This window comes from Arachis hypogaea, chromosome 2 (assembly GCF_003086295.3).
Source record: "Arachis hypogaea cultivar Tifrunner chromosome 2, arahy.Tifrunner.gnm2.J5K5, whole genome shotgun sequence".
In the NCBI taxonomy this organism is placed as follows: domain Eukaryota; kingdom Viridiplantae; phylum Streptophyta; class Magnoliopsida; order Fabales; family Fabaceae; genus Arachis; species Arachis hypogaea.
In genome coordinates, this window is record NC_092037.1 from 96,819,325 (window position 1) to 96,880,309 (window position 60,985).

At 32.2% G+C, this 60,985-nt stretch overlaps 1 protein-coding gene across 10 annotated transcripts; it reads left to right on the forward strand.

The window, feature by feature from the left end:
- Positions 1-24,333: 24,333 nt before the first annotated feature.
- Positions 24,334-58,693, forward strand: LOC112754378 (uncharacterized). Of its 10 annotated transcripts, none has more exons than XM_025802017.3 (15): positions 24,416-24,638; positions 35,311-35,350; positions 35,461-35,506; positions 35,607-35,708; positions 39,653-42,655; positions 42,751-42,999; positions 43,083-43,790; positions 48,253-49,065; positions 49,680-50,369; positions 50,900-51,652; positions 52,769-53,419; positions 53,824-54,669; positions 55,428-56,168; positions 56,278-57,147; positions 58,402-58,693. In XM_025802017.3, exons 5-15 carry the CDS (start codon positions 39,689-39,691, stop codon positions 58,408-58,410), a joined length of 9,297 nt encoding a protein of 3,098 aa, XP_025657802.1. In that variant the 5' UTR covers positions 24,416-24,638; positions 35,311-35,350; positions 35,461-35,506; positions 35,607-35,708; positions 39,653-39,688; the 3' UTR covers positions 58,411-58,693. The 10 variants fall into 10 exon arrangements, with proteins under 10 accessions (XP_072077657.1, XP_072077661.1, XP_072077631.1 ...); XM_072221562.1 differs by having other exon boundaries at positions 50,918-51,652; positions 58,402-58,682; XM_072221556.1 differs by having other exon boundaries at positions 24,334-24,638; positions 35,311-35,506; positions 35,612-35,708.
- The last annotated feature ends 2,292 nt before the right edge of the window (positions 58,694-60,985 follow it).

Consider the following 60,985-nt stretch of genomic DNA (forward strand, 5'->3'; position numbering starts at 1 on the left):
AATGATAAAGCTAAAGTGATAATTAAAACTTTAATATAATCAAATAATTATTTTAAATTGATTAATTAAACTCATTTTAAATTTTATACCAATATGAAACTAATTAAAAAAAAAGACAGGGAGTAACTTTCTTCAAAAGTTGTCACCAATGGCGGACAAAAGTCGGCAACCCGTAACCAATTAAATTTGCACCTTAATTAATTTTGGTGGAAATGATGGGTGGGGTGTGGGTGCCAGTGAAAAGATAAAAAGAGAAGCAACACATATATATATATATATATATATATATATATATATATATATATATATATGGGTGGGATGGGTACGAGTGAAAAATATACATATTTACATATGGGTGGGGTGGGTAGGAGCTTTTTTCGGTGAAGAAAGTATACTTTGGACTTTAAAATCAGACCATAAATAAAGATATTCAAAAATATAAGGGCCAGTTCGTAAATATTAAATTATAGTAACTAGGATAAATTATTAAATTTAAATATAAGTTGTTCTTGTATGGATACCTGGAGGGAGAGCTCGGTCTCTGGGAATCGATGCTGAGTTGTTATCTTCGGTGTCGACCTTTGAACTTTGTGGTAATCCGAGCTTTACTCTAAGAGGATGTCCAATCACGTAGAGTTTTGAGCAAGAAACAGGGAGGAGAGTACCTGCAAAGGCACTCCGAAACTTAAGTCAGTATTGAGAATTCAACGTGTCCTTTTAGGATGGAAGATCATACCTTTTATGGGTGGAAATGTGCAAGTCGGTTATGCTTCTACTTAAGTCAGGCACGCGTTCATAGGTTGAGAATGATGATGAGTGTCACGGATCATCACATTCTTCATGGTTAAGTGCGAGTGAATATCTTAGAACAGAAACAAGCGTGTTGAATAGAAAATAGAAGTAATTGCATTAATTCATCGAGACACAGCAGAGCTCCTCACCCCCAATCATGGAGTTTAGAGACTCATGCCGTAGAGATACAATATAAAACGTGAAAATGTCATGAGATGCAAAATAAATCTCTAAAAGTAGTTTTATACTAAGCTAATGACCCAGGTTTACAAAAAATGAGTAAACTAAGATAGATAGTGCAGAAATCCACTTCTGGGGCCCACTTGGTGTGTGTTTAGGCTGAGCATTGAAGCTTCCATGTGTAAAGACCTTTATTGGAGTTAAATGCCAAGTTGTAACCTGTTTCTGGCGTTTAACTCCAATTTTTATGCCAGTTCTGGCATTTAACGCCAGAATAGAATAAAGACTTGGTGTTAAACGCCAATTTGCGTCGTTAAAGCTTGGGCAAAGTATAAACTATTATATATTTCTGGAAAGCCCTGGATGTCTACTTTCCAACGCAATTAAGATCGCGCCAATTGGGCTTCTGTAGCTCCAGAAAATCCATTTTGAGTGCAGGGAGGTCAGAATCCAACAGCATCTGCAGTCCTTTTTCAGCCTCTGAATCAGATTTTTGCTCAGGTCCCTCAATTTCAGCCAGAAAATACCTGAAATCATAGAAAAACACACAAACTCATAGTAAAGTCCAGAAATGTGATTTTTGCATAAAAACTAATAAAAATATACTAAAAAGTAGCTAGGTCCTACTAAAAACTATATGAAAATACCCCCCCAAAAAGCGTATAAAATATCCGCTCATCAGGTTGGCCTTTCCAGTGTTCCCGCTTTGGAATCAAGGTCGGCCAGCATTTGTTGGTCGTTCATGTTGCCGATGTTGTGAACATGGTGTTTCGGTTAGGTCTTTTGAGACTATTGTTGTAGCACTCCCTGGCTTCTCGGGCATCACTGTGAATGGCTACAATTGTGTTATCCTGCAAAAGGAACTTAACACAAAGATGAATTGTAGATACTATAGCGACGAACTTATTTAAGAAAGGTTGGCCAAGTATTAAATTGTAAGGACTGAAGCAATCAACAACTAAGTATTGAATGTCTGAAGTTTTTGACGAGGGAAACTTACCGAGTGTGGTTTGTAACCACACAGAGCCCATAACCGGGACTCGCTCACCTAAGAAACCTACCAGGTCTCCAGTAGAAGGTTGGAGGATGTTGCTGCTCAATTTCATCTTTTGGAATGTGGAGTAAAATAGGATATCGGCACTGCTCCCAAGGTCCAGCAACACCTTTTTTACTAGGAGATCTCCGAGTTGCAGGGAGATTACGACCGGGTCATCCAGATTTGCTGTACTGTTGTTATGATCGGCTGTCTGAAATGTTATCTGCGGGGAGTGTGGTAGTGTCTGCTGTTGAATTTGATCGGCATTGATGGAAAGCATAGCTCAGTAAGATCTCTTTCTTGCCGAGCTTGTGGCTCCTCCACCTGCAAAACCTCCAAAAATACAATTAATTATACGTGTTGGTTGTTCGGGATGGTTGTTGTTCGGTCGGTCTTTATCTCGGCCATGTTGTGTGGCCAAGCTTTGGTCTCCATAGGGGGGTGCTCGCCGCTGTATGTGGCTGCCGATGTATTTGTCCAGGTGACCTTGCCGAGCTAGTCGCTCCAGTAGGTCTTTGGCGATAACACAGTCGTCGGTAGTGTGTCCATGCTTCTGGTGGAAAGAGCAGTATTTTGATCAGTCCGTGACTTTTGAATATGGGTAACTGCCGGATTTTCTTGGTGGCTTGATTAATTTTGAATTCAAGATTTCCTTGATGATATCGTCGCGCTTAGTGTTGAATTGAGTGTAGGACTCATATCGCGAAGTCGGTTTGAAGTTCTTCTTTTTGTCTCGAGTTCTGTCGTCGTCTCTGTAATGAGGCATTTCTGTTTTCCGAGCTTGCCGGAGTTCCTTGATGTCGCTATGACCTTTTGCCTTTTTGCGGAACTCGTCCATAGTCTTAGGTTTGGCTACAACAATAGTTTCCTGAAATTTTTCTGGTCGCAATCCGCTTTTTATGGCGTGTAGCTCCACCTCGGGGTGGAGGTCGGGTATACTTATGGCTATCTTTATGAAGCGCGTCATGTAGTCTTTGAGGCTTTCGTGCTGGCCTTGCTTGATTGTGTTCAGGTAATTGGAGTCATGTAGGTAGATGGCCGATCCAGCAAAGTGCTCCTCAAAGGGCTTTGATATGTCTCAAAATCGAGAAATAGAATCTGCAGGCAAAGAACAAAACTAATCAAGTGCAGGACTGTCTAAGTAAGATGGAAAGTAACGACATAAAACTTTATCAGATGCACCGTTTACTATCATTATGGAGGTGAACTTCTTGATGTATTTCTTCGGATCACCTAACCCATCATAGGGAGTTAGGTGGTCAGCAGAGTAAACCTCCGGGGTAGCACGAAGTTCATCAGCTCGGCCGTGAATGGTCCAAGGGAGCTTTCCTGATCGTCATTCTCGTTGTCTTGCCGAGCTTCCTCATTATGCTCGGGTTGCTCCTCTTCCTGCCGAGCAGTGTCTAAAATGTGTGTTGGCCCTGACTGCTGCTCGGCTTCTTCTGTTCGTTCTTGCTGATCATTGTTGTTTTTGATTCGGGTGTTATTCAAGTTGGCAATTTGCTGTGCCATTCTTTGGTTCTCCTCGGTCATGCGCTGGTTGACTTGCTGTAACTCTGTCACCATCTGAAGGAGTTCAGATGGTGTCGGTGGAAGTTGTTCAGCCATGACTCAGGCAAGAACCTCGAGGCCGATGATATATGGAAGGGATTATATTCTCGGCTCCACGGTGGGCGCCAATTGTTCTTGTATGGATACTTGGAGGGAGAGCTCGGTCTCTAGGAATCAACGCCGAGTTGTTATCTTCGGTGCCGACCTTTGAGATTTGTGGTAATCCGAGCTTTACTCCAAGAGGATGTCCAATCGTATAGAGCTTTGAGCAAGAAACAGGGGAGAGATTACCTGCAAAGGCACTCCGAAACTTAAGTCAGTATTGAGAATTCAATGTGTCATTTTAGGATGGAAGATCATATCTTTTATGGGTGGAAATGTGCAAGTCGGTTATGCTTCTACTTTATTGCCTGTATTAAAGAGCAATAATAAGGGTGAAATGTTAGGTTGGACATTTCACTTTTGGGAAGCAGTCTGTTAAGCTGAGTTGTAACGTAAATTGCCGATTAATGGCGTTTATTGCCGATTAATGACTATAATGCCGAACTATAACGCCAGCTTTCTGAATAATAACGTGAATAATGCCGAGTTATGAATGACAATGCCGATTTATGATGTTGGATTTGTAATGGCCGGATCATAAGTTAATCTTATAATTATGGCTAATATTATCTTTTTTGTAATAACCTTCGTTTTCATATTGGTCTTTTTTTATTATTATACTGTTTTTTCTTATTCTTATTATAATTATTATTTTACATATTATTGCTGTTATTATTTTTATTAGTGTCATTATTATCGTTACTTTTATTACTATAATATCTCTATTATCATTATTATTGTTATAATTAATTTTAGTATTAGTATTATTTTGATAATTAAATAATAATAATAATAATAATAATAATAATAATAATAATAATAGTAGTAGTAGTAGTAGGTTGTAGGCCTAACAAGAATGATTCTAAAAAATCAAAATTGAAAACTAGTAATTCTAAGTCCTAGTTCGAAGAGATATATTTAATTTTTTATAAAGAATTGTTATTTTATTATTAGAATATGATTATTATTGTTTTTATTTTGTATATCTATTTATCTAACTAATATATTTATAGCGGCTTTTAATTCAAATTCTTAAAGAATTAGTTTTTTTCTTATAATTAGTATTTTGTTCCGAAAAAAAATTAATTAATAATTTATTATTCACTATTAATGAAAGCACAAAAAACTAATAACACTACAAAATATCATACCATTAACGTGATGAAAATTGGTTTTATTGATTTATTCTAATAATTCAATTTTTCTTAAATAGTAACCACAGTTATGAAGAGAGGATATTACATTTGTAATTTTACTGTTATTATCAAAATAACAAATGGATTAAAAAAACATTTTTTACCTTTTTTTTGGACATGAAATTTTTTATTCTTTTTTTTGGACTGAAATTTTTTATACTCTTAATTATATATATATATATATATATATATATATATATATATATATATATATATTACTTGAATAAAGATATATTTTTTTATCAATGAATAAATATATACTTCAAACAACTATCATTTAACCATCCAATGAAAATAGAAAATTAAAAAAATAAATCTCTTTATAATAATTTAAGCCAACAAAAATATGATTGAATACTTTCTGTCAAAAAGAGCCTGTTATAAAAGAACACCTACTAAGATTCAATAAACCTTTAATCCCATTCATCAATATTCTAATTTAACCAGTATTAAATTTATTAATTCAACCGAATCTTCTATACCAGTTTATAATTATACGTTAATTTAGGAATCACAACAAAACCAACTTTTACCACACATGCAATTAGAATATTCTTATGCGATTCTTAAGATTCCGTTTATTTAATGAATAAGATGAGACACAGAACATAAATTATATGGATATAGACACAATATATATATATATATATATATATATATATATATATATTATATTTGACAAAAAATATACATAAAACACATAAAACTTTAAAAAATCAATAATACTCTTATTATTTATCTCTACCATTATCATCACTATCTAATATCTATATTGTTTCATCAACTGTTATGCTGATTCTTTTCTTCATCTCTATTTATAATAAAAAATTATTCAGATAACAAAAATTTCAGTAATTTCAATAACAAATTTAATATATATCTTTTTAATTAAACAGCAAGTAATTAATTGACATGATTTTTATTTTAAATTTCTTGTATCAATTTTAAGTTGTTAAAGCTACGATAAACAACTGGAATATCGTAGTTTTGCAGCTGAGAAATTAAAAAATTAATTGGAAGATGAAATATTTCAATAGTGTAGAAACCAACAAAAAAAATTGTCCATAGCATTTAGACTATAATTTTTTTTTTTAAAAAAAACACAAATTAATAATAAAAAACAAAAAAAATAGAACTTTATTTTAAGAAAAACAATTCAAAAAGGAACAAATATAAGAATGAACAAAGATAAAGATGGATGCATGATGGGTCGATGATAGAGGCTCAACTACAACATGACAGAGACACAAAGATTTGGAAGAAGGCAGAGACGCAATTTAGAGAATATAAAGAGGAAGTGATGCAGTGGCAGAGGCAGAGGTACTTAAGTAAAGGAGGTTGATTGGCCCTGAAGAGAGAAGAAACATAAATTGAAATGATGGGGAGAAAAAGAGAAAGGAAAAGAGATTTTGCTTGATTGGCCATGAAGAGAGAAGAGACAAAAGTTAAAACGGGGAGGAAAATAGAGGAGAGAGGAGATGAAGAGATCTAGAGATGGATGAGAAGAGAGGACAAAAATAAAAATATAAAAATAAAACAAGAGTAAAATAATTGTCAAAATAATCAGTGTCTTAATATTAATTGTGGTGTCTCAAGTTATTAGAAATACATTGAATACATGTAATTTATGTCAATCTGTGTACGAGCATGCAGGGGCGAAACTACGTATGATGCAGTGACCCCCAAAATAAATTGTTTACAAAAATAATAAAAAATAAAAGAGTGGCCCCTTTAAAAAAATGTATGGCCTCCTTTTTTTTTGGTCAAGTGGATTAGACAGCCCCTAATCCTAGGCATTATATCCATATTTCACACACACAACACACTCACACACACAACCATAGATATTATGGGTTTTTAAACCAACAACCAGCCTCAGCTGGGATTAAAACCTGGGTACAACATTGTATGAAGCAGACAGGTATGCCAACTGTGTTGGGCCTCAGCTGCGGCCTCCTCCTTTGAAAAATGTATGGCTGTCCATAGAAGTGTGTTATTTGGGCCATGAGCCATATGCTTAGTAAAGAAAAAAAGTCATAATCCATATTAGAAGTGAAGAATGTGAAACCGCAATAACAACAAGTCAACAAATCACTTCTTTCACTCTTCTCTTTTTTTTAATCAGAAAACAAAACATTACTCTATATTTTCATTATCATTACAACTTAAAAGATAGCAAGTAGTCTTTGATCTTTCATTATCATTTCTCATTCTTCTTTCTTTTTGTAAGTTATTTTTTTTATTTGTTTTTTTTTTGTATAATTTATATATTTATTTATTTATCTAGTTTATAGTCTTATAATAATAATTTAGATTTTTTAAAAAAATTGAAAATGATAATCATTTAATTATAATATTATCTTTGTTGTATTGTTTTTAATTTTTTTATTATTAATTATTTGTGATATTGATATTATTGATTTACAAAAAATAAAATAAATTGAGTTTAGTTAAGTTGCATAATGCTTATCTTATTATCTATGTAAATTCTCAATTGTAGGAATTTAGTTGAATCATGAGTTAGATGAAAATAATAGATACTTCTTTTAATAGATGACTTCAAATCAAGAAAAAAAACATCAAGCTCAATTGTCTTTGCAAATTTTAATTTATTTCAGTTTTAATAATATTATTATTAATTTTTTCATTACATAAGTTATAGTTATGATTTAAATTATTTACATGAAGTATAATACATTTTTTTATTAATTTTGCATAAAACATCTAAAATAAATTGAATAGTATTTAAAAATTCTAAAATCTAGTATGTAACAACCTATATTTATAATATTTGAAATTAAATTAATTTTGAGATATTTGTGTTTAATTATTTTTAATATACGATATGTTTCGTTATCTTATAAAAAATAAATTCTAAGTCTTAGCTGTTATTTTTAATTAAAATTATATATAAAGTTATTTTTAATTTTTTATTAAAATAAAAAATTAAATAAAATATTAACTTTCTACTAAATATTGTCTAACTTCGTTTCTGCAAGTATGTTCTTTAAAATTGCGTATTTCAACAACTAAATAGAAAATATATATCAGCAAATCCCTATTAAACACACTCACTAACCAAATACTACGCCTACTAAAGGACCAAATGCAAGTTTCCCGACGATAGACATTCCCAGCAAGGATATATATGTTTGGGGTGGATACCAGGGAAAAAGATAAAAAGAGAAGCAATGATATATTCCATAGTATATATATGGGTGGCGTGGGTACGACCGAAATGATAAAAAAAAAAAAGTAAAGTATCGTTTTTGTACTCAACGTTTAGGGTAAGTCTCAAAATTGTTCCTAACGTTTCAATCGTCCTATTTAAGTCCCTAACGTTTTAAAACTGACTCAATGTTGTCCTGCTGTTAGGGATTCGTTAACAGAATTGACGGCGTGACAAAATTGAGACGATTTTGAAACGTTAGGGACTTAAATAGGACAAAAACGTTGAAGACAAAAATGATACATAGAAATAAATTTAATTTTATCCTTTAATAATATCAATTTTTTACTATACATAGTATTCAATTATTTTTTAATCACATCTAAGTAAATTACATTTAATCATATTACTTTCATTTTAAATAAATTAATTTTTTTTATAATTTTACTCTTAAAGATTTTTAGTTATCATAAAATGTTTGTAGAATGACTAGTATATAAACTTGCAGAAAAGAAATATATATACAATAAAATATAAATTATACCTTTTGTTTCTAATGTATCAAAATTTTTTAAAGTTATAAAAAAATAAATTTATTTAAAATGAAAATAATGTGATTAAGTGTAATTTATTTAGATGTAATTAAAAAATAATTGAATACTATGTACAGTAAAAAGTTAATATTAGGGTTAAGTTCAATTTTGGTCCCAACGTAGAGGTCGAAAATTGGAATCGTCCCTAACTTTTTTTTGCTACAAAATGGTCCCCAAAGTTTCAGTTGGTTTTAAAATGGTCCCTCAGACCAAAATGCCCCTATCCCTTCTTCTCCAAAATCATGCCACCACCACCACAACCACCACCAGAACCAGAACCACCACCACCACCTCCCACCCACTAGAACCAGAACCACCACCACCACCCCCCACCCACTGCCACTCCATCACCATCTCCATCATACCAACCAAAACTCAGAAAATCAACATCATCATCATCCTCATCAGAACTCAGATCCAAAACTCAGATCCAGAACTCAAACTCAGACAAACAAAAATTCAACTCAGAAAATCATCATAAAAAATCCAGAACTCAACTCAGATAAATAAAAACTCAGATCCAGAATCAGCAACAACAATACTCCAAATTCAAATTTCAGTAACAACAATATTCCACAACAAATTTAACAAAAAAATCCAGAAATTTCACAAAAAAATTCAATTCACAGAATTCACAGAAGAAGAAGAAGCGGCGGGCGGTGGGCGGCGGGCGGCGGTGCCGCGGTGGGGTTGGCAGTAAGAAGAAGAAGAAGGAGAAGAAGAAGAAGAAGAAGAAGAAGAAGCGGCGGGCGGCAGTGGGTGCGGCAGCGGGAAGAAGAAGAAGAAGAAGAAGAAGAAGAAGAAGAAGAAGAAGAAGAAGAAGAAGGTAGGTACGGCGGGAAGAAGAAGAAGAAGCGGCGGGCGGGGACGACGGTGCAGCGGCGGGCGGGGGCGGCGGTGCAGCGGCGGGCGGAGGCGGCGGTGCGGCGGCATGGGTCCCCTTTCTCTCCCCCTCCACCCTCCCCTTCCCCCCTTCCCCCCTTTTCTCCCCCCTTTCTCCCCACCTACCCCGCTTCTGTATCCCCCTTTCTTTCTTTTTTTTCTTTTTTTATTTATTTATTTTATTTTATAATTTTTTAATAAAGGATAATTTGGTAATAAAAAAAATAAAATGGGTATAAAGGACGATTTTAAAACAAACTGAAATTTTGGGGATCATTTTGTAGCAAAAAAAAAGTTAGGAACGATTCTGATTTTCGACCTCTACGTTGGGGACCAAAATTAAACTTAACCCTTAATATTATTGAAAGATAAAATTAAATTAAAATTTATTTTTATGTATCGTTTTTGTCCTATTTAAGTCTCTAACGTTTCAAAATCGTCGTAATTTTGTTCTGCCGTCAATTCTGTTAATGGATCCCCAACGGCAGGACAACATTGAGTCAATTTTGAAACGTTAGGGATAATTTTAGGACTTGCCCCAAATGTTGAGGACAAAAATAATACTTTACTCAGAAAAGAAGCAATGATATATATATATATATATATGAATTATACTAAGAATAAATAATTAAATCAATTATCAGTATATAGTAATATATATTGAAACAAATTATAAATATTTAATAATTAATTTAATAATATATATATATGTATATATATACTGTTAATGCTAAGAATAAATAATTAAATCAATTATCAGTATATAGTAATATATATTGAAACAAATTATAAATATTTAATAATTAATTTAATAATATATATATATACACTGTTAATGCTATTATCATTAGTAAAAAGAAATTATTTTTAGTGATTATTTATTCTTTTATTAACAATAATAAAAATAATTATTAATATATTTATCGATAATTAAATATTAACTATTTTATATTTTATCGGTAAAAGATTTAAGTGAGAACTATATAATTGTTAATAAATATCTTTATTTTATTATAATATATAATAATAATGACAAATATATAATTATTATAAAAATATAAGTTAAATAAAATATATAATAACTATTATATTATTATTACTAAAAATTTATTATTAAAAATATTTTTTATTGTAGTATACATTATATTGTTTAAAGTTTTAAACAACTTTGCCCAAACAATTAAATAATATCGGGAGTAGTTGTATTTTTTTTTTCATTTGGATATTGTTATAAAATAACTAAATAAATAAAGAAGAGGTAACAAATATAAAATAAAGAAACATAGAGAGAGAAAGAAGTATTGCAACATAAAAAAGAGAATTGTTTATTGCTTGTGTTACGTTTGCTTCATATTACACTCCTATTTATATTCACACAGGAGGTAACATTTTCAACTCTCATTAAACTCATCTCTCTTAAAAATATGAGCCGCCCATATTAAATGATGGTCATCCACCTCATTTGATCTTATCACAACACTCCCTCTTGGATGACCATTTATGATTATGCCTCATTAAAACCTTACTAAAGAAAACCTAATGGGAAAAACTTTAGTGAAGGAAAAAGAGTACAATATCCTTTGTGATGGGGACTGCCTCATTAAAAACCTTGTCAAGAAAAACCCAATGGAAAAAAACTTGACTAAGGGAAAAAGAGTACAGTCTCCCCCTCTTGTCGACATCGTTTAATATCTTGAAATCGACGCGTCCCAATCCCATGCACCAATCTTTCAAAGGAGGATTTTGGGAGTGACTTTGTGAATAAATCTGCCAGATTGTCACTTGAGTGGATCTGTTGAACATCAATTGTCCCTTGATTTTGAAAATCATGAGTGAAGAAGAATTTAGGGGAAATATGATTTGTTATGTTCCCTTTGATGTATCCACCCTTAAGTTGAGCAATGCATGCTGTATTATCTTTAAACAGGACAGTTGGAGCTATCTTATGATCAACTAGTCCACATGATGACAGAATATATTGAATCAAACGCCTGAGCCAAAAACACTCGCGACTTGCTTCATGAATCGCTAGTATTTCAGCATGATTAGAGGATGTTGCTGCAATTGTCTATTTCGTGGACCTCCTGATATAGGTGTACCACCATATGTGAATAGATATCCTATTTGATATCTCCCTTTATGTGGATCAGACAAGTATCCAGCATCTGCATAGCCAACTAATTGTGACTCGGATTCATATGGATAATACAATCTGATATCAACCGTTCCATGAAGATATCGAAAGATTTGTTTGATTCCACTCCAATGTCTTCTGGTTGGAGAGGAACTATACCTTGCTAGTAAATTCACCGCGAAAGATATGTCAGTTCGCGTATTATTAGCAAGATACATTAGCGCTCCAATGGCACTAAGATATGGTACTTCAGGACGAAGGATACCTTCATTCTCTTCTTTAGGACGGAATTGATCCTTTTCCACATCTAAAGATCTTACGATCATTGGGTTACTTAATGGATGTGACTTATACATATAAAATCTTTTCAAGATCTTTTCTGTGTATGTCATTTGATGAATAAAGATCCCATTTTTTGTATGCTCGATCTCCAAGCCGAGACAAAATTTAGTCCTTCCAAGATCTTTTATCTCAAACTCTTCTTTTAGAGTTTTAATAGTTGTTGGAATCTCTTCAGGAGTTCCAATGATATTTAAATCATCAACGTACACAGCAATTATAATGAACCCAGATACATATTTCTTTATAAAAACACATGGCCAGATATCATCATTCTTGAATCCATTTTTGGCCAGATACTCAGTAAGACGATTATACCACATTCGTCCAGATTGTTTTAGACCATATAAAGATATTTGCAATTTGACTGAGTATAACCCTTGCGAATATTCATTGGATGATTTAGATATCTTTAGTCCTTCAGGGACTTTGATATAGATATCTCGATCTAATGAGCCGTATAAATAGGCTGTTACCACATCCGTTAAATGTATATGCAATTTATGATATGCAGATAAACCAACCAAATAGCGCAATGTTATCGCATCCACTACAGGGGAATACGTTTCTTCATAATCTATACCGGGTCTTTGTGAAAAATCTTGTGCCACAAGTCGGGCTTTGTAGCGCACAACTTTATTTTTCTCATTTCGTTTTCTCACAAATACCCATCGGTATCTAACAGGTTTTACATCTTCTGGTGTACAGATTACAGGTCCAAAGACTTTACGTTTTGCAAGTGAGTCTAACTCAGCCTTCATGGCTTCTTTCTATTTTGGCCAATCATTCATTTGTCGATATTCTTCGACTGATCTTGGCTCAAGATCCTTATTTTCATGCATGATATTCACTGCCACATTATATGCAAATATTTCATTGATAATTATCTTATTTTGGTCCCATTTCTCTCATATAAAGACATAATTTATCAAGATCTTGTTATTTTCACAATTTTCAGGTACCTGAACGTCTTCTGGCGTTAAAATTATATCAGAATTTTGGAGAACTGCAAGTGTCTTTACTATGTCTTTTTCAACAGGAATAGTATTTACCTCTTTTCTTTTCCGAGGAATTTTGTCTTTGGAACCGACAGGCCTGCCACGCTTCTAGCGTAAATTTGCTTCAGTGGCTACTTGTCTTACTGGGACATCAATTCGAATTGGGGCATTTTTCGCTGGTTTATAAGATTTGGTTATCCTCTTTGTATCGAAAAATGCATCAGGCAATTCATTTGCTATTCTTTGCAAATGTATAATCTTTTAAACTTCTAATTCACATTGTCCTGATCGAGGATCTAAATGCATTAAGGATGATGCATTCCAATTAAGTTCCTTTTTAGGAAGCTTATTCTCTCCCCTAATGTTGAAAATTTTGATTCATCAAAATGACAATCTGTAAATCGGGCTTTAAATACATCTCCCATTTGTATCTCAAGATACCTCACTATAGAGGGAGAATCATATCCAACATATATTCCCAATTTTTTTTGGGGTCTCATTTTGGTGCGATTAGGTGGTGCAATGGGAACATATATTGCACACCCAAATATTCTTAAATGGGAAACATTTGGCTGCTGGCCAAAAGCTAATTGCATAGGAGAGAATTGATGGTAACTTGTTGGTCTCAAACGAATAAATGCTGCGGCATGTAAAATAGCATGCCCCCAAACCGAGGTTGGGAGATTTATTCTCATAAGTAAGGGTCTAGCAATTAATTGGAGGCGCTTAATAAGTGATTCTGCTAACCCATTTTGTGTGTGAACATAAGCTACTGGATGTTCAACACTTATTCCATTAGCCATACAATAAGCATCAAAAGCTTGGGAAGTAAATTCACCAACATTATTAAGACGAATTGCTTTGATTAGGTTTTCTAAAAATTGCTTTTAATCGAATAATTTGAGCCAGTAATCTCGCAAACGTCAGGTTGCGAGAAGATAATAAGCACATGTGTGACCATCTTGAAGATGCGTCTATTAGGACCATAAAATATCTAAAAGATCCACATGGTGGATGAATAGGTCCACATATATCACTTTGAATCCTTTCTAGAGATTCAGGGGACTCAAATCCAATCTTTACTAGTGATGGCCTTAAAATTAACTTCCATTGAGAACATGCAGCACAACAAAATTCACTAGTTTTAAGAATCTTATGATTCTTTAGTGAATGTCCATGGGAGTTTTCAATAATTCTCCTCATCATGGTTGTTCCCGAATGACCCAATCGGTCGTGCCAAGTTATGAATTCATTTGAGCTAGTAAACTTCTGGTTTACAGTGGCATGTGATTCAATTTCACTAATCTTGGTATAATACAACCCAGATGAAAAGTGAAGGTAACTTTTCTAATATAACCTTTTTATTTAAATCATGAGTTGTGATACATAAATACTCATGATTTTCCTCATTCATTGTTTCAATATGATATCCGTTTCGGCGAATATTTTTGAAACTTAACAAGTTCCTCAGAGACTTGGTAGATAATAGTGTATTATTTATTATGAATTTTGTTCCTCCAAGAAACAAAATTATAGCTCTTCCGGAGCCTTCTATCACATTGCCTGAGCCAATAATAGTATTAACATATTCTTCTTTTGGCACAAGATGGGTAAAATATATATCACTTTTGAGAATGGTGCGCGAACTTGCACTATCCGAAAGGCAAACATCTTCATTATATGTCCTTGCCATTCTCTTCAAAGACAAATAATAATAATAATAAAATGAGTAAAAGTACATGCATGGTAAAATTATTCACATGAATAATTAACAAACACACATATTAAACTATTCCATCATTGATCAAATAGCCAATATTTCCTTTAGAATCCTCAAAGAAATTAGATACATCATAATGAGTGGTGGAATTTTCATAATTTGAAACAAAATTTGTTTCCTTTCCTTTATCATCCTTTTTCAAGAATGTCTGATAAAGATCAACTAGGTGTCTTGGGGTACGATAGGTACGTGACCAATGGCCCTTTCCACCACAACGGAAATATTTATCCTCAATTGATTTATTTTGCCTAATATTTCTTTCTTTATCTCACTTCTGGTGAGATCCTTTCTTATGAATATAATTATTCTTCCTTCTATAATTTTTTTTACTACCAAAATCTTGCCATTTATCTTTTCTGGGGTTATGATTTGCCGCATTTACTTCAGGAAATGGGGCGGCGCCAGCTGGGCGCACTTCATGATTTCTTAAGAGCAACTCATTGTTGCGTTCAGCAACAAGAAGGCAAGAAATTAGCTCAGAATATTTTTTTAAATCCTTTTTCTTGATATTGCTGCTTCAGGAGCACATTCGAGGCATGGAAGGTCGAGAAAGTTTTCTCTAACATATCGGAATTGAGGAAGTATCATCGTCTTTTGATGATTGTGCCTTTCTTCAAGGTCTTTCCACAGATCTGCAGGATCTTTTAATGTGGGATATTCATTTTTCAATCATACGTCAAGATGACGACGAAGAAAAATCATGGCTTTAGCTTTATCCTTTTGGGACGTATTATTTTCAGTCTTAATAGTATTTTTAAGATCTATTGAATCAAGATGGATTTTAACATCCAGTATCCATAATAAATAATTATTTCTAGATATATCAAAAGCATTATATTCAATATGAAAGAGATTCGACATAATAAAAATTTGTTATCTGAAGTCTTTCTAAAATTTGATGAGTCTCGTGCTGATAATGTGTTATAAAATAACTAAATAAATAAAGAAGAGATAACAAATATAAAATAAAAAAATATAAAGAGAGAGAAAGAAGTATTGCAACATAAAAAAGAGAAAATTGTTTAATGCTTGTGTTTCGTTTGTTTCATGTTACACTCCTATTTATATGCACACAAGAGGTAATATTTTTAACTTTTATTAAACTTATTTCTCTTGAAAATGTGAGCTGTTTATATTAAATGATAGTTATTTATCTCATTTGATTTTATCACAACAGATATCAATATATTGAATTATTTAAATAACTTTTTTGTCATTATACGATTTCAATCAAAGCTAATGAAAATTACACGAGGCTCGTGAAATTACAGAACCCTATGGTGTGTGGGTGTGATATAGGAGGGTAGGATAAGGTTTGAATCTAATTCTAATTTTATTTATGTATTGAGATTTTTTTATAAATATAATTCTATTTTATTCGTTAGTTGATAATATCTTAATTTTAGTTTTATATGTTTTTAATATGCGAGTAACCTGATCTCATATGTGGGTTATTAAAAAATATAATATTATTAAATAATTTGATAATAATTTAAAATAAAATTTATTTTTATATATAAAAAATTATATTAAATTATTATAATAATTTTTTTAATAATTAAAAATTTTTAAAATTTAGTAAGAGGTATTTAATTTAATATTTATTTAAAATATATTTTTATATAATATATAATATATACATATATAAAATACGAATTAATCTAATAAAATTAAAGCTTAACTATCATTTTATTAAATTTTCATAAAAATCTTATCCACATCTAATTTTATCTGCTGCGGATTAGATTATTAATCTATTCAATTGAATTAAATTAGATTAAATATCTACTAATAGAGTACATGTTGTCATTTCTAATATGGGGGTCCATCTACTGTATAGATGCAATATTGTACAGATTTACAGATTTTGATTTAAAAGCGTATCACTAAAAGTGTTGCTTAAAGAGAAAGTGTTACCCTTAATCGTTAACTTGGCTCTGATACCAATTTTTTAAGTCGTCTTTAAAATTAATTTCTTTTTCGAAATTTCTATTAATTTTTCGAATAATTTGCCAATTCATAATCAAAAGTACTGACCATAATTTTTCAAACTTGTTTTAGTTTATAATATTCTTTTTTGCATGGATTATTGTATATAAAATCTTTTATCTGTTTGTCTTTTTCTTTAATATAATTTCTTAAATCCTCAAAAACTTCTTTTATTTCTACACTTTCTGTTGTTTCTAAATATTTTTTTAATTTTTCAACTTCATTCTCTATTTTTTCTTTTAACAGCTTTAATTCTTTTAAGTCATAATAGGATTTTCCAGGCATTTATAAATTTTTTAAGTTTAACTCCAACTTGTTTATATTTATTCTTATTTCTATCCTTTTTATTATAAGGTCATCAATCTCGATCTGAAGATTATTTAATTCTCTTTTATACTCCTTTATTTTACTTTTTAATTTTTTCGCCCTTTTCCTTTTTATTTTATTTTCTGGTTTTTCAATCCTTGTATGCTTCATTATTTATCTTAGAATTTCTGCAAATTCTATCATCGATTCATCACTATTTTCTAGAGATTCTATTAATTTTTCTAGTTCTTCGACTTCTCTTTTTAACTTGTCATAGATTATTTTTAGAGCTTCAAATGCTCTTTGATTTATTTCAGAAAACTGTAAATAATTCAGCCGATTTTCTCTTTCAAAGAGCTCTTGTTTCTTATCTTGATAAGTTACATATATTTTTTCATTATTTATTGTCATAATTTAGTGTTTAGGGTTTCATTTAATTTTTAGACCTTTTTTGTTAATTCTTTTATTTCAGAATTTTCTTCTTTAATCTTTAACTTAGATAAACTTAAAGGACTATTAATTTTAGATTCTCTTATTTGAAAATTCGATGAAACTAATTTTCCTGATGGTTCTTTTAATAATAGAACTGGGTTTTCAATAGCTTTATATTTTGGTATTTCTGTTTTTACAATTTTTTGGAATAATTCATCAACATAAATTCTTTCTCTATTTTTAAATATTATACTATGATGGCTATTTGTTAAAGCATAATTTATTGCATACATAATTGAAAATGGTTCATCGTTTTGTTCCATTAGATTTTTTCTGTGAAATTTATAAGCCAAACTTATAGATCTTCTAAGATTTTTAGTTGATAAAGGTATAGCATATCCAAGATGGGCATTGAATTTAACATTTACGTTTGTCAAGTTTCCATGAACAATTCCAATTATTTGATCTATTGGGTCATCAGTGATTCTTTTGTCACAGATTGCTAAGCTTATTGGTGAATTAATTCCTTTCATATATGTAGATTTGATTAAGACTTGTATAGTACTAATATGAATCCATCCAATTTTAGATCTTTTTTGTTGATCCTTAATTTTCTCAATCTGTTTACTCAATTCTTCATCATTTATCAAAGCTATTTCAAGTTCTCCATTGGCGGATTTTATCTTTATAGGGGCTTCAAGTTGAATTTTTCCATAGTATATAATATTTTTTCTATTAAAAACTTCTTTTAAAAGATTTTGTTTATTAAAATTTTCATTTGATTTAAGATTTAATTCTGTTTTTAGAACAGCCTGTTTTTCATTATCTAATAAAGCAGTTAATCTATAATAATCAAATTCTTCTGCTAATTCTAAACTTTCTAAATAATTCATAATTGAAAGACTAGGATGAAGATGTACCTTTCTGGAGAAAAACTTCCTTTATTTAGTATATTTTACATAAGGTGTTTTTATCTCCAGAGGGGAGATTGTAGATACTAACTCCAGAGGGGAGTTTAGAACTATTTTTCCCTAAGGAAATTCTTCCTCAGACTATAGAATCGCCTTGGCAGCTTCCTCCTTGCTCTCCTAGCATATGAGTACTCTTAGCCTCCTGCTTTCTATTGTCTGATGTCTTTTACAATTGCCTAAGCAACCTATTTATAATAGTTGGGTTTGATGGACAATTTCCATCCTTACCCTTCTTATGACGTCATTGCTTACGTCATTGTTTGCTATCTTGCACCAGCTACATCGTTGGTGCTTTATGACCTAAGTGCTTACGTCATTATGCAATAATGTTGAGAGATGCTTCAGATGTGCTGTCCTCCTCTTTTGTCATGTGACCCTCAGATGCATTGTCCTCTTCTTTCATCATGTGAGTTGATTCCGTTTCATTATTACTTTCTTCAGATAACTCTGAGGTACATAGCTGGCACTTGTGGTCTTCTCTGTCTTTTATCAAATAGTAGAGATTCCTCTTTATCCCTTCAGGGAGCTTTTCTAGAAGTCCGGATAAGTTGTAGAATGCTGATTCAAATTCCACCAAGAGTCTCATCTCTCTTTCTTCAATTTCATTTCTTTTACTGGACACAAGCAAAGTATTTCTACTTTTATAATTAATCCTTGTGTGAGATTCCTTCGTTATTTTTTGAGTTCTTTCAAAGACCCTTGCTAATGTGCTGGCTAGCCTTCCTTCATGACTGTAAATTGTTAAGTATTGAATCTGATCAATTGGTTGAAAATTTTCTGGGAAGACGGACATGAATATTACTTGGTGTGCTGGAACCAAGCATTCTTCTTCTTCATTAAAAATAGGTTGATTGTTTGTAAATTTTAGGGATATATCCGTTGGATTTACATTGTCAATCATATTTTTAAATCTCTTTGCTGCATCAACGAATCCTGCAGGAAACTCACTAATAATTTTTAGATCATTAAAAATTAAAATTGTATCAATTAATCCATACTGGAAAAACTGATAGGTATCAGATGGGGAAGCCTCTGGAAATATAACCAGCTTTGTTAGCTGTTCTTTGGCAATAGGATAATATCCCAAAATTGCCCTTTTTTCTTCAGTCAATTCAGGACTATGTTAAGGGTTTCTCTGAGATTTGATCTACAGACCCTTTTCTTTTCCTTGATTTCAGCCCTTGTAGGAATGTTTCTTATTATCCCTGTTCTCTGGGTTTGAATTGGAGCTTTATCTGCTCTTTTTAGGGTTTGTTCTGGATGAAGAGCTTCATATTCCCTGAAGGATTTCTTTGCTTCTTCCAGTGTTAGAAATCCTCCTTTATGAATTATCCTTGATTGATGTGTGAATCGTGCTGCTTTTTCCCAGGCATCATACACCCCTTTCATGGGGCCATAATATTTTTTATCTTGGGTGAATTTTTTAATAATTTCAGCAATTGTTTTATTTTCTGAAATTTTTTCTTCACCTGATTTGTCCACCACGCTTAGCTGGCTGCACTCTGATGGTTTTGCGTGTTGTGTTGATTTCATTGCTTCAATAGCCTTCTTGAGAGATTGGATATGTGTCCTTATTTGCTGACAATGCTTGCATTTTTCGAGTTCTTGCTCATATTTTTGAATTTCTTGATCTAATGCGTTGTAGACGAACTCCATTCTCTTGTTAATGTATCTGCAATAACATTTTTGTCACCCTTAATATATTCAATTTTTATTGGATATTGTAACAAAAATAATTGCCATCTTACCAATCGTCCATGATTATAATCAACTTTTAAATTATATCGTATGAAACCTGTTAGGTAACTTGAATCTGTTCTTAATGTAAATTCTTTGGGTAGTAAATCAATTTTCTATTTCTTAAGAGATTTAATTGCTGCTAGAGTTTCCTTTTCATGAGTGGTATATCTTTGTTCTGTTGGAGTAAAAGTCCCTGAAATATACCTGCAAAGTAATTCCTTTGGGGAATATTTAGAATCTAGTGATTCTTTTTCTTGTTCCAAATTTTTTATAGCTTTCTTAGCTTTTAAACATCCTGACCAGGTTATGTCTGAAGCATCTGTTTCTACTATTAAGTAGTCATTTTCTTTTGGAATATAAAGTTCTGGAAGTTTTTCGCATAATTCTTTAATCCTTTGAATTTGCATACTGTCTTTTTCATCCCATTTCCATTCTTTTTTAGTACTTATTTTTAGAAATAAGCTTTTAGTGTATTTTGTTATATTCTTTAAAAATCCTTGATCAGAAATATAATTTATACATCCTAAAAATCTTTGTAATTATTTTCTATCTTCTATTTTATTAGGAAATAAATTTACCTTTTCTAGGACATTTGGCTGAAGTTTTAGCTTTGCTTGAGTGGATAGTTTTAATCCAAGAAACTCTATTTCTTGTTTTGCTATTCTTGCTTTCTTTTTGCTAAGGACTAATCCTTTTTCTTTATATCTTTCTAAAACTATTAATAATTTTTGAAGATGATCTTCTTTATCCTATTTTGTAAAAATTAGTATATCATCAATGTACACTAAAATAAATTCATTTAACTTTTTTAGATTTTCTTCCATAAATCTTTGATAAATACCTGGGGCTTGTTTTAATCCGAATGGTAATACATTCCATTCATAGAGCAACACACTTGTTGATTCTTTTGTTGGGTAAGTAAAAGCAGTTAATTTCTTTGTTTCTTCGTCTAAACGAAGTTGCCAATATCCTGATTTTGCATCAAGGGATGAAAACCAAGTTGCTCCTTTGATTTTTTCTAAAATAGAATCTTTTTTTGGAAGTTTATGAGCATCACCAATAGTTGCTTCATTCATCTTCTTATAGTTAATAACCATTCTTCGTTTTCCCCTTTTAATTTCATTATTGTTTTCGACATAAAAGGCTGGAGCCGCATGAGGACTTTTACTTAATCTTATAATTCCTTTTTCTAGAAGATCTCTACATTCTAATGAAAACTCTTCTCTATCTCTTGCGGAATAAGGAATTTTATTTGGAACATTTATCTCTTTTGTAGGATCTTTTAATTTAATACTTACTAATTCGTTATTTGTATTTTTAATATCTAAAGGATTTTCAACACAAATTTCATCCAAAAGTTCTTCTATCTTTATTTCAAGATTATTTTTTGGGATATTTATCTGAAAGTATAAATTTAAATAACATGTCTCTAATATAGAAAATATTTTAAATTTTAAGATCTTATCTATAGTAGTAATCGGTATTTTTATACGTTTTGATTTTTGATTTATTGAAGAATCGTGTGGAGCTTTTAAAACTATATATGTTAATTCTTGAATGAATGGATGATATAGCTTTAAAAAGTTATTTCCTATGATAAAATTCATTCCAGAATCTAACATATATATAGATGAAACAATGAACCTATAATTTTGAATAAAAATTTCAACCATCTCTGCTTTTTGGTCAATTTTATGTATTGATTTGTCAGCTATTCTAACTCTTAATGGTTTCTTTAATTTTTTCCAATCAAGTTTTATATTTGAACTAGCAAAGCATTGTGTTGCTCCAGAATCTATGAAAGCATTTATAAACTTTTCTGTTATTTTTATAGTAATAAATGTGGCATTATTACTCAGTCTCTGAGTCTGTTTCCGAGACATATTCAAAAATATAGTCTAAGTTATCATCAGATTCCTCTAAAGGTTCCATGAAACAAGACTTAGCAATTTATATTTGTTTAGTAAGATCCTTTTTATCCTTCTTTTTCGGGCATTCATTTGCATAATGTCCTTCTTCTTGGCAATACCAACACTTACAATTTTCTTTTTTATTCGGGCAATAGTCATTTCTTTGTCTTTTGTTTTTATCGTTATTTCTTTTTCTAAAATACCTCTTTTTTCTCCAGTTTGGATAGTATTTTCTTTTTCTAAATTGATATTTTCTTTTTCTTTGAAAATTTTAATTAAGACCATATTTTTGGGGTATCTCTTCATTGTCCTGACAACAAATTCTAATTATATTCGCAAATCTTTTTTGAGTTGCTTCTTGCATACAACGTTCTTTTATTTCCTCTCTTATTGCAGAGGTTGCTCCACCAAAATTATTTTCAATTGTCCCTCTATTTATTTCTCTTATAAATCTTCCCATTATAAATTCATTAGCAGGATATGGAAGTTTTGTTATATACATACTAAGATAATAATTTTTATCTTCTTCTTTTAATTTGTAATAATGTATTCTATATTCGCATATATAAGATTCCACATTACATAGATCATATATCTGAATATTAGCTAAATGATTTTTTATTTCTTGATATTCTTTATTATAGACTTCTTGTCTATGATCTATAATATTTTTTTCAAAAAATTCTTTATATAGAATCATCATTATATATAATATCTTATCATAAGTTGTTGTTTTTGTTGCTAAATCTTCTATTATTTGGTTTTCTATTGATGTCATATAATCTCTTATAGTTCCTTTAGTATGAAACCCTATGTAATTCCAAATATCTCTTCCAGACAATTCACTAAGCTTTGGATTAGTAAAAGCTTCTAATAAAAAGGAATTCAACCAATTTTCGAAAATTTCTTTTTCATTCTTTATACAGTCTAAGTCGAGCATTCTTTCTCCTTCCATTTCCTGGATTTTAGGAACGTATTTTGATGGTATTTTTGTATATTTTGAATCTTTATTTATAAACCCTTTTTTAAAGGCATAATTATCAAAACCTGTTTCCCATTTAAATTGAGATTGATTATCCTTAGATGTTCCAGCTTCATTTTTTACTTGTATTGGAATTGCTGGTTCTTCGTCACTTGAATAATCTAGAATGTGTTCTTCATTTTCTATATTTTCAAAATTTACTAATTCTTCTTCTATTTGAAAACCATGTTCCATAATATTATTTTCTTGAGCCATTTTTAATTGTTTAAAAAGCATTGTAACTTCTTAATTTTTCTTCAATATTCATAATTTTAATGGTGGTTTTACTTTTAAGTCTGTTATGTTGATTATATTTTGAAATTTTTCTTCTTTGGGATTCTCTTTTTCCTTATTTCTTTGAAATTTTATGGATACTAATATTTCTTCAAGCATATCTACTATAGAATTTAATTGTGGGTTAAAAGTATGATAAAAATGTGGGGAATCATTTCCATGGTAACATTTTTTAGAAATTCCGTGTGAAAAATAAGTTTTTTCATGTTTTTGAAGTCTTTCAATAAAACTTATAGTAAAATAAAGATTTTGAGAAAAATCATTTTGTATTGATTTTAAGAATTCGGTGTCATTACAGTTGACATTAGTTAAAATCATTAATTTTTGATCTATTAATTTTGATAACTTAATTATTTCTTCTCTTAAATGTTCTAATTTATTTTTTTCCATTAGGTGACACTTTTCTTTGTGAAGAGTTACGGTTTTAGATAAAAAGTATGGCTTTAGAATATATGGTTAAGATTTTGCCACGTAATCATATCTTTAAATCTGTAGAGATTTAGATCTGTACCATATAATTTTCCCTAATATGGTGGGCATTATAAAAGCAAAAATATAAAACCCACTATCCGAGGAATAGGACAAAAATAAGGCCTCCACTTCATTTATTTATTAATTATTTTTGCTCAACTAGTAAATTTGTTTATTATTTATTTGGAAGTTGGTAAAAGTTACGGTATTGTTTAGTGGCCGGCCACATAGTTTACTATTTGCTTTTTGACATATGCATGACCAAAATTATAAAAAATGACTTTGATGCGTCAGCGGTCAGCTACAATATTCAAGGAACAGATGCCCCGGGCAAAGTAGTGTTTCCTTGTCAAATATATCAATTATTTTGATACTAAAATTAATTATTAATATAAATATATATTAAAAAAATAAATTATATATATTTACTAACAAAATGTCAAGATTAGAAAACATCAATAATTGAAAAGAAGAAAAATCAAAGACATATTATACATATATACTATCAAATATATACGAACAAAATGTTAAGATTAAAAAATATCGATAATTGAAAAGAAGGAAAATCAAGGACATTTATATACACGACATCTAGCACGCTTCTTTGTATATCCTTCATCTATGTATGAGTTTTTGCAGAACAAGAGTTTCGAATGGAGAAATTCAAGAACATATGAACAGGTCACGCATTTGGACAAAAAAACTGTAAAAGTGCAGTTGGTTGCTCATCATGATATCGTCTAAGGACTAAGGTAAGATCCATTTTTATTGTAGAATTGCAGTTGGTTGCATATTTATGGCATATAAATTTTATGATATTAAAAAAATATAAAAGATTTCATTATTTGTAATTTAAAATTAAATATTTAGGATGGTCTTAATTTTTTAAAATTCTTTAGTCTTGAATGAGCAGCATATATAAACACTTTTGCTTGGGTACCAAGCTTTGTGTTTTCTTCTCTCTTTTATTTCATCTTTTATTTATTTTTTTATTCTGATAAAACAAAATGTTCCTTGTTTCGTTGGTTCAACTAATTAAAATGGTTGAGAATTGAAACAAAAATGTTAAAACTTTGTTTGATTTCAAATTTACATGTCAAATATGGGGTTATATAATATTATTTATATAGAAAATATTAAATAACTTGGACATCATTTCATAATTATAAAAATATTTTAAAATACCTCTTAAAAAATAGGAAATCTTAAAATGGATTTGAAAATATTGAGGTTTATATTTTATTTTTATAATAGACTCAATAATTATATGTATATATTGCATAATTTTTTCCGTCAATGTAAATGTATATGTTTAATATAACTTATTTGAGTCTCAAAACTATGTCTAGGGTTGATACCACTGTTTACTTTGTCGATGGCTCTGGTTTGTCTTGTTTCTCTTGTTCAATTTTCCCTTTTTGTTTCTTTGAAAATTCTCGGACTTGTTTTCAACTTTTCATGTTTTTTGTTCTTTGTGCTTTGGAATTTTGAATTAAAAAGGAGTTTGAGTTATTTTGTTTAATTTTTTAGGTTGTTTGGATATTGATATGTTCTAAGGTTTTTTCATTTTTGGGACATGTTGCGAAGCCTTCATTTCAAATTTGAGTCTCTGGTGGTGTATTATTGAATGGCCTCGGATTCCTAAAGCATTGATTACGCCTTAACCTATTTTCCCTTGCATCAAAACTATTCATTTTTGCTTTACTGGTTTTCGCAGTACGATTTGGATTGGTTTGAGTAAAAAATTTATCTGATTCGAATACTAAGTTACTTGGAATGCAGTTTGGATTGAATTTTCTTTCTTTTTTTTTTTAAAAAATCTAATCCAATTTTAAACAGTTTGAATTGAATTTGATTTACAGTTTTATAAATTAAAAAAAAATAATATATTTAATAAATTTTAATATTAAATTTTAAATAACTAATAATGATATAACAAGTCTTAATAATATATTAAAAAACCGCCAATGAGTTATAGTTCAAATGACATAGTCTCCCCATACTCAATTAAGAAGTTGCGGGTTCGAGTCTCCTATCTTTGGTAAAAAAAAAATAATAATATATTAAAAAACCAACAATAACATAATAATAGAAATAAAATTATAGGTTAGTTAAAATAAATAAATAAATAAATTTTGAATATAAAATATTTATTAAATACTAAAATACACAAATAATACAAAAATGTATAACAAATTAAATATATTATAAATAAAATTGTAAATATAATAATAAAATAATAATATGATATCACATTGTGTGGTTTAAATTGAATTGGATTGAATTTCGCATGGATCGATTTTAAGAAATAGATCCAAAATTTGATCCAATCTATGCGGTTTGTAGAATTCAATCAAATCCAAATTAACGTGGTTTTAATCCGTTTTTAATTTAAATTTAATTAAATGAATAATTTAATTTGAATCAATTTAGATTTAAATATCCCTATTTTACATATAAATTGTAAAAAATAAATGTAACTAATCGTTCTGAAAAATGAAGCAACCTAATCTGATCAACATTTAACTCTTTGAAATTAATTCGGCCTGGGTCAGCTATCCTATGTATGAAAGCAAAAATATAAAACCCAGTATCCGTTGAACAGGACAAAAATAGATACGGTCTCAAATTCATTTATTTATTAATTGTTTTTGCTCAACTAGTAAATTTGTTTATTATTTTTTTGAAGTTGGTAAAAGTTACGGTATTGTTTAGCAGCCGGCCACATAGTTTACTATTTGCTTTTTGACATATGCATGACCAAAATTATAAAAAATGACTTTGATGCGTCAGCTACAATATTCAAGGAAAAGAATACTAGTGTTTCCTTGTCAAATATATCAATTATTTTTATAATTACATTAAAATTAATCATAAAAATTTAAAATTAATTATTAATATAAAATATATATTAAAAAAATAAATTATATATAAATATATAATAATTAATTTTAATATACAAACAATATTTTTACAAATTTATACTAACAAAATGTCAACATTAGAAAACATCAATAATTGAAAAGAAGGAAAATGAAGGACATTTATATACGCGAACATCTAGTAGGCTTCTTTGTATATCCTTCAACTGTTTCACGCAAATAAATAGAGAGTTCGAAAGTAATAATGCATAGCTTTTTAAAGTTTTTTAACAGAAATTTTGTTTAATCCATTTCATCTATGTATGAGTTTTTGGGATTTTGAGCATGGGGAGATTATTCAATACTAACTAAATCATTATCAGTTTTCCCACTTTTGATAAGTACTTTCGATCTTTTTTCTACCCTCTTAATCACTGGTTTCAATATCTCCAGCCTTCTAGGATTTGAACGCAAGGGTATGTCTAGGTAACAGATAGGCAATTTAACTTTATTGGCTTATTGCATCCCAGAATATTACATGCCTTTTCAATATCTTCATCTCTACAATTCATGCCAATAATTGCCAATTCTACAGGATTTTGAGCTGATGTCAATTTAACCTGTTTAAGAAGTTCACCAGTAGCAAAGAAACTATAAATGACTTCACTAAAATTTCTCCCAATGATATATCCCATATCTTTCTAATACATTTGAAATTGAAGTTGTCTTTCTTAATTTCTTCCCATTTCAGCATTCTTCCTACCCATTCCTCATCAGATCTCTCTAAAGAAGCAACAAGAGATTTATCAAACGCAAGATGCACATTGTCTTCCTCAAAGAATAATCTTCTATAAAAATCCCTTACAATTCCATCATCCTTCTTAGCCCTTATTGCATGTCTCATTTACCTTTACTTCCTCCGTGACCTTCTTTTTTTTCATAATGTTCGTGATTGCAAGGAAAAATTTCATACTTCTATCTATTTGCATACTAAATTTTGACCTCGACAATTGTTTCCACTTGTTTCTATCTTGGCAATAGCTTTTAGCGCCCAACTCCTATCTTATTCGTTATGGATCTCTACTTCAATTTTTTTTAATGCCCAAAATTTTCTTATTCCATACCCTCAGTGGTTTCTTCAGACTTTTTAGCTTATCTATGATATTTAGACCCTCAAGTTTTTCCCATTTCTGACCATATTGATAAAGTTTTGTGTGATAGCTAAACATCCAATATTCTAAACGGATTTGGACCCCCCAATGCGCCCCTTCCAAGTAACTAGCAAAGGGCAATGATTAGACAATGCTTTTGACTGACTTTTCTTATTTAGATCATTCCAAGTATCCTACCACTTACCTTCAATGAACACCTACCAATTTTTCTGTAAGATTTCCTCATACCAAGTAAACCTTCTTCTTACTAATTTCATGTCAACCAAGTCCATCAGGTTAACCCATTCTTTAAATTAAAGCTCTGCTACCATTTCTCTCCACATTCCAGATTTGGTTTAAAGTTGCCATTGAAGAGAAAGAAAAGGCCAACCTTTGGTTTAACCTCAGAAAGTTTGCCCAAAAAACTGAATTTTTCGTCCTTATTATATTTATCATACATTACACAAATGACACACTCAAAGTTCATCTCTGTTAACTTATCCATCACTACCAATCATTAAGATCCCTTCACTACCTATCCATGAATCCATTGCGCCATATACACAAAATACCTCCTAAGCAATTCTCTTATTCAACCACCACTCAATTGATATCACTACCAACCCAAAGTCCTATCACTAGTATCCTATCAATCGACTTCTTTATTGTTGCTATCTGACCCACAAATTTTACTTTATTATTTTTGCATAAACTCTTAACCATCTCTACCCTCCCATCCCAAAACTCTTTACATTCCATAAAGCAATTCTCATTTGGAAAAAAGATTTTCACACTTGATCTGAGGACCCTTTGGGATTTAGCAATTGCTTTTGGTCCTCTCCTTATATTGCTCTTCTGATTCCCCTTTTTAAACAGATTCTGTTTTTTCAAAAGGCTTTCTCCTCCCCATCAGCTTCTGTAAGATGTGTTCTTCATCTGTTTCCTCAAATAAGATACCACCTTCCTCACATATCTTCTTCGTCAATATTGCTTCACTCCTTAGACTTAGGTTAGAGTAGGATACCTCCACTTCATGTCTTCATCCCCAATATGAGGGCAAAGTTACCCACATAAACTAATTGCATCAAAATATTACCTATATCACCCAAAATCTATTTCTATGTAAATCGAATTAGGACAATTCGAATTATAATTTTCGGTAGTAATTCGAATTAGGATGATTAGATTTAGTAGGTGATGTTGAGATAGGTATAAATCGAATCAGGCAAATTCGATTTATGCATGCATTAGGTAAATCGAATTAGGTGGAATAGATTTATGCATGGTTGAGATTTTCTCAAGTAAATCGAAGTAGTCTAATTCGATTTACTTTGTTGGAGACTTACATGCATAAATCGAATTAGACTAGGTAGATTTACTAAAGTTTAAATAACATATATAAATGGAAGCTGGCTAATTCGATTTAATAGAGAACAAGTGTGTATAAATAGCTGTGGAATCTGAATTCTCCATCATTTGTCGATTCCAAAGACATTCTTGTGTGCAATTAGAATCTCAAAAATAATTTTAGTTAACAAAAAAAGTTTGTATTATTTTTTGATCCAACTAGTTTGAAGTTTCCAATGATCTATGCACCATAAATCACATGGTTCTTGTTGTATCTACTATTATTTTTATCTTTACATTTTGATATGAATCAACCACCTAATGAATACTTTAAATATTATGTGTCCATACAATATAAGGGATCACTTTATTAATTTATTTATTAAGTCATTGATCATGTCACTATATTTACTTAATATTAGTTTATTAATCTTTTGATAAATATGTTATGGTTGCTCTAGTATCCTTACTGTTAGGGTAGAATTGAATGTAGAAGATAAGGGTAGAAAGAAAGAACAGAGTAACTGAACAGAGGAAGGAATTATCGATGTGATAATTATCCCACTGCCAAAATAACTATTATAGATTTAAATGAAAGAAAAACAAGAATAATTGACTTTCAAGAGGTCAATTCTCTCCTACTAGATTTTCACTCCACTTATTTCCTGCCTACTAGCTTTTCCAGCCTTCCTATTTATAATATCTACTCCTATAACTACTGTCCTAAAGATGTGGAGTTTCAAAATTTAAAATTCAGTTTGCTACTTTTTCTCCTCTCCTTTTATAAGTATACTTAAAAGGAGTTAAATCCCTATTATCTCTCTGGTTTGTTGCAATACCCCCCCCCATGAAGAGCCACCTTGTCCTCAAGGTGGAAAGAGGGAAATGTTGTTTGTAATGTTGCTGCTGACTCCCAAGTGTTCTCGAAATCTGGCAGTTCTTTCCATTTGATAAGGACCTCAAGATCTCCCTGATTGTTGTAGCGGCTGTCAACGGCGTGTTCAGGTTCGACCAGCAATTCCCCTTCTTCCGTGAGTGCTTCGGGTAATGGTTGAGGATGTAAGGAGGGTCCAACACTTTTTTTCAACTGGGAAATATGAAAAACAGGGTGTATTCTTGCGGTGTCAGGCAATTTCAGCCTGTAGGCCACTGCCCCAATCCTTTCTAGCACCTCAAAAGGACCATAAAACCTTGCACCCAACTTCTGATTTGATCTGGTCGCCAAGGACTTCATCCGATATGGTTGAATTTTGAGATACACAAAGTCCCCTACTGCAAAAGACACATCACGTCTTTTCTTATCTGCACTTTGTCTCATTCTGTTCTGAGCCCTATTAAGCTGAAATTGAATTTCATCCAGCATCTGATTTCGTTCCTCCAATAAGACCCTTACTTCCTCCACTGAAGATTCCATCCCTCCTCGTAATAAAGCTGGAAGTTCCCTGCCATATAACGCTTGAAAAGGTGTCATCCGAATAGAGCCATGGTATGAGGTATTATACCAAAACTCTGCCCAAGAAAGCCAAGCTGGCCATTGTTTAGATTTAGCACCAGTTAAGCATCGCAGGTAGGTTTCTAAGCATTTATTCAGCGCCTCAGTTTGGCCGTCAGTCTGTGGGTGATAGGCCGAGGACATCTTTAAAGTAGTACCGGCCTGTTTAAAAACTTCAGTCCAGAAAGCACTCATGAATATTTTGTCTCGATCGGAGACAATTGAAGATGGAAAACCATGGAGGCGTACCACTTCCTTAATGAACAAAACAGCAACATCCTTCGCCGTAAAGGGATGTGAAAGTGGGAAGAAATGAGCATATTTAGTCATGCGATCCACCACCACAAATATCGTATCCATCCCTTTGGCTTTGGGTAATCCTCCTATGAAATCCATTGAGATGTCAGCCCATACATTGGAAGGAATCGGCAGCGGTTGTAGGAGACCAGCATGTTGCAAGGTAGAGTGCTTGTTCTGCTGACAAATTTCACAGCTTTTAATAAAGTTCATCACTGCTGCCTTCATACCTTCCCAGTAAAGGATAGCAGAAATCCTCTTGTAAGTTCTAAAGAAGCCCGAATGGCCACCCAGCTTGGAGCTATGAAATTCCATCAGAATTTTTGGAATCCATTTAGAGGTTTTTGCAAGCACTAGCCTCCCTTTATATTTGAGTTTTCCATTCATTAATGCAAAACCGGGTGTAGTTTCTTCCACCACCAATAACTTCTGCATAATCCCATTTAATTTCTCATCAGCCAATACTTCAGCCTCCATATCATCCCACTCTGCTGCCATGGAAAAAGACAGGGAGGAGAAATGAAATTTCCTAGAAAGGGCATCAGCCACCCTGTTCTCTGTCCCTGCCTTATATGTAATGTCAAAATTGTATCCCAGTAACTTGGATAACCATTTCTGCTGGCCTTCATCTGCAACTCGCTGATCTAATAAAAACTTCAAGGACTGTTGATCAGTAAAAACCGTGAATTGCTGTCCCATGAGGTAGTGTTTCCACTTTTGAACAGCTAGGACAATTGCCATCAACTCTCTTTTGTAGACAGATTTCCACTGGGCTGTTTCCGAGAGTTTTTGGCTCATAAAAGCAATTGGCCGACCCTCCTGCATCAAGACAGCACCCACACCCTTTCCAGAGGCATCGGTTTCCAGCTGGAAGGGTTTAGAAAAGCAAGGAACGGCTAAAACCGGAACTGAGACCATAGCTATTTTGAGCATTTGAAAAGCAGATTCAGCATCCTTACCCCAATTAAAAGAGTCCTTTTTGAGAAGTTGGGTGAGAGGAGCAGCAATAGCACCATACCCTTTACAAAACGCCGATAATATCCGGTTAAGCCCAAGAAACCCCTCAAGCTGCGAATATCCTTTGATGGAGGCCAGTCAAGCATATCTCTGAGTTTCTTAGGATCAGCCGCCACCCCTTCGGCAGAGATAACGTGGCCAAGGTACTCAATACTCGTTGCTTCAAAACAGCACTTCTTTTTATTTACCAATAAACTGTGCTGTCTTAGTACCTCAAAAATATTCTGCAAATGACCTCTGTGGCTAATGAGATCCTTGCTATAAATAAGGATGTCATCGAAGAAAACTAGAGCAAATTTTCTGAGAAACGGACGAAGTACAGTGTTCATGAGAGCTTGAAAAGTGGATGGAGCGTTTGTGAGGCCAAAAGGCATTACAAGGAATTCGTAATGGCCGTCGTGGGTGCGAAAAGCTGTCTTATGAATATCCTCCTCCTTCATTCGAATTTGATGATATCCGGATTTGAGATCCAATTTGGAAAACACTGTTGCACCATCGAGCTCATCCAATAGCTCCTCTATAATAGGAATAGGAAATTTGTCTGGCACCGTGATCTTATTGAGGGCCCTATAGTCGACGCAAAACCGCCACCCACCATCCTTTTTCTTTACCAGAATTACTGGGCTCGAGAAGGGGCTTGTGCTGGGCCGAATAATCCCAATCTGCAGCATTTCATCAATTATTTTTTCCATTTCTGCCTTCTGATAATGTGGATATCTGTAAGGTCTATTGTTTGGAATCTCTGCACTGTCTTTTAATACGATAGCATGGTCGTGAGTTCTTTTTGGAGGAAGACTAGATGGGGACTGAAAGACATCCTCAAATTGCTGCAAAATTGCCAAAGTGGCTGACGAAACAGATAGTTGGACTTCTGTAGAATCGGCAATGAACACAGGGGTTACGAGAAAGCCCTCTTCATTATTTCTCAGGGCATTTAAAGTCACTTTTGCACTAGCTCGACTTCTCCCTAAAGAGGGATCACCTTGCAAGGTCACCTTCTTCCCATTCAACATCCAGCTCAAGGATAAGGCATTATAATCCCCTTCAAATTTGCCCAAACTAGCAATCCACCCTGCACCCAAAACTACTTCAGAACGTCCCAATTCCATCACCAAGAAATCCGCCACAATAGAAAGTCCTTGTACCAATATTTCCACTTTTTCACAGCCCCCTAACCCTTGCTCGATTGCTCCATTTCCAACCTCAATTCAGAAAAGGAGGCAGGGGTACCAATGGCAAACCCAGTATAGAGACGAGAGAAGATGAAATAAAATTCGCCTCAGCCCCTGGGTCAACTAATACGACCACCTCAACACCGTTTATAGTAGCTCGTACCTTCAAAGTTTGGTATGATGTAAGTCCCCAATAACTTAGAGAAGAGAGACGAAGAGAAAGACTGTTAATGGTTACTACAGGTTCCTCCGAGGTCGAATCTTCGCAACAATCCTCGGGTTGTTCCTCCTCCTCCCCCAAGAGAATGAGTTATTGATGTCTGAACTTGCATGCGTGGCCAGGATTCCACTTGTCCCCGCATCGGAAACAGAGACCTTTGCGCTGTCTCTCACTCCATTCCTCATGTGAAATCCATCGTGATGAAGGCTTTGTTATGTTAGTGGTGGAAGGAGCCGAGGAAGTATTGGATTCTGTTTTACTATGTGGGATGGGTGTGGGCTGTTTAGTTACTGAAGGGGATTGTGAAGTGGGCTGAGCCCAATTATTGGACCTGGCCCCGCTCCAGCCCAGACGGTTAGTATTTTCATTTCGTCTTCCTCCTGGGTGCGTTCCTTCTTCACGCCACGCTTCATTCCTCGACTCTAACATCATGGCCCTATCCATCAGCGCCTGGAGGTTTTCAAACTCGGCAACTCGCATCTCCGCTTTGATCGACGGTTTGAGTCCTTCATGGAACATGCACAACAAAGTATCTCCTTCCAAATGTCTATGTGCCCTAGCCGCTATCTCAAAGTCCCTCCGATACTCCATAACCGACCCATGTTGTCTCACTTGCAATAATGGCGCAAGAGGATTCGCATCTGCACCTGGCTCAAATCGTTTGAGCAAATCATGTTTAAAACGAATCCATGAAGGGAAGGTGGATTGAGACTCCCACCATTCAAACCACGTTAGAGCTTCCCCATGAAGTGCAAGCACCGCGTACTCGAGTTTCTCTTCCACCTGAATCCTCGATATGCGAAAATAACGATCCATTCGAACCAACCACCCACTCGCATCCAAGCCATCAAAGGAAGGAATGTCCACTCTGCGATTGAGATCACCCCTGTTTGGAGTTGGATCTCGCTGACGTCCTCCACCCGGATCGTTGATGCGTGAGTTCCCACTGTTCGAATCCAGTTGTGGAATTCGCATCACCAATTCATCCATCCTTTTCGTCATCGTTTTCATTATTCTATTTTGTTCAGATCGAAACTCATTCAACTGTTTCTCCAGACTCTCAACCCGATCCTCCATCGCACCTCCGCTGCGTGTGGAAACCATTCACAGGAAGAAGCCCAGATCGAACTTCTGATACCAATTGTTATGGTTGCTCTAGTATCCTTACTGTTAGGGCAGAATTGAATGTAGAATTTAAGGGTAGAAGGAAAGAACAGAGTAATTGAACAGAGGAAGGAATTATCGATGTGATAATTACCCCACTGACAGAATAACTATTATAGATTTAAATGAAAGAAAAACAAGAATAATTGACTTTCGAGAGGTCAATTCTCTCCTACTAGATTTTCACTCCACTTATTTCCTGCCTACTAGCTTTTCCAGCCTTCCTATTTATAATATCTACTCCTATAACTACTGTCCTAAAGGTATGGAGTTTCAAAATTTAAAATTCAGTTTGCTACTTTTTCTCCTCTTCTTTTATAAGTATACTTAAAAGGAGTTAAATCCCTATTATCTCTCTGGTTTGTTGCAAAATATTAATTTATTTATTCATCAAACATATCTAGTGACGGCATAAAGAGAGCTCTATTTTAGTAAACTCTAGCAGAGTATACTTGACCTAAACTACATAGACAGATTGCCCTTATTCTATATTTTTGTATGATAAAGTTATTAATGAAAGAATTTGAATTTGTTAATATTGTCTAACATTTTAAAATCACCATTTGATAGACTAATAAAATTTTAAAATAAATATTTATTATTTGAGAGCAGAGAGCATAACCAGTACCATTGTTAACTAAAACATATCTTAATATTTGCTTCATGACATATGCCTAAAATATAAAATCTGATTTTGTGTCAGCTACAATATTATTGGAAAAGACAATGCCAACGGGATAGCGGTGTGTTTCGCAGAGTAGCTGCTTCAACATTTTTCACCCTCTTTTGCAATCTCTTGTTTAGGGTACAAACTTCTTTTGCAGCTAAGCTCATTCATATCTTCTCGTGGCAGTTTCTCAATGTAGCTAGGGTCAATCATCCTAATCGAACTTTAGACGGTTTGTTTCTTTGATTTTTACCCTTGTCAAGACGTTTGGCCATTGTTACTTTAACAAAAATATTGTTTAACCCATTTCATATATGAATGCGTTTTTGCAGTGCAGAAAAATTCAAGAACATATGAACAGGTGACGCATCTGGAGAAGAAAAATGTAGAACTACAGTTAGTTGTCGATGATTTTACCTGACTTAAGGACTAAGGTAAGGTCCATTGCATATTTATATCACATCTATATATAGTTTTGTTGTTTCTAGCGGACTTCATTTTCTTTTAATTTTAGATTATCGGTTACGGAAATTGAACCCATCAACATAATTTATACGGTTTTAAAAATTTTTTAGTGAGCAGTATAAAACACCTTTGTTACCTTTATATTATTTTATTCTTTGTTTCATCTTTTATTTTCTGAAAAAAGAAATGTTGAGAACTTCAACTAACATCGTTGAAAATAAATTAAAACAAAAAGATTAAAAACTTGTTTAATATTAAATTTGAAATTATTTTAAAATTTATAAAATTATTTAAAAGTTGTTGTACTTATTTTAGATATATTCCTACAAGAAAAATATTGAATACCGTCAGATTTACTAGTATAATAAGAAAATATTGAATACCGTCAGATTTACTAGTACTACAAGAAAAATAATTAATGACCACGGTAGTTACCAGTGGATTCTTTGATAAAAAAAATATTTGGCTTTCCGCCGGTGATTTTGACACTACATTATATTGTTTTCGCTAACTTATCGTCGAATTTTTCTCCCGGTAAATTTGATGGTAAATTTTATTTTTTTATTTTTTGAATTTTTTTTAACACAATTAGTAGACAAATTTTAAATAATGAAAATTGAATAAGGATTTTAGTAAATATTAAGTGTACGTACAAAATAAAAAGTCAAATAAATAAGATAAAATTAAATAGAGCAGAACAAGACCCTAATCACTTTGGGTCCTGATAGTTGTCATCACTGTCATTCCGCTGGTCCTGCTGAGGCGATGGTCTAGGCAGTGATGTCGGTGTCCTTCCAGCAGTGCCGCTGCCACCAGCGCGCATCTGCTCGTGGTACACTGCTATCTGTTGCTGCATCCGCTGAATCTGCTCCAACTCCTGCCTAAGATTCAGCTTGAGAAAATCTGTGTCTGACACGCATATGAGGATCTCGTTATACTTCTCCTCAAACTGCTGCAGCTATTGAGCTTGTTAGTGAAGGCTATGGGTGAGATTCTGCACCTACTCCTTCAAATCGACGTTTTTCTCGAGATCGACAAGGCTGGTGGCAGAAGCAGATGAAGCCCTCAATATGGAGTTGCGAAAATTGTTAACGAAGAACGATCCCAGCCTGCAAATGCAATTTTTGTACGGTTCAGAGGCGGTCTCACGCTAAACTATATCAGGATTGACGACTGAATTAGCAGAGTTTTTATCGTCCTCTCCAGTATGCTGAAATTGATGGGTTGCAACTTTCAATTTCTCTGTGTAGAACTTTTGTGTAACACGTGTTATGACTAAGACGACAATTAATTGAAAACAAATACATGTTAAACTTTAAATCACATTTCACATAGGAATTCGTAGACCACTAATCAGCAAATCTCTCCTTATACTCCTTCAAGGTGTAAGTATACTTGAAAATTTCTGCCATTGTCGCATCACGATCCAACGACTTACATTACACATATTGAAACAACATGTTAAATCAAGTAATAATGACATTATATGTCAAAGACAAAACAACTTAATAACAAAATAAAATAAGTTACATACCAGCTTGACCTTTGTCTCCATGAAAGTTGCTAACCCGCCGGTATACTTTGATAATCTGGTCGATGCCCTGTTAGCTCTATTTGTGGCTCGGCAATGCCTGAACCCCTTATCAGTCTCCCGATAGATGTAGAGTGTCTTCTTAATGTCCGAGCAGAGCCACTAAGTGAGGTGGTCACACTTCTCACGTACGATCTAAGCATCTGCTGAAGCTGCCTAGCCATCCGATGGTCAAAGATCTTCCTGATCATAGCATCATGAGTCTTCTCCCATATAAATTTTTCCTGCACAAAAAAAAATATTTAGCACTAGTTAATCATAAATACATAATTAAAAAAAATAAAGGATATAAATTAGCTAAAATTTAAATACGTTGAGTTTTTACCGTTCACTTCTTAACTATTACTCTCTGGTTTTTAGCAAGAATCTTCTTATAGTTCGATCATGAGTTGTACATAAACTTAATGACATTGGTACACTTCTGTGTATGTTAGCAAACACATATGTTGAATAAAAATATCAAAATAAATTGGCATTTAAAAGAAATTAAAATAGTATTCACGCCGTCAAACCATCATATCAAATCGTTATCCAATAATATTCAGTATTTTTAATATATATATATATATATATATATATATATATATATATATATATATATATATATATATATGATGATTATAAAATTAATTCATAATAAATTATATTTTTTGATAATTTCATTCAAATTTATTCTTTTACTTCTTTTTTAATTATTTGTAAACAACGAAAACAACTAATAAAAATATAAATTCGTACAACTTTCATATAAAATATTTATATTTATTTTGAAAATAAATGAATTCAAATTCTTGAAACAATCAACTATAATTCAATTTGTGTTACATTTTTGTTGAATAATTATATAAAATTATATAAAAATTATTAAATAAATATTTTAAAAAATATTTTTAATATAAATTATTTTAGATTTATTAGTTTACATATTATTCAATCTATCTCTAAATAATATTAAAATACACTTTATAATATAATTGATTTATTTTTTTCACACATGGCGCAAAACTCACTCTAGTAGTTCATAAAAAGTTGTGCACGCAATGTGTCCAAATATGTTTTTGACTCATTTTAAATTTTTAATACTGTCCAGAGAGATAATACCTTATTTTATCAAAAAAAAGAAACACAAATAATTTTTTTAAAGATTTTAAAATATGATAAAAATTAATTATATATTAGATATATAATTAAAAAGTATTTTAGAAATAAGATTTTAACGTGGTTCTAAATTTAAATTAGTGGCATGTAATATTTAATTTTGATAGAGCAATAATACTACATGATCAGTAAATATTATTATTTTTAACCAATAATAATTTACATTTATATTTACAGATGTTTACACATAAAAAGTATATAATTTGCACTTATATTTACTAGAATTTTATATATATAAATTAATAAAATTTATTTGTTAAAAATAATTTAATATTTGTTGTGATCAAATGTTAGCCAAAAATATTAAAATGAGAAAAAATCCTAAACGGCCATTGCAAATGACTTCAAAAGACAACGTGATCTTCAACAATTTTTTTTTCGGTCACTGATCTTTATTTTTATGGGACTGATTAGTCTATCTGTCAATTTTTTCTCTATATATTAATGGAATAAGTATGTTAAATTGTTGATCCATCTATTAAGAACTAACTAGAAGTAATATATTCTTTTTTGTTAAAATATTAGTAAATTTTAAATTATTTTTATTTAAAAATTTAAATGAAGAATATATTAATAAAATATGTCACATAAGTATATTTTAAAAAAAATCATTGACAAAAGAGTAAAATAGTCTCATAAAATTAAATATCAAAGACTAAAAATATTTTCTTTTCATTTAAAATCTTGTAATTTTTTTAAAAAAATTATCAGTATCGAGTCGGGTATTCACCCGTTAAAAATGGTTGTCCCAAGAGTTTCTCTTTTTGATAATATTTGCACGATTCTTTTATATGCATCGATCTTTTGTGCTTTTCTCTTTAAAAACAAAATATAAATTTGTGTGTAATAGTTTGTCTTTTTTTCAAAAAGGAAAAGGGGAAAGCCCAGAGTAAATATATACTTGTGCAAATATTATTTTCTGTATTTTTCAATTTGGAAAAGTCTAGGAGCCAGTAATTTTTGTGTTTTGTGGCCAGCACTTAACCATCAAAAGAAAAGTGAGTGATCTATCACCATTGGATATAATCTTACACCATTAAAAATACTATTAATGGCCAATTGAGGGTTACAAAACACAAAAATTGCTGGTCCCTTAGCACTCCTCTTTTAACTTTTGTGATTCGTTCTTCATATTGGTTTGTTTCCATATATATTGTTTTCCAGGATGCATACATATTCTTGATATAATAGGTCTCGAAGATGGAGAGCCTTCCGTTTAAACCGTTAGATAAAGTTATTGACTTGGCACTGGAAGCGAGCATTCGACAACTTGATTATATAATCAATTACAAAGATCATGAACAAGAGTTAAAAGAACTCATTACGACTCTTAAAAGTAATAAGAAAACGGTAGATGAGAAAGTTAAAGCTGCTAAAGACAATGTAAACCAAATGACACCTACTGCTCGAGATTGGCTCGACAAGGTGGCAACAAAGCTGGAAGAAAGTAAGGAGTTTCACGATGACAAAATGCTTGAATCCAAGACAAGTTGCTTTAGCGGGGGGTGCTCTAGCGGGGCTCTGCCTTTCTTGTGGCACAGGCGTCAACTTGGCAGGAAAGCAAAGAAGATATTGGCACCGGCAATCAAAGAGCTAAATCAGGAAGCACCCAACATTCTTGCAAATATTTCACTTCCACCAGCTGTAACGTTTGCGGATATCAATCCACTTGATGGTGACTATCTTGAATTCGAATCAAGGAAGGGTATAATTGAGAAAATCCTGGAGCAACTAAAAGATTCCACGGTGAGAATGGTTGGACTGCATGGGCCTAGTGGTGTGGGCAAGACCTCTCTCGTCAAACGAATTGCAAAGCAGGCTGGCGACAGCAAATTGTTTGATACGGTGGTCATGGCAATCGTGAAGAAAGATCCAGACCTTCTAAAGGTTCAGCAAGATATCGCTGACGGTTTAAGATTAACCTTTGGAAATATAGGTGAGAATGGGAGAGCAACACTTCTGAGGAAGAGGCTGAAACAGGAGAATACCTTTGTGATCTTAGATGACCTTTGGGATGAACTGGACTTGAATAAGATTGGGATTCCATTTGATGATGACGATGTCGTTTCAAGCCACGTGACTAGCAGCAAAAAGGAAGAGGAAGAGCAAACGGCAAGTGAAAATTCTCCTGGCAGTTCTGGCACCAGCAAGCGGGGATGCAAAATTTTGGTCACCTCAAGATATAAAGAACTGTTGCTCGGTAAGATGAATGTTAAAGAAAAATTAATTTCCTCTGTCCCCAAGTTAGATGAAAAGGATACTTTGACATTGTTCAAGAAGGTGGTTGAAATGTCAAATGAAATTCCCAAGTTCAACCCAGAAACCCTTCATGATTATTGTGCTGGGTTACCAATGGCAGTTATTATAGTCGGAAGGTGGTTAATGAAGAAGAACAAGCTAGAGTGGGAAGGCGAACTAGAAAGACTAAAAAACCAACAAGGATCAAATGAGGTGCACAGGTACATGGAGAATTCTGTGAAGATGGGTTATGATCATCTAGAAAGCGAGGAGCTCAAGTCCATTTTCCTAGTGTGTGCTCAAATGTATCATCAGTCATTAATTGTTGACTTGGTGAAGTACTGTTATGGTTTGGGCATACTTAATGATGTCCATACACTGAGGGGCGCCCGTCAGAGCATATCCCAGTCAATCCAGATGCTAAAAAATTCAGGCTTGTTGGATAGTAGTACTTCCAACGATAATTTCAATATGCACGATATAGTTCGAGATGCTGCTCTATCTATAGCGTGCAAGAATCAAAATGTATTTACCCTGAGAAACAAAACACTGGATGTCTGGCCTCACAAGGAACAACTTGAGAGGTACTCTGCAATTTATCTACACAAGTGCCATATTGTGGATGGGCTCCCAGAACGTGTTAACTGTCCTCGGCTTACATTCTTTTATATTGACTGTGATGATTCAACTTTGAAAATACCTGATACATTTTTTGAAGAAATGGAAGAACTCAGAGTTTTAGTATTATCCGGAATAGATTTGCAGAGTCTGCCGTCTTCAATCAAATGCTTACCAAACCTCAGAATGCTTTGCTTGGAGAAATGCACTCTTCGTGACTTGTCCGTTTTAAATCATTTGAGAAAGTTGAGGATTCTTAGCCTTTCAGGATCTAGAATTAAAGACTGGCCAACAGTGTTGGAGGGCCTAAGAAAGTTACAGTTGCTAGACATTAGCGATTGTTTTATAAGCAGCTCCACTAAGTCTTTATCTTTATCAAGCTTCCCTAATTTGGAAGAATTGTATATAGAAAATAGCTTGACTAAAATGGAGGTGAAAGGACAGATAAATCACAGTCAAATTTCAGCTCTTTCTGAGTTGAAACATCTGCATCAGTTGAATACTTTAGATGTCTACATTCCTAGTGCTGAACTTTTGCCAGCAGACTTGTTCTTTCACGAGTTGAATGATTACAAGATTGTGATCGGAGACTTTGAGACAATTTCGATCGCAGATTTCAAGATGCCCAAAAAGTATGAAGCTTCAAGATCTTTGGCACTGCAGCTAGAACCTGGCATGGATATTCACTCCCTGAAAGGAGTCAAATTGCTACTCAAAGGAGTGGTGAATTTCCTATTGGGAGAGCTACACGGGGTTCAAAATGTATTTTATGAGCTGAATCTGGATGGATTTCCAGATCTGAAACACTTTTCCATCGTAAATAACAATGACATTGAATACATTGTGAATTCAATGGAGTTGTCACAACCTCATGATGCTTTTCCCAGTTTAGAGTTCCTCAGCCTGTTCAACCTAAAGAACATAAAGAAGATATGTTGCAGTCCTATTACAAGTTCCTCATTCTCTAGACTAAAGATAATCAAAGTGAAGATGTGCCCCCAATTGAAGAGCATATTCTTCTTTTACATTGTTGAATTTCTTACTAGTCTAGAAACAATTGATGTCTCTGAATGTGATTCTCTACAAGCAGTTATTAGTAAAGAAGAAGGATCCAAGAAGGTTGTGCTTCATAAGTTATGCTCTTTGACGTTACAGAAGTTACCATCATTTGTCAGTTTTTACAACAATGCAGACATGCCTTTGGAACCGGAATCTATGGAAAAGCAAGCAAGAATCACTGACGACATAGGAATTGTCCCAGCAGAGGATGAGCAGAGTTCCACAACTTCCTTTTCTCTTTTTGATGAAAATGTATGCTCCTCAAGTTTAAAATAACCTGTATTTAACATTTTTATATTAGTGCTTCCAAAGTGAATAACATGATTTTTGTGTATGTTTTCTTGCAGGTAGAAATTCCAAACTTAGAGAGCTTGAAGTTGTTCTCAATCAAGATCCACAGCATATGGAGCGATCGAATTTCAAATGATTGGTTTCAGAACTTGATAAAATTAACGTTGATAGACTGTAACTTGACATATTTATGCTCATTGTCTATGGCTCGCAGTCTCAATAAGCTAAAAAGCATCTCCATAAGTGAGTGTTCACTAATGGAGAAGTTATTCATCAGCGAAGAAAATAACAATGAGTATTCGAAGGTGCGTAGAATTATAAAATTTGTAATAGATTTTTTTTATGTTTTATGTATATTATATAATTGTCTTATTCTGCATCAAAACAGGATTGTATCTTTCCTAAATTGGAGGAAATCCAATTGAGTCGAATGGAGATGTTAAAAGAAATATGGCCACGTGAAGATGAAGTAAGGGCAGATTCATTTTCTAGTATCATTTCTGTTGATATTAGCCAATGCAATAAGATTGACAAGATTTTTCCTAGTCACATGAAATGTTTGAGTTTGAAAAGCTTGAAGGTTTATTTGTGTGAGTGGGTGGAATTCATTTTCAAAAGTAGACTTCCTTCGCAACAAAGTGACACAAATAAATCTGCATTATTGGAGGTTATTGATTTGGGTTCTCTCCCTTATCTAAAGCAAGTATGGAGTGAAGATCCAAAAGGAGTGGTTAACTTCACAAATGTGCGGAGTATAGAGATTTCTTCATGTAACACTTTGAGCAATGTGTTGCCAGCTTCTATTGCCAAGGATCTTGGAAAACTAGAAAGCTTTTGGATATACTCATGTCGTAATTTGGAGGAAATCATTGCGTACGATGGAGGATCAGAAACAAGCAGTGAAGCATTGGAGTTCCCTGAAGTAGTCTCCATGTCATTTAGTAACTTACCAAGCATCCGATGTTTGTACAAAGGGAGACATATTGTAGAGTGTCCAAAGTTGAAGCAACTGAGAATGACTGGGTGTCCAAATCTGGAAATATTCAAAACAGAAAGTGCCAATGAACAAGAAACAGCATTCTTATCGCCTGAAAAGGTAAAAGTGCTTACCAGCAAAACCTATAACATTATTGTATTCTATAGTCTATATCTACCACATCATGGTCATGACCTCATAGGCATCAAGCATAAATTGAAGGAGAAATTATTACTATAAGTACATTGCCTAATAAGAATTAATATTCCTGTAAAAAAAAAAAACAAGAATTAATATTGATAAATATAAAAAGATATTTGCTAATGACACTTGTTTTCAATATAAAACTCAAATAATTTTATGAAATAGTAAATTTATATATGCATTTATATTATTAAAAATTTCTAACAATATAATTTTTCAATGGTCCTGGTGCTCTAATAATTTCTTTAGTTCCGTTATTTTATTAACTACATCCATGCTATACTCCTTACTTTTACCTTTTTTTTAATGTAAAATTGTAAATGAATAAATAAAAGAATCACACTATTGAATAAAATTTTAAGGGGACAAAAGTCTAATTTTATAAAATTTAAATTCATATGTGTATTCAAACACACAAAGATTATGTATCCATCAAAATCAATTATCACTTATATTCTAATTTATTTCTAACAGAAATATATCCATCATTTCAAAATAAAATCATACTTATTTTTCTTATGCATAGAAATAATTTTTTTCTTACCAAATTAGAATATAAATATTTATATGCTTTTAGAAAAAATCAGCTTTTTAGATCTCAATAGCCTCAATTATGCAATCGATCTAAACTTTTTTTTTTTGGATGGAATAGGAGTCGAAAGGCCAAAAATAAGAACAAGAAAACTAACTAAAGCCTCTCAAAATCAGAGAGCCAGAACAATCAAAAACTAACAAATGACTTATATCCGATGAGGTAGCAGCAAAAGTATGTAAGCCAAGGGAAAGATTTTGTCCCTTTTTAACAAGATGATCAATAACAATATTTTCTTCTCGAGGAGCGTGGCTCTAGGCAATGGTGGGAATGTGACGGAAAAAAAATTCTAATATCTTCTATTAAAGGTGCACACGGATGACTATCAAGACACCCATTTTTGATGAGCTTTAGAGTTGCCAAGGAATCAAATTCTACGATGATATTCACGTACTTCTTTGCAACTGCTAATTGAAGGCCATAGCTAATGTCCCAAAGCTTAGCATGCATAATAGTACAACTACCAAGGTGGCATGAAAAAGCCTTAAAGAAGCCTCCCAAATGATTTTCAAAAATACCTCCGCAGGCAGTATTATTAGAGTAGCTCAAAAAGAAGCCGTCAACATTAATTTTAATGGTATTCTCTTGTGGGGCTTCCAACAGATATACCGAATAGGAGGAGTGCTCAGAGTATACTGATGGGGATCAAAATTAGTGAAGCGGTTCAACTCCTCAACTCTTGCTTTGATTTGATCTACCATAGCGCTCGACGGAGTTCGAACACCCTCAAAGACCACCTTATTTCGGTAAAACCAAAGAGATGAAATGGCTATACCAAAAAAGGTCCACCAATTGCTATTCTAGGAAAGATTAAACATCATTCACTTTTGTGCATTCAGATTAAAGAAGTTGTTACGCCAGTTAGGGCTGGCAATTCATACTCTACCCGCAGGTACCCAACTCGGTCCAACTCGTTCGGGTAGGGTAGGCTACCCGACCCGCTGCGGGTAGGGTCGGGTACGGTTCGGGTATGCCTGCGGGTAGGGTAGGGTACGGGTTTAGGGTGTACCCTACCCTACCCTACCTGCACCTCATATATAACAAATATTTTATAAAAATTAGGTATATAGTGAAGGAAGTGAGAGTTGAACCCACAACCTCTTTTATGTAATAACTTACAATAAGTGAACAACCACTAAAATTAGTTAGTTAATTTAGTAATTTAGAGCATTAGTTTTTTATTTTTTTATGTTATTAATATGTATAAAATTCGAAATGATTGAATTTTATATTTACTTTGAAAAAATTTGATATTTCTGCGGATAGGGTAGGGTTTAGAATTTTAGAGTGCGGGTAGGGTTAGGGTTGAGAGATTCTCAACCCGCGGATAGGGTAGGGTAGAGTTTTAATAAAATTTTTAACCCGCGGGTAGGGTCCAAACCCTACCCTACCCTACCTATTGCCAGCCCTAACGCCAGTCCATAGGGAGAAAGGAGAACCAAACACTTTTTAACATAGGCACAATCTCTAAGGACATGGGTGATAGTCTTATCCTCAATCACACATCTCCGGCAACAGGCACAGTTAGTGAGGTGACGCTGCTTTCTCTCAGTGCTAGTAAGAATGAAATTATGAGCACACAACCATAAGAAGTACCGAATACGCTCTGAGCCACGCCAATGCCAAATGTAACTGAAGATTCTATCCGGTTGGGTTGTGCTATCTATAAGAGCTTGGTACACTTGCTTTAGTTGAAAGGTTCCATCCATGGAGAGATTCCAGGTTACATGGTTTGTCTGTTTCCATGGTAAAGGAGGGGACATGGCAACAATTCATTGCACTACTTCATCAGGTAGACACTCCCTGAGCTTATTAACATCCCAAAATCCTGAAACAGTTAAAAAGTCCATCAAAGTGCTGTCACAGTTAATAGTTGCATTTACCTGCAGAGCCTGAGGCTCGAGAGCTCCCAAATTGGGGATCCAATGATGATTCCAAAACTGAATCTTGGATCCATCTCCAATCCTCCAAATATGGTGCTTCTGAATTTCTGACCATGAGTTGTAGATTCCTTTCCAGAGGTTTGAGCTATTTCTTCTGCGTTCGACAGTAGGAATAACATTGTTGTCCACCTTATACTTAGCCATAAGCACTTTAGTCCATAATGTATCCTTTTTTCCTATGAGTCTCCACCCATTTTTCATCATGAGAGCCTGATTCATCTTACTAGCATGACGAATTCTAAAGCCTCCTGACTTCTTCGAGCTCCCCACTTTATCCCAACTCAATAAGTGGGTTTTTCTAGTTTGTTTGGTGTCTCTCCAAAAAAAATTCTTGCATTTACGATCAATAGCATTACAAGTAGCAGAAGGAAGTAAGGCAGTTTGCATCGTATATAAAGGAATAGAAGAAAGAACAGATTTCACCAAAGTAGATCTTCTTGCCAAAGAGAGAGAAGAAGCTTTCCACGAGTTGAGTTTCAAATTTAGCTTATTGATAATGTCGTCGAAAGTGTGTTTGGACACTTTGGAGTAAAGCAAAGGAACTCCTAAGTATTTACCGAGATTGTCCATTCTAGTAAACTGGAGGGTTTCACTGAGCTCAGTTCTCATATTATTTGCTACATTCTTTGAGAAAAAAATTCGTGTCTTATCAAGGCTGACTTTCTGTCCGGAGCTAATACAAAAGGCTTCAAGACTTTTATTGATGATAGTCACTTGATCTATGTTTGCCTCCGCAAAGAGAATCAAGTCATCAGCAAAGCATAGATGAGAGATAGGAGGTCCATCCTTATTTAGCCGGATAGGCTTCCAATAGCCGTGATCTATTGCAACATTGATGATAAGTTGAGGGAGTCTTTCAATGCATAGAACAAAAATATATGATGAAATCAGGTCCCCTTGCCTGATTCTCCGAGACTGTGTGAACTCCTGCAGCTCTTCACCATTCAGAGCACTCTCATCTTAGTCGTAGAGATACAAGACATAATGAGATTAATAATATGAGGAGGCAGCCCCACATCAACTAAGATATCATTTACAATCCACTTGTTGTGTTGAGCTTTCTTTCTTTAACATATATATATATATATATATATATATATATATATATATATATATATATATATATATATATATATAAAGCTGTTCGTAAGGGCCAACTTGATCTTCTTTCCTAGGATCCCAGATGAGGAAACCCTAGGAGAGCAACCAATACAAAAAATGGATGAAATAAAGAATAAATTGGAGCTACTATGTACATTAGATATAATGATGTAATAGAATTGAAATTCGATATATATAAGTCTATATATAAGAAGGTCAATCTGAATATTTAGATACATATATAAATATATATAATATAATGAATGTTATATTCAAAAATCTTATATTCAAATTGAAAAATTGAATATTGTATTAATTGATAAAATTGAATAAAATAACTAAAAACAAAATACAAAAATGATAAAAAAATTTACTAAAAAAATTTATTTATTTTATTCCACATTTTATTCTAATCTTTTGAATTTTCTATGTTTGATTTTGATAGTTACCAGTTAAAGATATAAAATAGATAAAATCCTAAATTTTTTTCAAAATCTAACACAAACAAAGAAAACATAAAAAACTCAAAATATTTTTTTTATTCTTCACGTCCTGGATTATATATATATATATAAGAAGTTCCAAAGCAGCATTATAGGTGGCAGCACTCTTGATTGCAATCGATCTAAACAAGCCACTTGCAATATGTGTATTAATCGATCTAAACAATCGATATAGTTTTTCTTCTATAGGTGTAATTGGAGTTTATTTGATAACGAGTTTTATAAATTGATGTATATAGGTAATGTCCAACTTGGAGCATCTGACTATTGACTCTAAAGGATTAGAGTGGTTAATGAGCAACACACGCAAGTACCGCTTTACCTCTTTGAAACAACTTTACTTGCACACATGGCAGAGCCATCATGACCAAACTCTATACTGTTTCCTCCACACCATTCCTAATCTACAAATCTTTGAATTGATTTTTAATTCTAACATTAGAGAGTTCGTGCCAAGTGGAAACACCGCACCGAAGCAAAGATTGGGAACCGTATTACTTCTTAAGGAATTAACTTTGTGGGCACGAGAGATGGAGGATATTGGATTTGAAAGAGATCCTGCTCTTCAGAGATCACTGCACCGCCTGAAATTGCAATTCTGCCACAGATTGAGGAGATTGGCACATTCCTCGGTGTCCTTCACTCACTTGACATACTTGCAAGTATATCATTGTGGTGAATTGAAAACTCTAATGACATGCTCAACAGCAAAGAGCTTGGTTCAACTGACCACCTTGAAGGTAGAGTATTGTGATCAATTAAATGAAATAGTTACCAAGGATGAGCAGGAAAATGACGAGGGGATTAAAATTGTCTTTGCCAACTTGATTACTATACAACTTGAACGACTAAGCAACCTCACAAGTTTCTGTAGCAACTGGAATTGTGAGTTTTCGGTGCCATTGTTGGAAAAATTAATTCTGAGAGAATGTCCCAAGATGAAAACGTTTACCACAAAGCACATAACAGCGCCCAAGCTACAAAGCGTACTTGGTGAGGAAGAGAAAGGGTATTGGAAAAGAGACCTGAATGCCACCATTCAAATGTATAAGGTACTCGGTGCTCCCTCATTTATACAATTAAATGCTCATTTTCGTTTTTAATCCCCTTCTACTTGGATTTGGTACGTTCCTAAATATTGAACTAAATTACAAGTTTGTATTGTTTTTTATACTAATCATATTTCGACATGCACTCTATGAAATTGAAAATTTTTATTCATATTCTCAATGTTTTTAATTTTATTTATTGAATTGTATAATTTTTTATTTATATACATATTGTAATTTATATTAACACGTCTATCTTTTTTTAATTTTGATTTTAGTTAAGTTATTTTAAATTTTCTGTCGAAGAATTTCATATATTCTGATTCTTTGCTAAAAATATTGGATTCTTATGTCCAAGTTTTTATGAGCAAAAGCATTTTTTCTTATTTTCAGAATAAATAACTTAACAAAAACTTGAATATATATATATATATATATATATTAAATATATACTTATCTTTTATAACTAAACCTTTGTAACTATTTTAAGAAAAAAATAATTCAATGACTGAAATTTTTTGCAGTTAAACAACTTATTTCTGTAAAAAAATAATTCAATGACAGTAATTTTAAAAGTAAAGAAATTATCCTTTTTTCTTCTCGCAATCATTTTATAGGTTCATTTGGAGCTTTCACACCATCCAGACTTAAAACAAGTATGGTGTGACAAAACTTGGGTGCAAGTAAACAGGTTTCAGAATGTAAAATCTTTGATTGTGAAGAAATGTGGTTATCTTGTGCATGTAATTCCATCTCATTTGCTTCATTGCTTTAAGAATTTGGAAGATCTGCATGTATCCGATTGCCATGGAGTGCAAGTCATCTTTAATATGGATGAGAGTAACAATAAGCAGGTGACAAAAGCAACGGGGTTGCCTCGTTTGAAAAAATTATCTTTAAAGAATCTACCAAATTTGGAACACGTATGGGACAAAGATTCAAGAGAAATTATTCATTTTTCTGCTCTACAAGATTTGAGCATTGACAAATGTGATAGTTTGAAATATGTGTTTCCAACATCCATTGCTAAAGACCTTGCCATGCTGAATAATCTTTCAATAAAAGACTGTGAGCAAATGGTAAAAATCTTTGTAGAATTAGGAGACACCAAAACATTTGAGCTTCCTTCTTTGGCTTCACTGGTGCTTAGAGAGCTGCCAATGCTCAAACACTTTTATCCGGGACTGCACAAGCTTCAATTTCCGAAGCTAAAAGAACTATATATACAAGTCTGTAAATGGATGATACTCAATTGTCAAGAGGCAGAGATTTTTGTAGATCAACAAGTTCTACTTCCAATCGAGAAGGTACTTCTTATGAGGATTCTATAGTTTTATTGAAATCAGTTTACATTAACCAAACAATTATAAAAATTTATATAACTTAAGAAAAAAAAAATTGATAAGGAATAAGTAAATTAAATAACACCGTAATTAAGAAAAAAATTTGTCCAATATCATAGATATAACAGAAACTTCAATGTAAATATTGATGAATAATACAATTTTCCATTGCTAGTTGCCTACAATTTTCTTTATATAATTTTTTATTGCAATTAATAGAATAGAAAAAATAAGTTGCAGAAAATTTTTTCTATCCCAAAAAATTTTCAAAAAAAGTATTTGTGTGAAAAGATGTTGGCATATATTCTTCTTTGGATCTAATCAATGTTACCTAAGTTTATTAGAATTGTTTAGTGAGTGATGAAGAATTAGAGAATCAACAAATAAATCCAGCCATAGTTGTATATGAATTACATTATTTATTCAGTATTAGATCTCCAAACTAATATATTTTGTTCTTAAAACGAGTCCATTTTGATTGTGTTGCTGGTTAGGTTAATCTCCTATTTCAGAGTTTGGAGAAATTATCATTTGATATGAGAGGCGCCAAGTTGACTTGGGAAGTAAAGTCTCGAAAACTTGAATTTGAAGAGTCAGAGGAAAGGGTTGAAGAGGTGCTATTTGAGAAAAAACCTAAGGCTGATTATGTTCAACTCCTATTGCATCTCGCTCTCAAAGGGTTAAGCATATCTTCTCTTTATAAACTCAAATCCATTGGTTTGGATCACTCTTGGATACATCCCATCCTTGATAATATCCAAACATTGGAAGTGAAGTATTGCTATGATATAAAGAACTTAGTAGCAAGCAAGGTGTCTTTCTCTAGTCTGACAAAATTGGATATATATCGTTGCGATGATTTGTTGTATTTGTTCACATCTTCAGCAGCAGAAAGTTTGAGTCAACTCAAGCATATGCAGATAAGCGATTGTAAATCAATGCGAGAGATAGTATCCAATGACGAGAGCAGTGGGAACATAATATTTGAACGGCTCCAGATTCTGCATCTTGAAGAGTTGCCAATGCTGAGATGGTTATACTCAGGCAAACGTACTTTGTGTTTTCCATCATTGCAACACTTATCCATCTTTGGCCGCATACTCTGGAGGATGACAACATTCTGTCCCCACATCCACATAAATCCAGATTCAGTCAAGTTGCACTCAGGACGAAGCAAATATGAATCATATGGAGTCCAATGGGAAGATGATGTTGATACCACCATTCGCAAAATGAATAACAAAAAAGTACGTCTTTTATTCTTTCAAAGTAAAAATGTCCCTTATATTATAAACTAAGAATTTGGATCCTCTAAATTTTGAATTTTCACTTTAAAAGGTAAAGTGTGATCTCTCATCTTTAAATGACTTTTCTCTCATATTTTTTTTGTCGCACTTATGGAATAAATAGTAAAAGATTACATTTTACACTCTAAAATGAATTTCAAAATTTAGAGAATCTAAGTCCATAAACTACATCATCGGAATACTATATTCTATATAAGGAGAGGTTACAATATTTTATTTGATAGATTATCTTTTATATATTGAAATGTTACATAACAACATTACTTTCATAAGGAGAGGTTACAATATTTTTCAAATTCTGTGACTTTATTCACTTTCCATTTGACTTCCTTTATAATTTTTTTTATCATTATATTTTTATAACTTGCAGGATCTTAACAAATTACGTATTACATGTAAATAATTATGACACTATTAAAAAATAAATGTTTTTTAAATTCTTATAGTAATATTTAGTGCATGGAATAAAATTCAACTATAAACATTTCAACTTAAATGATTTATCATCTAATTAAATCTATATGATATATTATAATGGAATTTGTCGCATAAAATCAAAACAAAAGACATGTCATGATATATTGGAAGATTATTTATTTTGATAATTTTCATTACTAACAATATACTTATCTACTATATAAAGATTGAAAGAGGTTTGATATACAAAATTTTCAATATATATATATATATATATATATATATATATATATATATATATATATATATATATATTTGTAAAATTTAAATATAAAATCTCTTAGTTAAAATAAAAAGAACTAAGCATCTAAACTAATATTGTGTTTATTATTATTACACAGAATAAATAAATAAGAGGATGGATTAAATACACTAGTTATAAATTTATAATAATAGACTGGCATAACATTGAAGTAATATTAGAACATTTCAATAAGGTGCCGTTAAATAATGAATGACATTAAGCAAGACGAAGCCTAGTAGCATCTTTCTATTTTAAATTTATATAGGTGCTTAAGAAAAATAACTTTCAAGAGCACCAAACAAAGAGTAATTAAGTTTCTTGTTTTCCATGTGTAGATTATTGGTCTCAGAGAAAACCTCTATGTTCAAGACATGTGGCGTGATTCAATGCCAGTTTCTGAAGCATACTTCGGTAATTTGGAGTCCTTGATTGTACATCAATGTGAATTTTTATCCGAAGTAATACCTCTTCATTTACTTCCTTTTTTAAATAACATGCGAATATTGGAAGTTCAAAAATGTAGTTCTGTGAAAACTATATTTGATGTGAAATGCATAACAAAAGACAAGACACTCCTACCAATTAAATTTTCACTGGAGGAGTTGGTATTAGAAAAGCTGCCGAATTTGGATAGCATTTGGAATGAAGATCCTGATGGGGTACTCGACTTTCAACTTATACAACAAGTGCGTGTTGATACATGTAAAAGCCTTACAAGCTTGTTCCCAAAATCAGTAGCCAAGGATCTTGTCAATCTTAAAAATCTAGAGTTGAAACATTGTAAAAGCTTGGTGGAAATCATTGTAGGGATTGCAACAACACCAGAAAGAGCAATTTCAAACCTTATTAAGTTCCCACGTTTGACTTCATTGACACTATTGGATTTACCAAGCTTCAATTGTTTTTACTGTTCATTGCATTGTGTCTTGTTGAAGACACTGAATGGTCATGATCCACAAATTGAGGACCAAGTCTGTTTCAAAGAGGTACTTATTAATCATGTAATTGCTTTATATTTCCTACATGAGACTACTAATGGTAAATAGGTTAAAAATCTTGTAATATGGATAGTGAATTGTGTTGTATGACAGTGCCTATAAATTCTTCTTACTGTATGATTTATATGTAAAAATAATGTATTTTATATTTTCTTTTATCTTTCTTCAAAATATATTGGTGGAGATGTCTTGCGATCAGCATCACGAGTCTATATATTCGTTTCTACCTCCAAAAACAAAATTATCAAATATTTAAAGTATTTGTTGTGCTATATGTATATTTTCTCTTGTATGGTATTGATTCTTATAATTTTAATAATATAACGTTAAATCCATTTGGTTTGGTTATTTCTCTAATAACTTAAATTGATGGCCTCCTTTCCTCTGTCCAGATTACTCCTAAATTGACCAACATGTTGTTTGGTGAAAGAGAAGCGAAGATGATTGGACATGAAGAATGTGACAGAAGCCACTTTGGCGACATAAATGTTTCTGATATGCAGAGTTTTAATGTTGAACTTGAGTCTGATGAACTTTCATATACATTTCTCCAAAAGGTGTCCTGTATAAAAACTCTGCAAGTGAAAAATAGTTCTATCAAAGAGATATTCTGCTCTGAAAGGCCTAGTTTGGATTGCGCCCCATTTCTACCACATCTTAAAGAATTGAAGTTGGCTTCTCTTTCCGAACTAATTTTCATAGGATTTGAACGCTCTTGGATACGAGAATCATCAATTCTCAAAACTCTGGTAACTTTAGAAGTAAAAAGCTGCTCTGGTTTAACAAGTTTAGTTTCTTCTCCTGTATGTTTCTCCAATCTGACGCATTTGACTGTATCTGAATGCGATAGCATGATATATTTGTTCACATCTTCAACAGCTAAAAGTTTGTCTCAACTCAAAGTGATGAAAATATCTAATTGTAAATCCATGCAATGGATTATGTTTAATGAAGGAGAAGAATTAATTCATGAGGAGATAGTATTTGAGCAGCTGCATGAATTACAATTTAAGAGTTTAAAAAGCCTTAGAAGATTTTACAATGGGGATTTTGCCTTAATCTTTCCATCATTAGAGGAATTGAAAGTGATTAAGTGCAACAGGATGGAATCTTTCTGTGAAGGTACCATCAATACTAACAAGTTGTCAGAAGTAGTCTTTGATGATTCATTTAACGGTGTTAGAATCCCATTGGAAGTTGATCTCAATTCTACTTTACGAAATACTTACAAGACAGAGGTATGTATTTATTTATTTATTTCCTTTCTTATTTTTTCTTTGAGAGACAAACTTTTCTCAATAAGTGTTTATAACAACAAATATTAATTTGTAATGAGAAAAAATTACTTATTTTACCAATCTTTATTCTTTAACTGTCAGAATTCGTATCATAACTTGAATTAGCATTGATCGACACAGTTTTCGCTAAGTGATATGCTATATATATAACACATTTTTAATATGCCGACCTATATCCGATGTTGGATTAAAAGCAGATATGACATGCATCATTATTGTTACAAAATTTCCATTAATTTTACATTGGATGATATAATTTTTACACAATTTTCACAAATATTTTATATATGTATTAATAATTTAACAATTGAGAAGAATTGTATTGTATAAATTTTTAAATGAATTATTCCTCCACCTCTTTTGATTTCTTTCTGTTTATGTATAAATGTGTGGAAGGTTTCAAGTTAGAATAATAAGATTATACGAGAATTAGAAGAATATATTTGAGTAGTTAAATCTAGTATAAATACTCAAGATATAAAGCAAAAAATTTATGTGATAGTTTTAACTGATGATATGACTTTTTAAGTGGAAAACAGAAAATTTTATGAAGATATAAGATGTTTAATTTCTAAAAAGAATGTAATAAAAAACATTTACGTCATGAGAATTAAAGTTGGATCAAAATATTAGATTTTGTGTAGTCAATTAACATGTGGACCGATTAATTTAACATTTTTGTTATATTTCATGCACAGGTTGCAACATTTGTGAGGGAAGTAAAGGACTTGAAGCTCAACGAGCACCCAATAATACATGGAATATGGAATGGTCCATTTCAAGTTCCATCCTTGTGCTTCATCAGATTGAAGATCTTGATTGTGGAAAAATGTGAATTCATGTGTATTGTAATACCCTCTCACATACTCAGTTTACTATGTAAATTGGAAGAGTTGGTTGTGCGACAATGTGAGTCCGTGAAAACAATATTTGAAGTGACACGTGAAGCAAAAGACACAAAGATCAATCCTTTAAGGTCTGGCTTAAAGAAACTGACTATTGAGCAGCTCCCAAATCTTGAACATGTTTGGGATTCAGATCCTACTCAACAAGTTTGCTACTTTGAGAGCCTTCAGGAAGTGTACGTGCATGGATGCAACAATCTTCAAAGGTTGTTTCCAATATCTGTAGCCGAAAATCTGAATAAACTTGAGAAACTGGAAGTAACAGAGTGTGACAGATTGGTGGAAATTGTTGCAAAAGATGAAGCAATTATCGAAGGAGCTGCTAAAGAGTTTGCATTGCAAAGCATGACATCCATAAAACTGAGGTCTTTACCAGAACTGGAATGTTTTTACCCTGCACCATACAAGCTAGAATGCCCCAAACTGGAGAAAGTGCACTTATTCCACTGTGACAAGTTGAAGACATTCCAATTTGAGTCTCAGGAATTTCAATGTCCACAAGCAGAGAATCAAGCCATTTTCTTGCCAGAAAAGGTTTTATGTCTTGTTAATCTTTATGACATTTATACATCCATGTCTTATTGATTATTTTGACTATCATTTACGTAGTAGGCTGAATTGACAATATTTTTTTCCCTTGTAGGTAATCCCGTACTTGAAGTTTCTAGCAGTCAGCAAGGAGGAGATCACGATGATGTTGCATGTGAACAACCTTTCAAAATTAGAAGCTCTTCAATTGCAATGTTTTCATGATGATTCAGATACTTTACCATATGAATTTCTTCAACGGCTGCCCAATATAGAAAAGCTCGTTGTATGTTGTAGCTCTTTCAAAGAGATAATCTGCACTAAAAGACCTACCATGGATTGTGTCAAAGAAATTATTCCACAAGTGAAGTGTTTGCAGTTGAGTTCCTTGTCTCAGTTGAATTCCATTGGGTTAGAGCATTCTTGGGTGCAACACATTTCTGAAAATATTGAAAAATTGCAAATGGATAAGTGTCATAGTTTGAGGAGTATAGTACCAAGCGAGGTATCGTTCTCGAACCTAATAGAGTTGAACATATCAGAATGTAATGGGCTTGTGAATTTGTTCACACCTTCAACAAGCAGAACTCTGCAACAGCTGAAGAACATGTCCATAGAAAACTGTGAATCACTGAAAGAGATTGTGTCTGAAGAAGAAGTAGAAGAGTCATCAGGGCATGTAGGAGAGGAGATAATAGTATTTCATAAACTGAAAACTCTGTCCCTTTGCTCTCTACCAAACCTTGGAAGGTTTTACAATGGCAACATTGGGTTAAAATTTCCATCCTTGGTTCATTTGTTGCTAATCGATTGCAGCAAGATGGAAAGTTTTTGTGCAGGTACAGTATCTGTGAACAGGTGGATGGAAGTTCAATTCAAGGACGAAGAAGATATAGAAGTCGTCCCGTTTGATGATATGGGAGAAAAACATGCATTCTTGGTTGAGGATGATCTCAATTGCGCTGTACGGAAGGTATTTGAAGGGGTATGTATTTAATTCCTTTATCTTTTTAGTCCATGTTTTGATGAAAATAATTAAAGTTTACTTCCTGAAATTTATTAAAGAATTAGCTTTGTTTGATAAGCTAGGAAGCAAACAGAAAGGGAATACTCATTCTGCAAAATCATGTATACAGAATAGGGAAAACAACACTTTTATAACATATCAAAATCTAACCCTACACTCCATCATCTAAGGGTCAAAAAGAAAAATCATCACATGAAGACAATTATAATATCTTCATGGGAGTACCCACCTACAGAATATGTAAATACCCTAAATATCAACCCCTGTTAATTAGGTCTCTTCGGCATGCATCCGGTATGTATTCCTGTGGGACCTACTCACCTACAAAAACACCTAAGATTCCTACTCACCTACAAACCAGAAATACCAGAAAAGAAAAAGATTACCAAGTTAAATGTTTTGCATTTTGCTCTTATTCATAATTCTCATACCCACTTCAGAGATATGTAAGGGACATGCATCATATTCGTTCTCTCTTCCATTATTGTACTACTTGTTCATCATACATTTTACTTGCTTGCTACCTAGTATTAAAACTCTTTTAATTAATTAAAATAGTATTTTAATTTCACTTTACAAATCTTTTAACTTAATTATAGATATATATTTTAATTTATAAATCCTATCTAGATCTAAATATAAGATTCTTGACCTAAATCATTAGTTAATCTTTATATATATACTCTAAAAGTTGACCAGGATGAAGATTCTTAAGGACTTTTAGTTAGTTCGAAAGTCTTATGTATTTTTATTTGAATATAAAATTATTTATTTATACGTTATGACTAAATAGTTTGTAGGTTGATAATTTATTTTATTTTGTCATACACACTACACACCTCACTCACGATTATATGGGTTCATTTTTCTAATGATTTTATAATACAATTTGTGAATTATGCACTTAATGCAATTCTAAAACTGTGAACACTTCAACTAAATTTTGCATGTTGTTCATCTTCCCCTTTCTCCCCCTCCCCTCTTATTTCTTCTCTTATTAGAAGTGTAGAGAGAGGATTCACAGTTTAAAGCTTGTTTTATTTAAATATAAAATAAACTGTATTTTATTTATCAATAATTTTGTCTTTCTAGTAGACTCCAAATTAAAGTGAAGTATCACGTTACATTAAATTTTAATTTTACTGCTACTAATAAAGTTTAAATTTTTCATTTTATTTATCTTTCTTCAAACTGACACAATTATATTAACAGTTCTATTAGAGAAGTCCAATTCCGAAGATGGAGTTAAAGACCAAAACGCGACACCTAGCCATATCAAAGGAGTTGATGAAGAGAAAAGATTTGTTGTCACTTTGTCAGTTGCAATTTGATTTGTTTTATATTATAGTTGTTTTAAAAAAATCCAAAAAAATTAAAAATACAAAAAAATGCATGTGTGGTGTGATTGTAAGTTAAAAAAAAAAAAAAGAAAGAGAGAGTGCGTGTCTAGTGTGGTTATAAGTAAAAAAAAAAAAAAAAAAAAAAAAAAAAAAAAAAAAAAAAACATTAATGAGGTGTTAGGTGTGTGATTGTAATGGATGGTGGATTATACCGTGTATTGAACTGTAGTATTACTTATGTTACTTTGTTTTTATACTTTGAAGTTTGAACAGTTTTTTTTTTAATCTCCTTAAAAACGATGGTTTGTATTCCATTATCAGTTCAATATTACGGGTTTGTATTTTTTGCTTTTAACATTTCTATTTGTTTTTCAGAATTGAATTTCTTTTTAAAGTGAAAACATTTTTAATTCTTCTCTTTAAGAAGAAGGCTAAAGCCTAGTGTTTATTTTTTTTAACATCAAACATCTCATTCCACACCATATTTCTTATTTTCCTTTCTCCTACATGACTAGTAAAATAAAGAGGAGTCACCATTTGTTTACTTTTGGACAAATAAAGAAATCAAGGCTTTTCTGACAATTTTGTTCTTCACAACAGCTCTACTGTGCATGCAACTCTTGTAAATCTATTAATGGAGCATAAAAGATAGATTAAACTAATTATTATTTTATTTACGGTATTTCATACATTAAGATTATACATATTTTTTTTGTCATGGAGTATGAAAATTATGAAACTTAATTTCTTTGTTTTTTTTTTCCCCTTTACACAGAGTGTATGAAACTTATCCCATATAACAATAACATAAATCATAAATGTATTAAAACATTGATAATAAAGGCATTTCACTCACCGTATAAAAATATATCGATCTTTGGTGTTTCATAAAATTTTATTCTTCTACCTGTAAATTTTTTTTTATTATTCTACTTTGATAAATTTGATACAAGTTTGATCATTTTATTGATTGAGTATTTAATTAAAAAAATATATAATTAATATGTATGAATATAATACATAATGATTGATTTAGTAATTGATTTTTTATATGCACATAGTATTTTTGTTTAAAATATAAAAGAGAAAATAAAAAAATAAAATATATAAGCAATGCAAACAATTAGAAAAAATAAATTAAAGGAAAGTAAACCCCGTTTTGAAAGAAAAATTTTATTTTGATGGTATTTCCCTTAATTTTCAATACCTCAGTTAAATTGTTTTGTAATTACCACATCTATTTTGAAAAGGAAAAGATTAATTAGAAAATTAGATGGATTCTTTAACAAAATTTTAATATTTAAATGTTTAGATATAGATCAGAATATGTCCTACACGTGTTTTTCTTTTAGACCGAATTTCTGGTAACAATTTTTCCCAAATTGAAGGATGTGAGAAGGTAATTAAATCATGATTTAAGAGCAAAATAATGAATGTATGTGGACGTTAATCTTTGGATGTTTTGAAGTAAAGAAATAGAATAATGTTAAATTAAGTCTTAAAGTGTTACTTGAATTTTTTTTCTCAGTTTTAAATTTATCTCTAAAATTTTAATGGTCAGTAATATATAAACAATTATATTGTGATACATACATAATGATATCAATTGACATATGAATAAATTGTTTATAATACGTAAATTGCTATTTATTATATGTGCAATTAATTGATGTTTTATGCTAATAAGTATAATTTAAATGATATCAGTTTGGTTAGACTATATATTATTAATTGTTCATTCATGATGTCATATTAATTAACACGCTACTAATGAGGACTAATATATAATTACATAATAAAAATTCATGTACAATTGAAATAATTGAAAATTAATGATCAATTTTAAAATTTTAAGTGAAAATTTAAAGACCACTTTAAAACTTAATAATATTATTGTTTCATTGAAAGAAAAAACAACTCATTAATAATTAATCAAAAAGAGAAAATGATTTTAAAAGCTTAAAAATGATAATATTATTATATATAAGGACTCAAAAGTCGATAAAGACATGCACCAAGCACTTTATTATATCATTCCTAAGAGTCTCGACTATATATGATCATCATCCACACCTAAACATAAGAAATAAAGTTCGATTATTACATACTTGTTGGTTTAATTTGATGCATATATATATATATATACAGAGACACTCTTAATTAATTGGTTGAAGTTTTATTGTCTAAAAGCCACTTGGGAGAATGTTTCAAGAGTTCCTTCATCAACTCTGTAATGTTTCTGAGTGAATTCATGCAAGGTTGGCCCACTTGAAATCTGGATATTTTTTGGATTCTCTTCAGTAATGAGGTCCTTGGTGGCATTGACAACTTTGTCCCTCTTAGGACACAGGAAGAAAGCAAGTATTTTTTGCTATTTGTCATTCACTACGCCTCTGTGAAACAACTCTTGTAAACTCCATTTGATAAGCCATAGATAAATAAAAATAACAATTATA

What these genes read in the sequence shown, in the direction of transcription:
- LOC112754378 (XM_072221530.1), top strand. Translation starts at nt 39,689, where the DNA reads ATGGAGAGCCTTCCGTTTAAACCGTTAGATAAAGTTATTGACTTGGCA. An exon ending in CCACCATTCAAATGTATAAG is followed by an intron (nt 49,066 to 49,679) that starts GTACTCGGTGCT and finishes ATCATTTTATAG; the next exon opens with GTTCATTTGGAGCTTTCACA. An exon ending in ACCAAGTCTGTTTCAAAGAG is followed by an intron (nt 53,420 to 53,823) that starts GTACTTATTAAT and finishes TCCTCTGTCCAG; the next exon opens with ATTACTCCTAAATTGACCAA.